The 72,089-nt window shown below is 45.1% G+C and overlaps 2 protein-coding genes across 2 annotated transcripts; both read right to left on the bottom strand.

Moving 5' to 3' along the window:
• Positions 1-17,265: 17,265 nt before the first annotated feature.
• On the bottom strand, positions 17,266-19,244 carry LOC123445457 (protein LIFEGUARD 2-like). Its single transcript, XM_045122440.1, has 4 exons — positions 18,926-19,244; positions 18,420-18,533; positions 17,772-17,929; positions 17,266-17,674 (listed from the first exon to the last, which is right to left on the bottom strand). The coding sequence occupies exons 1-4, from the start codon at positions 19,209-19,211 to the stop codon at positions 17,468-17,470; spliced, it is 765 nt and encodes a 254-aa protein (XP_044978375.1). The 5' UTR covers positions 19,212-19,244; the 3' UTR covers positions 17,266-17,467.
• A 45,165-nt stretch (positions 19,245-64,409) lies between these two features.
• LOC123442156 (protein LIFEGUARD 2-like) lies at positions 64,410-67,177 on the bottom strand. Its single transcript, XM_045118234.1, has 4 exons — positions 66,937-67,177; positions 66,380-66,493; positions 65,044-65,201; positions 64,410-64,828 (listed from the first exon to the last, which is right to left on the bottom strand). Exons 1-4 carry the CDS (start codon positions 67,175-67,177, stop codon positions 64,622-64,624), a joined length of 720 nt encoding a protein of 239 aa, XP_044974169.1. The 3' UTR covers positions 64,410-64,621.
• Between the last annotated feature and the right edge of the window lie 4,912 nt (positions 67,178-72,089).

Here is a 72,089-nt window from a genome sequence, read left to right as displayed (position 1 = left end):
TTAAGGCACGAAAGCAATTACTCCTATTAATTAGTACTAGTATTACTCATGCATGCGGCCTTCCAATTTGCTGCTCACACATTAGTACTAGTATTTTTTCAGTTGATTAGGCGCATTAGCATCTACACCTCTACATCACACAACCAATCGGTGATTACCTTGGTTTCAGAGATTTTTCAAGCGTGCCTTCTAAACCGTGACGGACGGAGTAGTAGAGTCCACCGTGGAATTTTTATTTTTCCTTTCTTTATTCGAGGGCAATCTTTGTTCTTCTTATTCCCTTCATTCTTTTAAGCACCATGCTAATTTCTTTTCGTTATAAAATAACTTTATACATAGCACATGAAACACACTCATTTTTATAAAAGAACGCATGATCCATGTAATTAAAGCCTTTTTTTAATATATTACAAATGCAAGTGCTACCTTCGAGAGACTGATCCGGCGTATCATTTTGAAATTTACGAAGTCATCGTAGGAGCCTCATCATCGACGGAAGGACGTCTCCTACCACTGAAATTGTATCATCGAAAATCCCAAAATAAATTCAGGAATAATGCAAACACCAGGACTTGAATCTTGATGAGCTGGGGATCGATATCGCTGTCTCTCGAACCATCCAATCATAGATTGATTTTGTAACTTGAAGCCTATTGGTGAGCAAAGAAACACATAATCCATGTACTTGAAGCGTATTGGTCGAGACACCCTCGACCGATTGATGACATGGCCTATTGCTATTTTTGATTGAGATGGACTTGGTGTTTTTGTTTTGTTTTTTTGACATGGACATATCCATCTCCTCCTCGTGCTGGCCGCTTCACGTTCCTCTTCTCCTCCCAGGAACTTTCTTTCACTTTTACTTGCTATCCGCATGCCGCGGCTGCCCGGTCATCGACACTGTAATTTTTTTCTCGTTCCGAATTTCCGGTGGACTACTGCCCCAGTTACCACGTCCGTCTCAATAAGCCCAGCTCAGCGAAAGTTCGTACCCTGCAAATTGTGCTAGGGTTTCTCCTGCCGCTTGTCGTCGCTAGATGATCTATAAATTTGAATATATATATATTTTTACTTCTGGTTTTCTTTGTACTATCTTAATAGTTGATGAATACTTTCTTCGTTCGGAATTGCTTGTCGTCAAAATGAAAAGAAATTGGTGTATCTAGAATTACGTCTGGATATATTCATTTCTACTCCGTACGGAGAAGTAGAATGGAAATTTTTCTCTAAAAAAAGCCCAGCTCAGCGAAAGTTGCTGCCTGCAGACCAAAGGTGATGCTTACAGAAGAGCCAGCCTCCCCAAATGAAAAGCAAACAGAGAGAAGAGAAAAGAGCGGTATGCATGGGAAAAGCAAGAGAAGCCTTAGTGTGCTTGACATAGGAAAGCAAGAGAAGCCTAGTGTGCTTGTCTGCTTGACATGGGACACTGGAAAATCTGGACCACACATTAGTGCTTTCGTTGCCCTAAGTCACCGGTTTCATTTCTTCTGGCTTGCGTGGATTCACTGGGGCATACGCATGGTGATATCTCCATATTTCATGCCTTAAGTCACCGGTTATCGGAAATTTCGGTGGCCCCATGAAAATTTGTCACCATACGAAATTTTGAATTCACACAACAGCACAATGTCAAATAATCATAGGCGTCATACGTATACGTTATGCATACTCGACACTTGGCTTAGCGGTAGGGAGCTTAACCTAACATTGTCCCACCACATGGTTTATTTCATTTTGCGTTATCCGAAGGTTATTAAACATACACTATTAGAAGATACCTTATAGATAGAGGATTAGTAGCAGCGCGGGCTACATCACGGCTGCTCAACATGCACTACAATTAATATTTTAACCATAGCGCGAGTAGATACCCCATGCTACTACTAAGGTCACCTTATTCACACCCTATGCGTCCGTTCATGTCTCTCTCACCCTCTGACACTCTCACCGTGTATCCCATCATTGTTGTCGGCGCCTTCGCCCACCGCCGCCACCGTCGCTCCCGAGGTATCTCCCTCCATCCTTCTCTCGCCGTCCTCGTCTCTCCTCCCTCCTCTCTCATACCTCCTCCTTCTTCCCGCAACCCTCCTCCCCTCCTCCTCCAACCGGCCTCCTCCCTCCTCCCTCCTCTTCCTCTCTCCTCCCTCCTCCCATTGCCATCCTCTCACCCTCCTCGTGCTACCCTCCTCCCTCCTTCTCATCTTCAATCCCCACTCCTCCCACCTCCTCTCTCCTAATTAAGTAATGTTTTAGGTATAGAAATTTTTATTAACAAATTTAGTAATAGAATAGAACAGAAAATAGAAAAAATAGTTATAGAATAGTATATAAAAACTAGTAATAGAAATAGAAATTTTTTAGTAAAAAAATATTAATCAAATATAAATGTGTTGGACAGAAAATAGAAAATATAAAAACTAGTAACAGAAATAGAAATACCTTTAAATATTTTAGGCATCAAATATGTTTTATTAATGTAGAAATGTTTTATGTATCAAATAGTTTTTTTGAATACAGAAATGTGTTGGACACTTTAATTACTTTTACGTCATTATCACTTTGTCATCAAAGAATGCTATATGTCATTATTGGACATGTGTGTATGACTTTGTACGGAGCACCTCCTAGTGCTTATGTTTTGTCGAAATGTTGATTCATTTCTGTTCCAGCCAATTTCAGACGCTCGATATGTCTTCTTTTAGCAATTGATGGGGTTATAGTCCTAGGGTAGGGTCATAGGCCTGCCCTATAAGTCCTACCCAAGGACTACCCTTCATAAGGGGTAATGCCCTTAGTCAGTTCCGACTGAATTAAGGACTTCCCATCATCCAGTCGGTAATGAATCCTCCACCATCCAGTCGGAGATGAGCATTCGGAGTGTATTAACCGACTGGATTCCACTCTGTACACCGTAACCCCCCTGGAGGGAAACGATCATACGTTTCCATGTGCCTTTATTAGCATTTAAGACATACGTTACCTGTAACGTAGGCATTTATTTGCCACTACTCCACCCCTGTGCACCTAACCGTTGTGAAGGGCAGCGCACTCTATATAAGCCGCCCTTCCCCACTCGTGCAAGGGTTAGCAATTCACTATAATCCATATTTCACTCGACAACAAGCTCCCAAAAGCACTGAGACGTAGGGTTATTACCTCCATCGTAGACGGGCCTGAACTCATACAACCTCGTAGTAGCTAAGGCTCTGCCCATCCTTTCGTACCCTACACATCTACTGTCAGACTTATACCCACGACAGTTGGCGCCCATCATGGGGCAGGCGTCTAAGCGACTTCCGGCGAGTTTGCGACTACATCTTTTCATCATGTCATCCGGTGGAGATTTGAGCATGGGTCACGAGATCCTCTTCGGCACTCTCTCCTTCATCGTCGACGATTCGGCATGGCTTCGGGATGCTCCTCTCGACGTCGAGGCACTCCCCAGCCGCGGGGCTACGCACTTCCGTGCCGGCGCCCGCGGTATTCTTCTTCTCCAGCAATCGGCTCCGGTGTCGACCTGTGCCGTCATCGCGCGCCGCAACAAGCGGTCCCGCCGTCCGCGGCTCCAACGTTGGGTGCAACACGCCCAGGTGCGCCAGAACGCGTCCTCGCAAGTGGCGGTCCTAGAGTCGGTTGTGGTTGCACCGCCGTCCCAGCGCTCGGACTCAGTTTCGACTGACTTTCCTTCCGAGTACTTGGGTCGCGGGCCTGCAACTGAAGTGCACATGGCCAACTCCCATGAAAGTCCCCGCCAATCTGGCCGGAACGAGCACGAAGTCGGCGAAACATCCGGCGCTCGCCGTCATCCCCGCCATTCTGCCAGTCGGCACACTCGGCGGAGCAACGTGGAGGTGTATCGCACGCCCGTCCTCAACCTGGCTGCCGCCGCCAAGATAGCCGATTCTCTCCAGCCGACTGATTCAGAGGCTGGCAGAGGGATCGAGCAAATCCGTGCCCTGCTGCACACGGCGCAGCAGCAAAATTCGGCGGTCTCCCAGTCGCACAACAGGGTCCACAATAGTTCTGTTCATGCGAACAAGCATCGATCAGTTCACAGCCCTGGTTCTCATCAGCGACACAGGGGAGGCAGCCGTTCCATAAATCCCGAAGATCGTCGCCGTTCGTGCACCCTTCCGCGGGGTGGGCCCTACGGGCACCGACATCATGATGATCGGCATTCAGTCGGTGACACTTACGATCCAAGGCCCGAAGCGAGAGGGCATATCGCCCAGCGGAGGGTCGACAGGGGCCGAGCCCACCGCGATGGTCTCGATATGGACCGTCCGAGTGGAAGCAGGACCATCGTCTCTGGTCCCGAGTGTTTTAGTCGAGCCATTCGTTCGGCTGACATCCCTCCCAACTTCCGATTGGCGACGGGGATCAGCAAGTTTACAGGAGAGTCCAAACCAGAAACGTGGCTGGACGACTACCGAGTGGCAGTCCAGATCGGAGGAGGGGACGACCACGTCTCCATGAAGCACCTCCCTCTGATGCTCGACGGCTCGGCACGAGCGTGGCTGAACCAGTTGGCTCCCTCAAGCATCTACAGCTGGGCAGATCTGGCTCGAGTCTTCATTAGGACCTTCGAAGGAGCGTGCAAGCGCCCTGCTGGCCTCGTGGAGCTCCAGCACTGTGTCCAGAAGCAGAATGAACCCCTGCGCGATTTCATTCAGCGTTGGACGACCCTCTACCACACGGTGGAGAACGTCACAGAGCACCAAGCAGTCTGCGCCTTCAAGGCAGGCGTGCGGTACAGAGATCTGTACCTGAAGTTCGGTCGAACCGGCGACATCTCCATGAGCAAGATGATGGAGATAGTGGCACGCTATGCAAATGGCGAAGAAGAGGACCGCATCCGTAGCGGCAAGCACAAAGCAGTCGCCGATGGAGATGGGAACAACACTCGGAAGCAGAAGCAGAAAGCTCCATCCACTCCGCAGGCAGAAGCCGCAGTTGTTACCAATGCCAAGTTCAAAGGCAAGGGGAAGGCTCAATTCACCCCCTAGAAGAAGCAGTTCAATAACCCCATCCTGGACCAGCCATGTCCGGTACACACGAAGATGGATGAAGAGGGCAGCCCCATATATCCGAAGCATACCACTCGGCAATGTCGCCTCCTGATCCAAGGGTTCGGCGAAGGGCAACCGAGTGAAAAGGGCAATGAACAGGATGAGGAGGACAAGGAGGATCCGTTCCCCCAAGTCCATGCAACACTGATGATTTTTGCTGACGTTGAAAGCAAGAGTCGACTAAAGCTGGTGAACAGGGAGGTGAACATGGCCACGCCGACCAACCCCACGTTCCTCAAATGGTCTCAGACTGCGATCACCTTTGACCAGTCGGATCATCCAGCACACGTACCCACCCCAGGGAGGCACGCTATGGTCGTCGACCTGGTGGTGGAAGGAGTCTGACTGCGCAAACTCCTCATGGACGGCGGCAGTGGCTTGAACATCATGTACGCCGACACTCTCAAGGGGATGGGCATTCCGATGTCCAAACTCAGCGAGAGCAGCATGCAGTTCCATGGAGTCGTCCCTGGACGAAAGGCCAAGTCACTCGGCCAGATCGCGTTGGACGTTGTCTTCGGCTCCGACAAGAACTTCCGCAAGGAAAAGCTGACGTTCCACGTGGTGGACTTCCAGAGTGCGTACCACGCGATTCTGGGCCGCCCGACGTATGCACGTTTCATGGCCCGTCCATGTTATGTGGAAGATGTCAGGCCCGAAAGGTGCGATCACTATCACAGGCAATCGGCAGCGGGCCGAGGAGTGTCTGCAGCAGGGATCGAGGATCTCCGATCAGCAGATGGTTGTCCTCGAGCTTGACGAGTACAAGAAGACAGTCGACCCCGCTGACTTGATGCGTTCGAAGAAGCCAGCTTCGGAGTCCGCATTCTAGTCGGCGGGAGAGACGAAGAAGGTCAGCATCCACCCGACGGACGACACCGCTGCCCCGATGAACATCTCCACCACTATCGATCCTAAATAGGAAGTCGAGCTCATCCAGTTCCTCGGTGAGAACTGGGACATCTTCGCATGGAAGCCCTCTGACATGCCAGGTGTACCCAGGGAGTTGGCTGAGCACCGACTGCACGTGGATCCTGCCGCTCGGCCTGTCCGAGAACGCATGCGTCGGTCCGCCGCGCACAAGAGGAAGGCAATCGGAGAAGAGGTGGCCAAGCTTTTGGCAGCCAACTTCATTCGCGAGGTAACACCACTCCGAGTGGCTCGCCAATGTTGTCATGGTGCCCAAGAAGGACAAGTCGCTCCGAATGTGCATCGACTTCAAGCATCTCAACAAGGTCTACCCGAAAGACCATTTTCCGCTCCCCCGCATCGATCAAATTGTTGATTCGACTGCGGGTTGCGAGCGTTTGTCATTTCTTGATGCCTACTCGGGCTATCATCGGATCCGTCTGTATGGCCCCGATGAATTAAAAACAGCCTTCATCATCCCATTCGGGTGCTTCTGCTACATCACTATGCCATTTGGTTTGAAGAATGCAGGAGCAACCTTTATGCGCATGATCCAAAAATGCCTCCTCGACCAGATCGGTCGGAATGTGGAGGCGTATATGGATGATATTGTAGTCAAGTCACGCAAAGGTTCCGACCTGCTGACTAACTTGGCAGAAACATTCGCCAACCTTCGTACGTACGATATCAAGCTCAACCCAGCCAAGTGTTCATTCGGTGTTCCCAGCGGAAAGTTACTCGGTTTCTTCGTTTCCGAACGAGGGATCGATGTCAACCCCGAAAAGATCGGGACCATCGTCCGAATGGAGCGGCCGGTCAGAATACACGATGTTCAAAGGCTCACAGGTTGCCTAGCGGCTTTGAGCAGGTTTATCAGTCGACTCGGCGAGAAGGCGCTTCCTCTGTACCGACTCATGAAGAAATCGGATACTTTCGAGTGGACAGACGAAGCCCAAGTCGCACTCGACGACCTCAAAGTCCTACTTTCCACCCAGCCGGTTCTTACTGCTCCGCTCAGTAAAGAGCCCCTTCTTCTATACATCGCGGCTACAAATCAAGTCGTCAGCACTGTTCTCACAGTCGAACGAGAAGAAGAAGGCAAAGCATACAAAGTTCAGCGGCCAGTGTATTATGTCTCCGAAGTCCTGACTCCTTCCAAGCAGAAGTATCCCCACTATCAAAAAACTTATCTACGGGATTTACATGACTTCGAAGAAGGTAGCTCATTATTTCCAAGACCACTCGGTGTCTGTCATTTCTGATGCTCCGTTGTCGGAAATCCTCCACAATCGGGACGCATCGGGCCGAGTGGCGAAATGGGCAATGCAGATGTTGTACTGCGACATCAAGTTCGAGGCCAAGAAAGCTATAAAGTCTCAAGCTCTGGCTGACTTCATAGCAGAATGGGTAGAACAACAGCAACCGACCCACATCTACTCGGCTCATTGGACAATGTTCTTCGATGGGTCCAAGATGTTGAATGGCTCCGGCGCTGGCTTGTGATCATATCGCCAAAGGGCGACAAACTCATGTATGTGCTGCAGATACACTTTGATTCCTCCAACAACGAGGCAGAGTATGAAGCTCTCCTTTATGGACTGCGCATGGCCATCTCACTCGGCGTCCGTCGCCTGATGGTCTATGGCGATTCAGATTTGGTGGTCAATCAAGTGATGAAGGAGTGGGACGTCAGGAACCCCACCATGACCACGTACTGCAATGCAGTGAGAAAGCTCGAGGAAAAGTTTGAAGGTCTGGAACTCCACCACGTTCCGTGACTGAAAAACCAAGCAGCTGATGAGTTGGCAAAACTCGGATCCACTCGGAGACCAGTCCTGAGTGACGTTTGCCTCGAGCACCTCCACCTACCCTCAGTTAAAGAAGATCCCTTCACAGAGGAACCAGTACAACCAAAGAGCTCCACAGACCCGACTGAAGTCGAAGTCCCTGCTGTGGTTGATTTGATCATGGAGATTCTTGCTGTCATCCCCGAGTGGACTGTGCCATTCATCGCATACATCCTGAGGCAAGAATTACCGGAAGACGAAGTCCAAGCCAGACAGAACGTCCGCAGGTCAAAGTCGTTCACTGTCATTGATGGCCAGTTGTACAAGGAAAGCATTCCAGGCGTCCTTCAACGATGCATCTCCCCTGAGGAGGGACAGTTGATCCTGGAAGAAATTCACTCGGGAATCTGCGGTCATCACGCCTCCTCAAGAGCAATCGTCGCCAAAGCATTCGGAGTTGGCTTCTTTTGGCTGCACGCGAATGAAATGGCGAAAGATATGGTCGACCGATGTGAAGGCTGACAGTTCTACTCTAACAAGTCCCACAAACCAACATCTGCGTTGAAGAAAATCCCTCTTGTTTGGCCGTTTGCGGTATGGGGATTAGATACAGTCGGTCCATTCAGGACAGGCCTAGGGGGATTCACACATCTGTTGGTGGCAGACGACAAGTTCACAAAGTGGATCAAAGCCAAGCCCATTAAGAAGCTTGACGCCCTAACGACCATCAAGTTTGTCAGGGACATCATCTCCAGATTCGGGGTACCTCACAGCATAATCACTGACAACGGAACAAACTTTGACTCGGACAGATTCAAAGGTTTCTGTACAGGCCAAGGTATCCGAGTGGATTTTGCATCTGTGGCGCATCCCCAAACAAACGGGCAAGCAGAGCGGGCGAATGGACTTATTCTGCAAGGTTTGAAGCCTCGACTCCTGCGAGAGGTGCGACATGCCGCTGGCGCATGGGTCACCAAGCTACCTTCGGTGCTTTGGGGTCTCCGCACAACCCCAAATAGATCTACAGGGCGATCCCCGTTCTTCCTTGTTTATGGAGCAGAGGCAGTCCTTCCGAGTAACATTCGAACAGATTAGTTTTTGATCTGATCAAGTTAAAGGAAATGTGTATAAAGACAACTGGTGCAAGCACTCGACAGAAGTCTCGGGGACTACACCTACTAGGTTCACTAAGAGTGAACCCACTGCAAAACAATCATACTCTATCCGAGTGCATTGCTCACACCCACTGGGTTAGAAGAGGAAAGTAAATACTTACTAGCCCACTTACTCGAATACCGTCCTGCAGTTCCAAGCTTCGCTTGTACACGGACGCGATGGAGTCGTACGCTCTCTTGGCCTCTCCCGCCATCAGCTCCGCCTGCACCATGGCCCCCTTGGCAGCTCCCACCTGATCTTCCGGGAGGCGCTGGACATTGTACTGGACAGTTGACGGACCTGGCATCGTAGGAGACTCCTTGGGCATCCCAAGGCCTGCTCCAGTCGGTTCAGCAGCGATCAGCGCCGTTTCAGTCGACGGCATCGCCTCAGTCGGCGGCGCGTCCATGGCAAGAGTAGTAACCGGTGGAACAGCCTCAAGGACAGGCACCGCAGCTTGCTCATACCTCCCCTGGTCGCCCTCCTCCACATAAATCACCCCTGAGGGAAACCCGACTGAACGGCGTGAGACCACAGGAAAAAGGCAAGACCAAAGACAGAATTCGTGATGCAATAATGTAAACTCTTGGAATCGCCACGACGCACCTGGCTGGGATGTGACAACGTTGTCCATGTCCATGGGATCGTCCCCCTGGCGTGCCGGAGAGGTGGCAACTCTGTCGAGTGAAATTCATTCAACCAATAAACAGGGGTTCAATCGAATACCGGAAGAAGATAGAAGAACAATGCACTTACATTGAGGTGACGGGAACTGTGACCCTCATCCGCGGCAAAGCCTTCCGAGGCTTAGATCCACTTGGTTTGGCCACCTTAGAGGGCTGACCCGCAGGCTCAGCAGCAGCGTCCCTGGTCCTCTTGGTGCTCTGAGCACCCGAAACCACGGGAACGGCTGGTAAGGCGCTCGGAACCACAGGAGCGGCTGGCGGGGCACTCAAGGATGCTGGAGGGGCCGAAGGAGCCGCGGGTTCATGACGGCGTTTGGTTCGAAGCTCTGGCGGTGGGGGTGGCGAGTTCTGCTCTTCATCTTCCTCCTCTTCTTCTTCGGACTCCTCCTCCGTCTCCCCACTGTCGGAGACGTACTCGGCGCTCTCCACGCTGCCCTCCTGGCTACCTTCCTCCTCCTCGGCCGGATTCCCGTTCGAGACAGGGGAAAACCAGTTAGTCCACTCCTGCACAAGATACAGTCGACAACATCAGACGTCAGACAGTGATTCAAGAAAGTGATAAATCTAAGACAATTGTGTACACTCGACAAGTTGTACTCGCCTCATTCGGAGGAGGGTTGTCCGCGCGGAAGGCCTTCACTCGTCGGGCCCCTCTGGGGTTTTCGCAGGCGCCTGTGATGTTGAGCACGCACGACGCCACCGTCTCCCCGGTCACGCACTCGACGTTGGTCCGAGTGGAGTCCTCAGGCCCCGTGTAGTGCCACATGGCGTGGCGTCGAGCTTGTAGAGGCTGGATGCGCCGGCCCAGGAAAACCTCGAGCAAATCTATGCCGGTGACTCCCCTTTGGACGACATCTACAAGTGCATCGACCAGAGGCTGGATATGGATCTTCTCCGCCTTCGTGAGCACGAGCTGCTTAGGCGGAGCCGGTCGGTCTAAGCTAAAAGGAGGCAATCCTGTTGTGGCATTCGGGCAAGCAACGTCCTCGCAGTAGAACCATGTCGACTGCCAGTTCCTAACAGATTCACTCAACTGAAGAGCGGGATAGCTACTTTTACTCTTCTTTTGGAAGCCTAAGCCTCCGCAGAGCTGGAGAAGGTGAGTTTTATCATCCGACTGGTTAAGTCGTTTGATGGTTTGGGATCTAGCAGAGAAAATGTGTTTGAAAAGCCCCCAATGGGGAGGACAGCCGATGAAACACTCGCACAACACGACGAAGGCAGAGAGATGAGCTATGGCATTTGGGGGAAAATGGTGGAGCTGCGCCCCGAAGTGGTTCATTATACCTTTGAAGAAGGGATGTGGGGGCAGAGAGAAACCTCGGTGCACGTGGCTGAGCAGCAACACGCGCTCCCCCTCCCGGGGCGCCAGCTCGGTCTCGCCCTCCGCCGGCAACCTCCACGACTTGTGCGCAATCATTCCGTGCTCCACCAACTCCAGCAAGTTCTCCTCCGTCACCGTGGAGGGGAGGAAATCCCCCTGGATCCACCCCGCCGGTAGCGCTCGCTGCCGCCGCTGAGCAGGAGCCGCCGCTTTCCCCTTCTTCTTCCGCGCCTCTAGCTTGCTAGTCTGCCCCTTCGTCATTGCGGAGGCTGCGGATTCGCGAGGGAGAAGGAGATAGAAGGAGCTTGAGATGCGCAGGAGATGGCGAGAGAAGCGGAGCAAATGCAAGTTATCCGGCGAGTGTGACGAAAAACCCTCGCCGCAGAAGTTTAAATAGGGTTCCGACTGGGTCACTAGCAAGTGGCCCCGAAATCTTATCCCCCGACCGGTTGCTGCGATATTAGTGGAGAAGATGAAGGCGCGGGAATCGAGGCGTCAAGTGCTACTCGATTGCGATGTCGTCATCCCCGCTGAGCGCGCGGCAACCGAAATTTGAGGATCCCGGAAAATCCGCCGCTGTCAGTTGACTGGTCACGTCAAAAGATACCACGGAAGCACTCGGTCCCGGACAGTCCGTTTCACAAGTACATCCACTCGGAACGTTGGTCAAAGAAGGTAAAATGGATCGAGGCAAACAACGCCAAAGTCGCATCCGTACCAGTCGGATCCGTACTCCAAGCATTGCTTCGTCGTACCAACCCCAATCCATTCGGGGACTAATGATAGGGTTATAGTCCTAGGGTAGGGTCATAGGGCTGCCCTATAAGTCCTACCCAAGGACTACCCTTCATAAGGGGTAAGGGCCCTTAGTCAGTTCCGACTGAATTAAGGACTTCCCATCATCCAGTCGGTAATGAATCCTCCACCATCCAGTCGGAGATGAGCATTCGGAGTGTATCAAACTAACCGACTGGATTCCACTCTGTACACCGTAACCCCCCTGGAGGGAAACGGTCATACGTTTCCATGTGCCTTTATTAGCATTTAAGACATACGTTACCTGTAACGTAGGCATTTATTCGCCACTACTCCACCCCTCTGGACCTAACCGTTGTGAAGGGCAGCGCACTCTATATAAGCCGCCCTTCCCCACTGGTGCAAGGGTTAGCAATTCACTGTAATCCATATTTCACTCGACAACAAGCTCCCAAGAGCACTGAGACATAGGGTTACTACCTCCACCGTAGAGGGGCCTGAACTCATACAACCTCGTCGTAGCTAAGGCTCTGCCCATCCTTTCGTACCCTACACATCTACTGTCAAACTTATACCCACGACAGCAATGGTCATGCCAAACTTTTTTATGGATTTCAGCATGACATTTACTATAAAGTAGGAAATATCAAGTGCTCGTGATTTCCCATTACTCCACAAATATAATGTTTTTGACTTATGATTTGGGTTGACTTTCAGTCTGTTGGAGCTCCTGTGTGATTTTTAGTATATTCTTGATGGAGGAATCCCGACGGTTGTCCTGGTGATCGTTTCCTCTTCTTCTTGTCGTGATATATACCTTGGTATAATGCGCAAGAGAGGAAGAGGAAGCTACCAACACTGACGTCAAAATATCATAGGGAGAATCCTGACTGTTTGTCATGGGGTTGCTTCCTCTTCCTCTCCTCGCTATATATACCTTGGTATAATGTGTGAGAGAGGGAAAGGAAGCGACCAACACCGTCAATCGAAATATCGGAGGAAGAATCCTGACTGTTGTTGTGGGGTCGCTTCCTCCTTCTTTCTCGTGTGCTACACAATTTGGTAATGCACGCAGGGATGAAGGGAGGAGCTTCCAGCAGCAATGATCGAAATTTCTGGCGAGAGGAGTGTCCATCACATACACTACCTTATCAATGTGATGGAGTGCGCACCATATACATTATGATATATTGGAGTTTTTTTACTAAAGCCTTGACACATTGAAACTCAACCTATTCTTAATAGTTTCTTTTATAATTGTCGTCGATTTTTAATCTTTGAATTATGAATAGAGGAAATGTCTAACGCTAATGGGATCCCTGAGTGTGATTTATGCAGTGAAGATGAGGGTCTGTGCGACAGGCCTCACCTGCAAAACGTTAGGTTCTTCACCATCAAGATAGATGAGACCTTTGATGTTTTTATGGTACGCAATGACGACAAGTTTTTTTTTTATAATTAATCATGAGTTGTGTTTCTTTGCTTCAATGTGTAATTTCTATCTTTGACAATTCGATTATTACATCCTCTGCCATGCAAGACGATATGTTTTGGAGATGCTCGGTTTCCAAGATAGTGAGTATGTGGAGACGAGAAGAGCTCACCTAAGGACTAAGCATGATTTCAAATTTCGGGTTAAACTATACAATGCAATTAATCACTCGCATTTTGGTTGCTTAAATTGGGAAGCTCTAGCCAAGGCATATGGATTTAAAGAGGATATAAAAATAACCTTCGATATTCGTCCCGAAGATGATATTGAAGGTAATATCGATATTTGGATGGATGTTTCTATGCTTCGAGGTTTACCTCTATGTGAGCTTGCCAACCATATTTGTTAAGCAATTTGTATTGTTTATTTAAAAATAATTGTTGTTCATCCCTACTAAACTTGTTTACTTATAATTATAGCTTATAATTTACAACCATATATATATGTAGATGTTAACAAAATGGAACTCCAAAATCATTTGACAATTTTGGGCGAAAAAGCAGGAATTACCGAGTTCTTTTAGAACAGAATACCCCCCTCCCCTGTGCGAATAAAAATGGAATCGAATAAAAACTATAGGTCTACACTCACGAAAAGTGCTGCCTCATGGAAGGATCCGACAACATCTAGGAATAGTCCGCACCCGACACCCTTGGTGGAGAAACTCCGCGGGAAAGGTTCTAGAAGGTGTGGAGCCGCGTCCAGTTGTCGGAGGGACATTGCACTGTTGTGGAGACCGCAAAAGGCAGTGCAGGGGGACTACTCCGTGTTGGAGTTTGCGATCGAGGCAATCCTCCACCCTTCCCGGAATTTGTTGTGCCGAACGCTGCATTCTCTCGACCCGCTCTGTTGCCCGCCAATTGCAGGGGTCAACCGCCAAACCTAGCCCTTGGCAAGGAGAATGGAGATAATGAAGGTAGCGGTTGTGCTTCTTCCTAGGGCTTCTCCCTCCTGGCACAATCCATATCCCCACCGGTGCATAGAAGAATATGCAATCTATTCGATGAATTTGTATGATATTTTGTACAACTAACATTAATCCATAGCTTTTATACCAACTAATCCGTATGATTCCTAATCTATGGTACCTAGGTTTAATCTTCTTGTGCAACTACAAGGCTAGCAAGGTGGGTGCACTTATTAGAACTGTTTAGGACACAAGCGAAGTTTTATTTGTGTTTCTAAAATGATTCCAGTGCGGAATACCATCGCTTCCATGGATTGATACCTTGGTTTCTCCTCGAGGAGAAATTTTCTACTTACTACAAACTCCTATCGACATCACGCAATGCGAGGTTCAAGATGAAATAGCCGATCTGGATTGATAATGTCGACATCAAGATTAACGAGACAGTTGGGGTAGCATGGGAAGCACGGCCACACCACACCGTGTATGTGTGCCGCCTCGCAATTGTTGACCTGGTCGTGACCATTGACGAGGTCGACAACGACCGATAATGCCGACAATGACAAGGATAGTTGGAGGCAGCGCAACAGATTTATTTTGGCGGCTGTAGTGGGATGCAGATGATGGGCCGGTGGTTGGCTAAGGCCCTGTTTGGAACCACCCAGATTATATAATCCAGTTTTTATAATCTATTATGTCTCCAAACAGGACAACTTATGATGTATATTATAAAAACTAGATGGCTAGATTATTAAAAACTCATAATCTACTCTATACCTGCTAAAATCAGATTATGGATTGCTAATGACCATTGCCCTTATAAAGTTGGAGATAATTACATTCCTACCACCGCCACCCTTCTCTTTTTTCGAAAAAACAAACAAAGGGCAGACATGTCATTATACAATGTAAAACGTGGATTACAGTTTATATAATCTGGCCTCCAAACATGTCCACCTAGATTATTTTTATAAACCAGATTATATAATCTATCTTCATAATCCAGATTATCATAATCTATTATGGTTCCAAACAGGCCTAACTGCACAGGAGGACGCTAGCTAAGCCAAACCACCTCCAGTGTATTTAGGGTTAAAATAAGAGGAATAATTCCAGTTAAAACATTGCATATAAGTTGCATATTTTTCATAGCAAAGTACATTCTATTTAAGTCATCACAGATAAATTGCATATAAATATATTCCAAGTAAAGCATTCTAGGTTTCTCCAAAAAAAAAAGTAAAGCATTCTAGATAAATTGCATATAAATACGCTTTCAGGTAAAACATTCAAGATAAATTGCATATAAATACACTTCATATATCATCCCTAGTTAAATCATTCCAGATAAATTGCATCTAAATAGGACACTGACCAACAACTATGTGTGTAGCGCGTGCGTGGTTCATTGGCCACTAGCTATAGGGCACTCTTCTTCCATCGCGTTCTCTTTGGTGGGTGCATGCCACCAGATTGAGTCGCGCTTGGGGAGATGCAGATACCGGGTGAGAGAGAGAGAGAGAGGGAGGGAGGGAGACTAGGAAACTTTCAATAGGCGGATCCTTACCAATGGTTGGTAGGCATTTGCGTTTGCCACATGTAATCCTTATATTTGGCCCTATGGCCACTCTGGACGAAAATACCAGTGGCTGCTACCACTGATAACTGAAGTATCAATGGTAGCCTGGTAGGTCTATGCCAATGGTATTTCTTGGGATGACTGGCCCATGGATGGCAAGTACTACTGGCGGTCATTTTGGTGGGCCCGCCACATGTATTTGTTGTCAATTTTTTTGTAACGTTGGCGTTTTAATGTTTCAGATTTAGTCTTATATATGCTCCAAATTTTCTACATTTGGAAGTTCCTTGTAAGAGCATCTCCAAACGGCTAGCACCCCCCTCCTTCTCCCCTTCAAACCCCCTCCCCCCAATGACGTCCGTTCGACCGGACAGACATGACACCCTCCAGCCCCCAAACCCTAGTTGTCGTCATTTCCCTCCTTTTCTCCATCCATCCATGCTAGCGCCGCATCCCGGTCCGCTAGCAACTCATTAGCCATTGAAGTCATGAGGCAAACGTGTTACCAAAGGGAGAAAACATTCCGGTCATTGGTGTAAGTGGTATACATGAGCAAGGCTCTGAATTATTGCTCAAAAATAACCCATAGTTTGCTCTGTCCGTGATGTGGTACCTTTGTCCCAAGGTTGTCTTTTAGTCTTGGCGGACAGTTGCCAAAAAAAAGACTATCCAACCGGACCCTTTATACGCAACCCACTTGTTTGAACTGTCGGATGCCCCCAATGCCAGCTCATATGTGGGGCAGATTTAGGGCTGCCCAGACGTGTCTGCCACTTCAGACTAACAATTCATGGAGAAACCAAGCGTATCCATTGAAGCTCACCGGCACGTCTACCTGCATTCATGGCGCGGCAGTTGGCATGCCCCAGAGGAGCCTCCACCCGCTATTAAAATCCGAGTTTCGTCGTCAAACCCAAGCCGACGTCCTTTCTCCACCTTTTCTTCGCATATCCATACTGCCGTCGTGTCCCTGCCTATGTCGTCCCCGCCCGAGCTCGCCGTCCGCCGTCGCAATGGTGCATGAGCGCGTGAGGTGACGTGGTACAAGCAGCTCTCAAAGGAGCGGTGTGCCGAGCTCGCCAGAAAGGAGGGGGGGGGGGGGGGTTGTTGGGGGGTTGCTCCCATTGAGTAGTGGTGAATCGGTTGCGCACTAGTCCCTCATTAATCAATGGTAACATGAAGCTTAGTTGGATGAAATCTACTAGCACCATCCTCTTTGAAGGTACGTACACTACCACGTTAGCCATTGAATGGCCTGGTTCAAACGTGTTACCAAGGGGGAAACGTATTCTTGTTACTGATTGCACACGTACGGCGGGCCAAGAGACCAATTGTAATTGGGAGGGTAATAGGAGATGTAGTTTTTGTGATCAGAATAAAACTATCAAACATCTCTTTCTTCATTGTCCGTTGGCTAGGATTGTATCGCATTCTCTTCATATAGCTTTTAATATTAATCCTCCTCGTAGCATACACACGTTATTTGGGACGTGTCTACAGGGGTGCACCCTAGCTTGGCACAACATATCCGTGCTGAGAAGAAATATTGTACTCATCCATAAGTCGCGTGGCCACATAAATGATATCAGAAACAGTCATAGTAAGAAATAATATCGTAAACTCAGTAGCACATCACCATACATACAATAGAACCAACGCACATCAGTTATTTTAAATTTCCTCTCTTAGCTAGGTATCAACTCAACTATACTAATAAGCAACATCTTGACCATCGCAGCGAGACCAGCAGCCTATACAACTCTTCAAATCAAGTTCTCGTGAACGGGGGCAAGGCAATGGGCTTCAACTGTCACCGGCGCTAAACAGGTTCAGTAGCGCCATGAAGAGATTGATGACGTCGAGGTAGAGCGAGACGGCAGCCCAGACATACTCGTCATAGTTGTAACGCTTGATGACGTTGTCCGTGTCATAGACAATGTACCCACTGAAGATGAGTGCTGCAAGCGCGCCATAGATCATGTGAGAGAGCTTGCCCAGCGGGAAGAGGATCTGCATATTATGAGAAGCAATTACCAAGGAAGCTGAATTATACAGAAGACTGATAGACAAATGGAGGACACACCAAACTAGAGAAATTGCATCGGACCTGTATGAATCCAAAGACGAGCAGCATGATGAGAGAAGCAAATAGGAAAGGACCAAGGAAGCCGAAGTCCTTGCCCCTCCTTGCAGCCCAGAAAGTGTAAGCAGTAAGGCTCAACACAACCACCGTTGTAAGAATCGCAGCCTCCAAAATGACCTTGCCTGTGTGCACGTAAATGTCGGACTATTTTAGTGGTTTCTTCATCAAAGAAAAACCATCACGACAACCCAACAATAAAACACATATGCATGCTAAAATGAGCTACGAAAATGGATCTGACCAAACGATACATGCTAACAGATGATAATAGCAAAGTAAGGTCTTCTAAAAAAGCAATCCTGCTAGCTGGCATTACTACAAATGCTTCTAACTCGGAAAAGCATATCATAGAAGGGTGACCAACAGCTACAACTTGGCCCTCAACAAGACTGGGAAATAGCATCAAGTACAGTCACATGGACTGCCTCGCAGTATGCACCTAACATTTTGCATGGCCCTGGCAATTGCCGTACGTAGTGACTAACGGCCCTGCTAATGGTAGGAAAATGTCTACTAGTCATGAATATCTAATGAATTAACACAACGAGAGATGCATTATTAGAGGACTCAATAACAAGCTAGGAACAGAATACATGGTGGGAAGACAATTACCGCTAGTAAAGGCACATGTCATGCCCACAGAGAAGCTGATGGCCACTGTGAAGAGGGCGAGCAGCAGCAGGTTGACTGGATGCTTCTGGCTGTAGAAGTACAACGGGCACAGCACTGCATATAATAAATTAACAAGCATTTTAGCAACGGGCATAGCACTGCAAATTACAAAGCAACCACGTCCCATTCTAGGAAAGCAAAACTAAGGGTACATGCTGCATTTCACTGCAAACTTCAGGAGTTGTACCCACAGATTCATAGCTTTGGGGGGAGAAAGCAACATATCTATGAGGCGGCATCAAAGGTAATTCAGAGCAGAGCACTCAAAGTGAAAGCTAGCTACTCCTGTCCTCTCACAAAGACCCTCGAAGATTAACAGCCACAAGTTTCCCTTCTTGTAAATGCAACAGTATTTAATAAGAATGGAATATATTCTAGACGGCCGCGGAAACCTCCAACGTAGAAATTTTCGTACAAGAAAATATGCTGCTGCTTTAAATTCTCACCGATGAAGGGGGAGATGAGGATGGAGATGTAGAGCCCAAGGCCGGCGTAGGAGGAGACGAAGAAATGCGGGATGGCAGGGACCTTGACGACGACGGCCGCGATAACGACGGTGAGGAGAAGCTGCAGGGAGAGGATGACGTAGATCTTCCGGATGAGCGCCCAGCGCAGCTCGGGGCTCTCCGCCATCCCGGGGTACAGCGCCTGCGCCGGCGCCGGCGGCGCGGTGCCAGCAGTGCCATTGGAGGTCCCTGCCTCGATGTCGCCGCCCTTCTGGTGCCCGGACATCTCGCCCGGCGACGCGATGAGCAGGGAAGCAGCCTCAGGAGGTAGGGTTTTCGCGGGTGTGGAGGAAAGCGAGTGGGGAGGAGCAAAGCGAGTGGTGACGCCGACAAGGACGATGCTCCACTTATATAGGCAGATGCACTGCAGGACGGTCGGATTGCTTCGCGGTTGCTTCTTGGAAATTGGGGTTTTACGCGGTTCCACGTTGGTTGAACGACAGATGCATGGTGCTCTGCTTTCTCCAGTGGCTTCGAATTTTGGCTTCTTTTGTACGTTGGTTGAAGGGTGGAGGCTACCTTGTTCTACTAGAATATTTGAAACATGGAGACGTACAAGTGGAAATTTGACGTGTGGTAAGTCATAAGAATGCCAATGCATATAAATAGAATAACGGAAATTTCATTTTTGGCCACATGACGATATTACACTCTTTACACTTATTCACTTTAAATATGCCATGAGTTTTTGTAACAAATGGAAATTTCCAAAAACATTGCTATTTGAGTAGAATAAACTATTTGACAATTTGTCATTATGTTATTTGTTTTTACAATGACAGGTTTTACAACATTCTGAATTCTAAAAAAAAATCACAAAAAATTACAATAAAATCATAGATAATGCACATGGCAATATCCCAGAATTGACATGGCAAAAGTTGCCATGAATAAATAGAATGAACTGTACAAACTCAAGGTAGAACAAAAGTTGCCACGGAAAAATAGAATGAACAGTACACACAAATTAGAACAAAAAATAGAATGCCACTGTGAAACATTTTGCCTGGCGGCTTGCCACTGATTCACTTCCGACATGGAATAATAAGTGGCGCCAGCAACTAGAATCCAGCCCTACTTGCCCAATCTGTGGGAGAGGTGATGAAGATAACTTCCATCCATTCTTAGTGTGCCCGAAATCGGTTGAGTTGTGGAAGAAGATGTCGAGTGTGTGGCCCATCCCGAGCTATAATGAGGTGATCCATACTGATCCTGAATGGTTGCTGAATGCGCTGGTAAATATGAGGCCCCAGAACCGCCCACAATTCCTCCTAGTTCTTTGGAGGATTTGGTTTGTGCGTAATGAGATTGTTCATGACAAGATCCCTCCTCCGACTGACATCTCGTGCAAATTCCTGGTGAGTTATTTCGACACTCTCTCTAATCTCAAGCAGGACGTTCCTCCAGTTTCAGTGAAGGGTAAAACCCCGGTTGGTCCTACAAATGCTCATGAAATCATAGCTGTTGGGCAAGGCAGGACGTGGTCCAAACCTCAGGCTGGATGGACCAAACTGAATTGTGATGGCTCCTTTGATGACAAGGCAGATGCTCGCAGTGGTATGGTCCTTAGGGACAGTGATGGGCTGATCATATTTTCTTCATGCCGCCAGCTCTTCAACTGTCGTGATCCGTTAGAAGCTGAATTGGGGGCATGTATGGAAGGACTCTCGCTGGCATTATCACGAACTGAGCTCCCGATTGCAATTGAGATGGACTCTCTGCTGGCCGTCAAGATGATCCAATCTAGGGATGATGATAGATCCCTCTACTGCTCCTTGGTGCGCGAGATAAAGCATCTAAGGAGCCTCCGTGAAACTTCAATTACTCATATATATAGACAACAAAATAGGGTTACCAATTCTTTAGCAAACTTTGCTCGTTCTGAAGCTAGGACTATTACTTGGTTAGGCTCTGGTCCTACAGAGGTTTTAGAACTGAATGCCTCTGATTGTAACCCTGGTGTGCTGTGAGTATTGAAGTGTTTTACCCGCAAAAAAAATAGAACAAAAGATGTCATGGCAGACGCCTATTAAAATATGTCATGGTATTTAATTGCAATTTCCACGTTTTTTATAAAAAAAATGCCATGTTTGAATTAAATATCATAAAATGCAAAATATGACAAAATTGCCTTGATGATGCATAACAAAATTTCCATGGTATTTAATTACAATTGTGATGCTTTTGTATAAGAAAATTTTCATGCATGTGAAATATTTTTATTCAGCTCATTCATGTAGTGAAAAAAAAACAAAGCCCATAAACTACATTTGTATTGATCCATGAAATTAAAATGCCATTGTCCCATAAAAAATATATTTTCCATATTTGTAAAGACAAGAAAATGTCGTGATCCATAAACTACATTCACCATGATCCATGAAGTTAAGTTACCATGGTCCCCTAAATAGTAGTTTTTTCCATGTTACAAAGAAAGAAAATTTCCATGATCTAAATAAGAGAGTTTGCCATGCCATTTTGAAGAAAAAGAGTTTTTCCATGGAATTTTACATAAAATTTGTCATTATGGTATATATGAATGTGAACATCAGATTCTTGAAAAAACTAAAATTACCATGACAAAAGATTTGAGACCTACCAAAACAATCAATTGTCTAGTGATCATGATTTTTTTAAATTACCATGTTTTACGTAAAGGAAGTGTAGAAAAAATGTCGACATGTCAAATGTATGATCAAAACTGTAAATGATACATGGCAGAACGTATTGACATATGGCAAATTTTGATTAAAACTATAATATTTTTCTGTTAAAAGTCATTGTTCAAAAATTTACCCGATTAATCAGTTAATGGGCCGGTTAATCGCTACTTATTGGGTGGCTGAATCGAATAGCACCTATCCATCGTGTTAACTTGTCAAGTTGATTAAATGGCTTGTAAGTCCAATTAAATGGCCTATCGTACCGATTAACTGGCCCATTAGACTAATAATCAAATGTCAGGCCGATTAATCGCCATTGGCCTATTAATTCATGGGCAAGCAAAGCCCATATTTTTGCCATCTAACTTCTCCTATCATCCTCTCGCTCCTCAATAGCTAGGATTTGATCAAACGGTACCATATTTTGGTATATTATATAGCTGAGAGCATGAGAGCCGGGTATAATACATAAAATACTATAATATGTTCGTATGTTCCTATTTAATCTATCGATTAATGAGCGATCGATAAATCCAGTTAATAGGATAATTCACCGATTAATCACTACCCCCAAGTCGAACGAGCAACTTTAAGTTACCGATTTCCTTAACAATGCTTAAAACCATAACAATTTTTCCATGGCAACATTTATTGATATGAGAGAATGTCGAGACATTGAAAAATCACAAAGTAGTAGGTCCATCAGCATTATCATTCACCATAGTGTAACCGACAAGGAACGGATTTTAGGAACATTATTCTAGAGGCACCTATATAACAATTTAACTAAAAACATATAATTCCGACACATTTTTGTTGCAAACATGGTTGAGTGTTCTACTTACGTATGAAGTTTTGCGAAGAAATAACTTCGATGTTCTTCCTAGCAAAATTATGAAATTACAATTTCAAAAATCTTCACTAGTAACTTTTATATAGATCCAATTTTGTTATTTTAGGCACAGATTACTATCAATGTCATTTCTCGGCACAACTTTAAACATGAGTATAACACTGGACCATTTTCGTTAAAAAAAGTTTCAAAATTGTTTGACTTATTTGTATATAAAAATTAAGTAGGGTGCGTGTTGACTTGGATTCAGTACGAGAATTTTTTAAACTATACCAACCATTCCAAAGCATGGTAAAAACTAGCTGAGCTGGAAGACCTTCTCTCCCTCTTAGTTTTTGGAAAGCACCATGGCCAGCCATATGATATGGCAAAATTAAATATCACCCGGCTCGACAACAATCTGATCCTTAGTGTGTAGCTGTCAAACTAATGGCATGAAGCGTCATCTTCCTCGTCTTCACCACGGCAGAAAAATCCCCCACACTCCCACCTCGCAAGGAGACCTGTCGAAGAATCTTAGCGTTGTCGCACCTCCATAGGAGACCTTCCCCCTCCCTCGCACATAGCCCTGCCTATCTCATCGTAGAAGTGCACTTGATCACTGACAACGCGCCCTATAGGGTTGGCCATGCAGACAAACAAGCAAAAATATACATCCTCCTTCGTCTCTGCAAGCGCTGGCCGGCCGCTGCAGCCTGCAAGTTCCTCTTTTCCTTGTCTCCCCGCACGCTGCTGTTGGCCGGCCGGTCGTCTACACCCACGCAAACTACCGAGTCGGGCAAGGATCTGCATCCCTGGTGGAGCAACGCCGCAGGGAAGGCTCCCGACGGCGCGGAGCCTCGCCAGCTGCCGCCGGGAGACTGAACCGTGGTGGAGGCCGCTGCAGAGGCGCTCCTCCATCCTTCCCTGAGTTGTCCGCGCCGGACGCCGCATTCTCTACAGTCTCCTCCCGGTCTGTCGCCTACCATCATACGTAGTTGGGAGCAGCCTGCAGCCCGGCCCTTTGCCAGGAGCATGGAGATGAAGAAAATTAACGGTGGTGCTCCGTCCCCGACCGAGTCCACGCCTCAACCGGCGAAAAGAATAATTTGCAATCTGTCGATGAATTTTGTATTTATATAGCTAATTTGTATGATATGAGTTGTAAAACTAACATTAATCTACAACAATATCAGCAAATCAATTCTGTATGAGTCATAATCTATAATCATGTCAAGATTTCTTTACAGCAAATAATATGCATGATTCGTCTTGTACTAGCAAAAGGCCCCGTGCGTTGCAACGGGAGAAAAAAATATCACACGCTTTTAATATTTTTATAATCATTCTGATTTATTAAAACTAGCAAAAGTGTCCGTGCGTTGCAACGGAAGAAAAAAATACCACACACTTTTAATTTTTTTATAATCATTTTGATTTATTAAAATAATAAACTAACTAACTAATGTAGTCAGTCCTATCCTATTTTGTTGAGAAATCAACCCATCCATTGTTAATTCCACCATGATGAGAAATTGAATGGGACAAGCAAAGCAAAACAAAGAGGCTACGTGAATTGATCAATGGACTGTTATCTTATTTCACTCATGAGGTAGAGAATGTGGGATCAGATGACAAACTGAAGGTTGTGTTCCATTCTCTGTCTCTAAAACAATACAATCTTACATTTAATACATTCATTCATCAGCAAACAAATCCCCACAAAACAAAATTTCTTGCCGGTGCTTGGCACACGGTTGGAGGCATGGGGAGGGGATCTCACCAGATGATGAGTTTCTGCCGGAGGAGGGCATACGATGAGGGGAGCAAGGGTTAGGCGCCTCTATCTGGCCATAAGGAGTCGTTGTTGCCACGCCATAACCTCGGAGTTCCCCGTGTGAGCCATGGAGGCCCGCCTCCACCTGCAATTACTTCGCTCCGCCGCCGTTCTGCATCGAGCAGACGCATCATCCCCAGTCAATGTAGCTGTCGCGTTGATTTGATCCAGAAGCTGTGCTCGAGCGCCGAAACGGGGGCAGCAAGCGGGCAGAGGTACGGCCGCGGTGGCGGGTGGGTTGAGATCGACAACAGTGGTGGTTGAGGTCGGCCGCAGCGGCGAGTGATGTGGCAGCGGCCTGGGCACACGCCAGGGTGGACCAGGGTCGACGCGATGCGCTCGAGCGCCGCAACGGGGTAGTGAGCGGGGAGAGGTACGGCCGCGAAGGCGGGTGGGTTGAGATCCGCAGCGGTAGCGGTTGAGGTCGGCCGCGGCGGCGAGTGGTGTGGCGGCGGCCTGGGCAAAGGCCAGGGTGGCCCAGGGTCGACGGGAGCAGGCGATGCGTACGGGTATAATTTTTGCAGCGAATCGTTTTTTCCTTTTGCGTTGCAGATAAATGATGTAGCGCGGGTTTAATAACAAAAATTATAGGGGATTTTTTATAAAAATGTCACGGTGGGTTTTCCGAAGGAAGCAATAGCCTCTTTATTATTAGGTATAGATAATAAGCTAACTAACTAATGTAGTCAGTCCTATCCTATTTTGTTGAGAAATCAACCCGTCCATTGTTAATTCCACCATGATGAGAAATTGAGCGGGACAAGCAAATCAAAACAAAGAGGCTACGTGAATTGATCAATGGACTGTTATCTTATTTCACTCATGGGGTAGAGAATGTGGGATCAGATGACAAACTGAAGATGGTGTTCCATTCTCTGTCTCTACAACAATGCAATCTTACATTCAATACATTCATTCATCAGCAAACAAATCCCCACAAAACAAAATTTCTTACCGGTGCTTGGCACACGGTTGGAGGCATGGGGAGGGGGTCTCACCAGATGATGAGTTCCTGCCGGAGGAGGGGATACGATGAGGGGAGCAAGGGTTAGGCGCCTCTATCTGGCCATAAGGAGTTGCCGTTGCCGCGCCATAACCTCGGAGTTCTCCGCCGCCGTTGACGCATCATCCCCAGTCACTGTAGCTGTCGCGTTGATTTGATCCAGAAGCTGTGCTCGAGCGCCGAAACGGGGGCAGCAAGCGGGCAGAGGTACGGCCGCGGAGGCGGGTGGGTTGAGATCGACAACAGTGGTGTTTGAGGTCGGCCGCGGCGGCGAGTGGTGTAGCAGCGGCCTGGGCTCACGCCAGGGTGGACCAGGGTCGACGCGATGCGCTCGAGCGCCGCAACGGGGGTAGTTAGCGGGGAGAGGTACGGCCGCGGAGACGGGTGGGTTGAGATCGGCAGCGGTGGCGGTTGAGGTCGGCCGCGGCGGTGGCCTGGGTACAGGCCAGGGTGGTCCAGGGTCGACGGAAGGAGGCGATGCGTACGGGTATAATTTTTACAGCGAATCGTTTTTTCCTTTTGCGTTGCAGATAAATGATGGAGCGCGGGTTGAATAACAAAAATTACAGGGGCTTTTTTATAAAAATGTCGCGGTGGGTTTTCCGACGGAAGCAATAGCCTCTTAATTATTAGGTATAGATAATCATGTCAACCTTTTATTTTTGTTTTCTTAATGTCATGAAAAAAAAACAGTTTTTTCTTATAGAAAAGAGAGAAAAACATAAAATTTTGTAATTGCCATGAATATGAAAAAAGGTAAAAACTATCATGCTACTTTATGAAAGGAAAAATACTTCCATTCAGTCGGTTGATTATAGCTCTCACGTCGCCGCGCGCTATGCCGAGAGCTGCGCGTCCGATCAACCGAGCCTAATACTTGTATATCGGGGCGCACAAGGTGTCCATGTTTGTCACGTCAACTGGCACAACTTTATTGCAAAAATAAAATCTAAAAATGTTTCCGCAACAGGATCTTTGTTACAAAAAATATACTATAACAAATCTGTTGCAAAAAAAAACAAGTGTTTCCACAACACAATCCTTGTCGCAGAAAATATTCTATAACAATTATGTTGCAAAAACATCTTCAAACGTTTTTGCAACATGCTCTCTGTTACAAAAAAATCTGCAACATAATCTATGTTGCAAAAGGCCCGTCAGCCACTTTTTACAACTAGATCTGGCGGCTAGCACTCCGCCCGACACGTAGCAGCGCCCTTATAAAAATGCCAAGTGGATAATTTTATAAAAAAATGGTATTATTAAAAAACTTTCTTTTGTCCCTAAAAAACACTGCCTTGTGTGATCTAACATTTTTAGGAAATTTCCATGGATATATTTTCACTGTTAAAGAAAGGGTTGCAATATTCATCACACATGTGGTATATTGAACATTTGATCACACGATCCTGTGTGGCATATCCAGAAGGCAGCACACACGATTCTCTGTAGGCAAACATTAGAACCGTCCACACGTCCGTGCGCAGCTACTTCGTGCCACACGTTCAACAACAACTACTCATCTCACCCCGCACGTGTGGCACGAAGCAATTCTGCCCCTGACATTTTCTTATGGAAACTTCAGTTACCTGGGGATGGCAACTTTAGTCGTAAAGCATGTCAACTTCTCTGTTTTGATTAATTCTAGTTGTCGTGTCTAATTAACGGTAGTTGCCACTTGTGATCAAATCATAGTTTTATATATGGTCAATCATAGTTGTCATGTATGATTAACTAGTTGCCATGTGTGGTCACATCATAGTTGTCACGTATAGTCAACCATAGTTGTCATGCGTGATTAACTAGTTGCCACATGCCATTCAACAATTGTTGCCATGTATGGTCAACCATTGTTGTCATGTGTTATTAATTAGTTACCACATATGCACACATGTGTTGGAGAACGTCGCATGGGAAACAAAAAATTTCCTACGCGCACGAAGACCTATCATGGTGATGTCCATCTACGAGAGAGGATGTGTGATCTACGTACCCTTGTAGACCGTACAGCAGAAGCGTTAGTGAACGCGGTTGATGTAGTGGAACGTCCTCACGTCCCTCGATTTGCCCCGCGAACTATCCCGCGATCAGTCCCACGATCTAGTGCCGAACGGACGGCACCTCCGCGTTCAGCACACGTACAGCTCGACGATGATCTCGGCCTTCTTGATCCAGCAAGAGAGACGGAGAGGTAGAAGAGTTCTCCGGCAGCGTGACGGCGCTCCGGAGGTTGGTGATGATCTCATCTCAGCAGGGCTCCGCCCGAGCTCCGCAGAAACGCGATCTAGAGGAAAAATCGTGGACGTATGTGGTCGGGCTGCCGTGGAAAAGTTGTCTCAAATCAGCCCTAAAACCTCCGTATATATAGGTGGGAGAGGGGGGACCTTGCCTTGGGGCTCAAGGAGCCCCAAGGGGGTCGGCCGAGCCAAAGGGGGCAAGGACTCCCCCCCAAACCGAGTCCTACTTGGTTTGGTGGGTGGAGTCCTTCTTTCCTTTCCCACCTCCTCCGTTTTTTTTCTTTTCTCTTTGATTTTTCTTCCAATGCGCATAGGGCCCTTTTGAGCTGTCCCACCAGCCCACTAAGGGCTGGTGCGCCACCCTCAAGGCATATGGGCTTCCCCGGGGTGGGTTGCCCCCCCCCCCCCCCCCGGTGAACTCCCGGAACCCATTCGTCATTCCCGGTACATTCCCCGTAACTCCGAAAACCTTCCGGTAATCAAACAAGGTCATCCTAAATATCAATCTTCGTTTCCGGACCATTCCGGAAACCCTCGTGACGTCCGTGATCTCATCCGGGACTCCGAACAACATTCGGTAACCAATCATATAACTCAAATACGCATAAAACAACGTCGAACCTTAAGTGTGCAGACCCTGCGGGTTCGAGAACTATGTAGACATGACCCGAGAGACTCCTCGGTCAATATCCAATAGCGGGACCTGGATGTCCATATTGGATCCTACATATTCTACGAAGATCTTATCGTTTGAACCTCAGTGCCAAGGATTCATATAATCCCGTATGTCATTCCCTTTGTCCTTCGGTATGTTACTTGCCCAAGATTCGATCGTCACTTTCCGCATACCTATTTCAATCTCGTTTACCGGCAAGTCTCTTTACTCGTTCCGTAATACAAGATCCCGCAACTTACACTAAGTTACATTGCTTGCAAGGCTTGTGCGTGATGTTGTATTACCGAGTGGGCCCCGACATACCTCTCCGTCACACGGAGTGACAAATCCCAGTCTTGATCCATACTAACTCAACGAACACCTTCGGAGATACCTGTAGAGCATCCTTATAGTCACCCAGTTACGTTGCGATGTTTGATACACACAAAGTATTCCTCCGGTGTTAGTGAGTTATATGATCTCATGGTCATAGGAACAAATACTTGACACGCAGAAAACAGTAGCAACAAAATGACACGATCAACATGCTACGTCTATTAGTTTGGGTCTAGTCCATCACGTGATTCTCCTAATGACGTGATCCAGTTATCAAGCAACAACACCTTGTTCATAATCAGAAGACACTGACTATCTTTGTTCAACTGGCTAGCCAACTAGAGGCTTGCTAGGGACAGTGTTTTGTCTATGTATCCACAGATGTAAATAAGTCTTCATTCAATACAATTATAGCATGGATAATAAACGATTATCTTGATACAGGAATTATTATAATAACTATATTTATTATTGCCTCTAGGGCATAATTCCAACAGTCTCCCACTTGCACTAGAGTCAATAATCTAGCCCTCACATCATCATGCGAATTACATTGTAACACCCATACAGTTCTGGTGTTGATCATGCTTTGGCCGTGGAAGAGGTTTAGTCAGCGGGTCTGCTACATTCAGATCCGTGTGCACTTTGCATATATTTACGTCCTCTCCTTCGACGTAGTCGCGGATGAGGTTGAAGCGTCGTTTGATGTGTCTGGACTTCTTGTTAAACCGTGGTTCCTTTGCTAAGGCAATGGCACCCGTGTTGTCACAGAACAAGGTTATTGGATTCAGTGCGCTTGGCACCACTCCAAGATCCGTCATGAACTGCTTCATCTAGACACCCTCCTTAGCCGCCTCCGAGGCAGCCATGTACTCCGCTTCACATGTAGAATCTGCTACGACGCTTTGCTTGGAACTGCACCAGCTTACCGCACCCCCATTAAGAATAAATACGTATCCGGTTGGCGACTTAGAGTCGTCCGGATCTGTGTCAAAGCTTGCATCGACGTAACCTTTTACGGCGAGCTCTTCGTGACCTCCATACACGAGAAACATCTCCTTAGTCCTTTTCAGGTACTTCAGGATATTCTTGACCGCTGTCAAGTGATTCACTCCTGGATTACTCTGGAACCTACCTGCCATACTTATGGCCAGGCTAACGTATGGTCTAGTGCACAACATTGCATACATGATAGAACCTATGGCTGAAGCATAGGGGACGGAGCGCATATGCTCTCTATCTTCATCAGTTGCTGGGCACTGAGTCTTACTCAATCTCGTACCTTGTAAAACTGGCAAGAACCCCTTCTTGGACTGTTCCATTTTGAACCTCTTCAAAACTTTATCAAGGTATGTGCTTTGTGCAAGTCCTATCATGCGTTTTGATCTATCCCTATAGATCTTAATGCCTAGAACGTAAGCAGCTTCTCCTAGGTCCTTCATAGAAAAACTTTTATTCAAGTAATCCTTTATGCTCTCCAAAAACTCTACGTTGTTTCCAATCAGCAATATGTCATCCACATATAATATTAGAAACGCCACAGAGCTCCCACTCACTTTCTTGTAAATACAAGATTCTCCAACCACTTGTATAAACCCAAATGCTTTGATCACCTCATCAAAGCGTTTGTTCCAACTCCGAGATGCTCGCACCAGTCCATAAATGGATCGCTGGAGCTTGCACACCTTGTTAGCATTCTTAGGATCGACAAAACCTTCGGGTTGCATCATATACAATTCTTCCTTAAGGAAACCGTTAAGGAACGCCGTTTTGACATCCATCTGCCAGATTTCATAATCGAAAAATGCAGCTATTGCTAACATGATTCTGACGGACTTAAGCATCGCTACGGGTGAGAATGTCTCATCGTAGTCAACTCCTTGAACTTGTGAAAAACCCTTTGCCACAAGTCGAGCTTTATAAACGGTCACATTGTCGTCAGCGTCCGTCTTCCTCTTAAAGATCCATTTGTTCTTAATAGCCTTGCGGCCCTCAGGTAGTACCTCCAAAGTCCACACTTTGTTCTCATACATGGATCCTATCTCGGACTTCATGGCTTCTAGCCATTTCTTGGAATCTGGGCCCACCATTGCTTCTTCATAATTTGCAGGTTCATTGTTGTCCAACAACATGATTGATAAGACGGGATTACCGTACCACTCTGGAGCAGCACGTGGTCTCGTCGACCTGCGTGGTTCGACAGAACTTGAACCGGAGTTTCATGATCATCATCATTAACTTCCTCCTCAACGGCGTCGCAACGACAGAGGTTTCCCCTTGCCATGCGCCACCATCCAGAGGGATGAGAGGTTCGACAACATCGTCAAGTTCTATCTTCCTCCCACTCAATTCTCTCGAGAGAAACTCCTTCTCGAGAAAAACTCCGTTTTTAGCAACAAACACTTTGCCCTCGGATTTGAGATAGAAGGTGTACCCAACTGTCTCTTTTGGGTAACCTATGAAGATGCATTTTTCCGCTTTGGGTTCCAGCTTTTCAGGCTGAAGCTTTTTGACATAAGCATCACATCCCCAAACTTTAAGAAACGACAACTTTGTCCTTTTGCCATACCACAGTTCGTATGGTGTCGTCTCAACGGATTTTGATGGTGCCCTATTTAAAGTGAATGCAGCTGTTTCTAATGCATAACCCCAAAACGATAACGGCAAATCGGTAAGAGACATCATAGATCGCACCATCTCTAATAAAGTACGATTATGACGTTCGGACACACCATTACGCTGTGGTGTTCCAGGCGGTGTCAACTGTGAAACAATTCCACATTGTCTTAAGTGAGCACCAAACTCGAAACTCAGATATTCACCCCCACGATCAGACCGTAGGAACTTGATCTTCTTGTTACGATGATTTTCAAATTCACTCTGAAATTGCTTGAATTTTTCAAATGTTTCAGACTTGTGCTTCATTAAGTAGACATAACCATATCTACTCAAATCGTCAGTGAAGGTGAGAAAATAACGATATCAGCTGCGTGCCTCTACGCTCATCGGACCACACACATCGGTATGTATGATTTCCAACAAGTCACTTGCACGCTCCATTGTTCTGGAGAACGGAGTTTTAGTCATCTTGCCCATGAGGCATGGTTCGCACGTGTCAAGTGAATCAAAGTCAAGTGACTCCAAAAGTCCATCGGCATGGAGTTTCTTCATGCGCTTTACACCAATATGACATAAGCGGCAGTGCCACAAAAATATGGCGCTATCATTGTTAACTCTAACTCTTTTGGTCTCAATGTTATATATGTGTGTATCGCTATCAAGATTCGATATGAACAATCCTCTCACATTGGGTGCATGACCATAAAAGATGTTACTCATAGAAATAGAACAACCATTATTCTCTGACTTAAAAGAGTAACCTTCTCGCAATAAACAAGATCCAGATATAATGTTCATGCTCAACGCAGGCACTAAATAACAATGATTCAAGTTCATAACTAATCCTGATGGAAACTAAAGTGAAACTGTGCCGACGGCGATTGCATCAACCTTGGAACCATTTCCTACGCGCATCGTCACTTCATCTTTCGCCAGCCTTCGTCTATTCCGCGATTCCTGTTTCGAGTTGCAAATATGAGCAACAGAACCGGTATCGAATACCCAGGCACTACTACGAGAGCCGGTTAAGTACACATCAATAACATGTATATCAAATATACCTGATTTTTCTTTGGCCGCCTTCTTATCTGCGAGATACTTGGAGCAATTGTGCTTCCAGTGACCCATACCCTTGCAATAGTAACACTCTGTTTCAGGCTTAGGTCCAGCTTTGGGTTTCTTCGTCGGATTGGCAACAGGCTTGCCGCTCTTCTTTGAATTACCCTTCTTGCCTTTGCCGTTTCTCTTGAAACTAGTGGTCTTATTCACCATCAACACTTGATGCTCTTTACGGAGTTCAGACTCTGCGACTTTCAGCATCGCAAACAACTCGCCGGGTGACTTGTTCATCCCTTGCATGTTGTAGTTCAACACAAAGCCTTTATAGCTTGGCGGCAGTGATTGAAGGATTCTGTCAGTGATAGCCTCTTGCGGGAGTTCAATCCCCAGCTCAGCTAAACGGTTTGAGTACCCAGACATTTTGAGCACATGTTCACTGACAGACGAGTTCTCCTCCATCTTGCAAGCATAGAATTTATCGGAGGTCTCATACCTCTCGATCCGGGCGTTCTTCTGAAAGATAAACTTCAACTCCTGGAGCATCTCAAATGCTCCATGACGCTCAAAGCGACGTTGAAGTCCCGGTTCTAAGCCATACAAGACTGCACATTGAACTATTGAGTAGTCCTCCTTACGTGCTAACCAAGCGTTCTTAACATCCTGATCAGCCGTAGCGGGTGGTTCATCTCCTAGCACAGCATTAAGGACATAATCCTTCTTCCCAGCTTGTAAGATTAGCTTAAGATTACGAGCCCAGTTTACAAAGTTGCTTCCATCATCTTTCAACTTAGCTTTCTCTAGGAACGTATTAAAATTCAGGGTGACTGTCGCGTGAGCCATGATCTACAACACAAATATTTTCAAAGTGGACTTAGACTATGTTCAAGATAATTAGAGTTTAACTTCATCAAATTATTCGCTAAACTCCCACTCAAAAAGTACATCTCTCTAGTCATTTGAGTGGTTCATGATCCACTTACACTAGCTCAAGTCCGATCATCACGTGAGTTGAGTATAGTTTCAGTGGTAAGCATCCCTATGCTAATCATATCATCTATATGATTCATGATCGACCTTTCGGTCTCATGTGTTCCGAGGCCATGTCTGCACATGCTAGGCTCGTCAAGCTTAACCCGAGTGTTCCGCGTGCGCAACTGTTTTGCACCCGTTGTATGTGAACGTTGAGTCTATCACACCCGATCATCACGTGGTGTCTCGAAACGACGAACTGTAGCAACGGTGCACAGTCGGGGAGAACACAATTTCATCTTGGAATTTTAGTGAGAGGTCACCTCATAATGCTACCGTCGTTCTAAGCATAATAAGGTGCATAAAAGGATTAACATCACATGCAATTCATAAGTGACATGATATGGCCATCATCACGTGCTTCTTGATCTCCATCACCAAAGCACCGGCACGATCTTCTTGTCACCGACGCCACACCATGATCTCCATCAACGTGTCGCCGGGGTTGTCGTGCTACTCATGCCATTACTACTAAAGCTACATCCTAGCAAAATAGTAAACGCATCTGCAAGCACAAACATTAGTATAAAGACAACCCTATGGCTCCTGCCGGTTGCCGTACCATCGACGTGCAAGTCGATATTATCTATTACAACATGATCATCTCATACATCCAATATATCACATCACATCGTTGGCCATATCACATCACAAGCATACCCTGCAAAAACAAGTTAGACGTCCTCTAATTTTGTTGTTGCATGTTTTACGTGGTGACCATGGGTATCTAGTAGGATCGCATCTTACTTACGCAAACACCACAACGGAGATATATGAGTTGCTATTTAACCTCATCCAAGGACCTCCTCGGTCAAATCCGATTCAACTAAAGTTGGAGAAACCGACACTTGCTAGTCATCTTTGAGCAACGGGGTTACTCGTAGCGATGAAACCAGTCTCTCGTAAGCGTACGAGTAATGTCGGTCCAAGCCGCTTCAATCCAACAATACCGCGGAATCAAGAAAAGACTAAGGAGGGCAGAAAAACGCACATCACCGCCCACAAAAACTTTTGTGTTCTACTCGAGAATACATCTACGCATGAATCTAGCTCATGATGCCACTGTTGGAGAACGTCGCATGGGAAACAAAAAATTTCCTAGGCGCACGAAGACCTATCATGGTGATGTCCATCTACGAGAGGGGATGTGTGATCTACGTACCCTTGTAGACCGTACAGCAGAAGCGTTAGTGAACGCGGTTGATGTAGTGGAACGTCCTCACGTCCCTCGATCCGCCCCGTGAACTATCCCGCGATCAGTCCCACGATCTAGTGCCGAACGGACGGCACCTCCGCGTTCAGCACACGTACAGCTCGACGATGATCTCGGCCTTCTTGATCCAGTAAGAGAGACGGAGAGGTAGAAGAGTTCTCCGGCAGCGTGACGGCGCTCCGGAGGTTGGTGATGATCTCATCTCAGCAGGGCTCCGCCCGAGCTCCGCAGAAACGCGATCTAGAGGAAAAACCGTGGAGGTATGTGGTCGGGCTGCCGTAGAAAATGATGGGGAACGTCGCATGGGAAACAAAAAATTTCCTACGCGCACGAAGACCTATCATGGTGATGTCCATCTACGAGAGGGGATGAGTGATCTACGTATCCTTGTAGATCGTACAGCAGAAGCGTTTAGATAATGCGGTTGATGTAGTGGAACGTCCTCACGTCCCTCGATCCGCCCCGCGAACAATCCCGCGATCAGTCCCACGATCTAGTACCGAACGGACGGCACCTCCGCGTTCAGCACACGTACAGCTCGACGATGATCTCGGCCTTCTTGATCCAGCAAGAGAGACGGAGAGGTAGAAGAGTTCTCCGGCAGCGTGACGGCGCTCCGGAGGTTGGTGAAGATCTTGTCTCAGCAGGGCTCCGCCCGAGCTCCGCAGAAACACGATCTAGAGGAAAAACTATGGAGGTATGTGGTCGGGCTGCCGTGAGAAAGTCGTCTCAAATCTGCCCTAAAAGCCCCATATATATAGGAGGAGGGAGGGGGACCTTGCCTTGGGGTCCAAGGGATCCCCAAGGGGTCGGCCGAGCCAGGGGGGAGGACTCTCCCCCCCCAAACCGAGTCCTACTTGGTTTGGTGGGAGGGAGTCCTTCCCCCTTCCCACTTCTTCCTTTTTTTTTCTTTCCTTTGATTTTTTTCTCTCTTGGCGCATAGGGGATTGGTGGGCTGTCCCACCAGCCCACTAAGGGCTGGTGTGACCCCTCCAAATGCCTATGGGCTTCCCCGGAGTGGGTTGCCCCCCTCCGGTGAACTCCCGGAACCCATTCGTCATTCCCGGTACATTCCCGGTAACTCCGAAAACCTTCCGGTAATCAAATGAGGTCATCCTATATATCAATCTTCGTTTCCGGACTATTCCGGAAACCCTCGTGACGTCCGTGATCTCATCCGGGACTCCGAACAACATTCGGTAACCAACCATATAACTCAAATACGCATAAAACAACGTCGAACCTTAAGTGTGCAGACCCTGCGGGTTCGAGAACTATGTAGACATGACCCGAGAGACTCCTCGGTCAATATCCAACAGCGGGACCTGGATGCCCATATTGGATCCTACATATTCTACGAAGATCTTATCGTTTGAACCTCAGTGCCAAGGATTCGTATAATCCCGTATGTCATTCCCTTTGTCCTTCGGTATGTTACTTGCCCGAGATTCGATCGTCAGTATCCGTATACCTATTTCAACCTCGTTTACCGGCAAGTCTCTTTACTCGTTCCGTAATACAAGATCCCGCAACTTACACTAAGTTACATTGCTTGCAAGGCTTGTATGTGATGTTGTATTACCGAGTGGGCCCCGAGATACCTCTCCGTCACACGGAGTGACAAATCCCAGTCTTGATCCATACTAACTCAACTAACACCTTCGGAGATACCTGTAGAGCATCTTTATAGTCACCCAGTTACGTTGCGACGTTTGATACACACAAAGCATTCCTCCGGTGTCAGTGAGTTATATGATCTCATGGTCATAGGAATAAATACTTGACACGCAGAAAACAGTAGCAACAAAATGACACGATCAACATGCTACGTCTATTAGTTTGGGTCTAGTCCATCACGTGATTCTCCCAATGACGTGATCCAGTTATCAAGCAACAACACCTTGTTCATAATCAGAAGACACTGACTATCATCGATCAACTGCCTAGCCAACTAGAGGCATGCTAGGGACGGTGTTTTGTCTATGTATCCACACATGTAAATGAGTCTTCATTCAATACAATTATAGCATGGATAATAAACTATTATCTTGATACAGGAATTATAATAATAACTATACATTTATTATTGCCTCTAGGGCATAATTCCAACAGTCTCCCACTTGCACTAGAGTCAATAATCTAGCCCTCACATCACCATGTGAATTACATCGTAATAGATCTAACACCCATACAGTTCTGGTGTCGATCATGTTTTGGCCGTGGAAGAGGCTTAGTCAGCGGGTCTGCTACATTCAGATCCGTGTGCACTTTGCATATATTTACGTCCTCCTCCTCGACGTAGTCGCGGATGAGGTTGAAGCGTCGTTTGATGTGTCTGGTCTTCTTGTGAAACCTTGGTTCCTTTGCTAAGGCAATGGCACCAGTGTTGTCACAGAACAAGGTTATTGGATCCAGTGCACTTGGCACCACTCCAAGATCCGTCATGAACTGCTTCATCCAGACACCCTCCTTAGCCGCCTCCGAGGCAGCCATGTACTCCGCTTCACATGTAGAATCTGCTACGACGCTTTGCTTGGAACTGCACCAGCTTACTGCACCCCCATTAAGAATAAATACGTATCCGGTTTGCGACTTAGAGTCGTCCGGATCTGTGTCAAAGCTTGCATCGACGTAACCTTTTACGGCGAGCTCTTCGTCACCTCCATACACGAGAAACATCTCCTTAGTCCTTTTCAGGTACTTCAGGATATTCTTGACCGCCGTCTAGTGATCCACTCCTGGATTACTCTGGAACCTACCTGCCATACTTATGGCCAGGCTAACATCCGGTCTAGTGCACAGCATTGCATACATGATAGAGCCTATGGCTGAAGCATAGGGGACGGAGCGCATATGCTCTCTATCTTCATCAGTTGTTGGGCACTGAGTCTTACTCAATCTCGTACCTTGTAACACTGGCAAGAACCCTTTCTTGGACTGTTCCATTTTGAACCTCTTCAAAACTTTATCAAGGTATGTGCTTTGTGAAAGTCCTATCAGGCGTTTTGATCTATCCCTATAGATCTTAATGCCTAGAATGTAAGCAGCTTCTCCTAGGTCCTTCATAGAGAAACTTTTATTCAAGTAACCTTTTATGCTCTCCAAAAGCTCTACGTTGTTTCCAATCAGTAATATGTCATCCACATATAATATTAGAAAAGCCACAGAGCTCCCACTCACTTTCTTGTAAATACAAGATTCTCCAACCACTTGTATAAACCCAAATGCTTTGATCACCTCATCAAAGCGTTTGTTCCAACTCCGAGATGCTTGCACCAGTCCATAAATGGATCGCTGGAGCTTGCACACCTTGTCAGCATTTTTAGGATCAACAAAACCTTCGGGTTGCATCATATACAACTCTTCCTTAAGGAAACCATTAAGGAACGCCGTTTTGACATCCATCTGCCAGATTTCATAATCGAAAAATGCAGCTATTGCTAACATGATTCTGACGGACTTAAGCATTGCTACGGGAGAGAAAGTCTGATCGTAGTCAATTCCTGGAACTTGTGAAAAACCCTTTGCCACAAGTCGAGCTTTATAAACGGTCACATTACCGTCAGCGTCCGTCTTCTTCTTAAAGACCCATTTGTTCTGAATGGCCTTGCGGCCCTCAGGCAGCATCTCCAAAGTCCACACTTTGTTCTCATACATGGATCCTATCTCGGATTTCATGGCTTCTAGCCATTTGTTGGAATCTGGGCCCACCATTGCTTCTTCATAATTTGCAGGTTCATTGTTGTCTAACAACATGATTGATAAGACGGGATTACCGTACCACTCTGGAGCAGCGCGTGATCTCGTCGACCTGCGTGGTTCAACAGAAACTTGAACTGGAGTTTCATGATCATCATCATTAACTTCCTCCTCAACCGGCGTCGCAATGACAGAGGTTTCCCCTTGCCCTGCGCCACCATCCAGAGGGATGAGAGGTTCGACAACCTCGTCAAGTTCTATCTTCCTCCCACTCAATTCTCTCGAGAGAAACTCCTTCTCGAGAAAAGTTCCGTTCTTAGCAACAAACACTTTGCCCTCGGATTTGAGATAGAAGGTGTACCCAACTGTCTCTTTTGGGTAACCTATGAAGACGCACTTTTCCGCTTTGGGTTCCAGCTTTTCAGGCTGAAGCTTTTTGACATAAGCATCACATCCCCAAACTTTAAGAAACGACAACTTTGGCCTTTTGCCATACCACAGTTCGTATGGTGTCGTCTCAACGGATTTCGATGGTGCCCTATTTAAAGTGAATGCAGCTGTTTCTAATGCATAACCCCAAAACGATAACGGCAAATCAGTAAGAGACATCATAGATCGCACCATTTCTAACAAAGTACGATTACGACGTTCGGACACACCATTACGCTGTGGTGTTCCAGGCGGTGTTAACTGCGAAACAATTCCACATTGTCTTAAGTGAGTACCAAACTCGAAACTCAGATATTCACCCCCACGATCAGACCGTAGGAACTTGATCTTCTTGTTACGATGATTTTCCACTTCACTCTGAAATTGCTTGAACTTTTCAAATGCTTCAGACGTGTGCTTCATCAAGTAGACATAACCATATCTACTTAAATCGTCAGTGAAGGTGAGAAAATAACGATATCCGCCGCGTGCCTCCACGCTCATTGGACCACACACATCGGTATGTATGATTTCCAACAAGTCACTTGCACGCTCCATTGTTCCGGAGAACGGAGTCTTAGTCATCTTGCCCATGAGGCATGGTTCGCACGTGTCAAGTGAATCAAAGTCAAGTGACTCCAAAAGTCCATCAGCATGGAGTTTCTTCATGCGCTTTACACCAATATGACCCAAGCGGCAGTGCCACAAAAATATGGTGCTATCATTGTTTACTCTAACTCTTTTGGTCTCAATGTTATGTATATGCGTATCTCTATCAAGATTCAATATGAACAATCCTCTCACATTCGGTGCATGACCATAAAAGATGTTACTCATAGAAATAGAACAACCATTATTCTCAGACTTAAAAGAGTAACCGTCTCGCAATAAACAAGATCCAGATATAATGTTCATGCTCAACGCAGGCACTAAATAACAATGATTTAAGTTCATCACTAATCCCGATGGTAGTTGAAGTGACACTGTGCCGACGGCGATTGCATCAACCTTGGAACCGTTTCCTACGCGCATCGTCACTTCGTCTTTTGCCAGCCTTCGTCTATTCCGCAGTTCCTGCTTCGAGTTGCAAATGTGAGCAACAGAACCGGTATCGAATACCCAGGCACTACTACGAGAGCCGGTTAAGTACACATCAATAACATGTATATCAAATATACCTGATTTTTCTTTGCCCGCCTTCTTATCTGCCAGATACTTGGGGCAATTGCGCTTCCAGTGACCCATACCCTTGCAATAGAAGCACTCTGTTTCAGGCTTAGGTCCAGCCTTGGGTTTCTTCGGCGGATTGGCAGCAGGCTTGCCGCTCTTCTTCGAATTGCCCTTCTTGCCTTTGCCGTTTCTCTTGAAACTAGTGGTCTTGCTCACCATCAACACTTGATGCTCTTTACGGAGTTCAGACTCTGCGACTTTCAGCATCGCAAACAACTCGCCGGGAGACTTGTTCATCCCTTGCATGTTGTAGTTCAACACAAAGCCTTTATAGCTTGGCGGCAGTGATTGAAGGATTCTGTCAGTGATAGCTTCTTGCGGGAGTTCAATCCCCAGTTCAGCTAGACGGTTTGAGTACCCAGACATTTTGAGCACATGTTCACTGACAGATGAGTTTTCCTCCATCTTGCAAGCATAGAATTTATCGGAGGTCTCATACCTCTCGATCCGGGCGTTCTTCTGAAAGATAAACTTCAACTCCTGGAACATCTCAAATGCTCCATGACGCTCAAAGCGACGTTGAAGTCCCGGTTCTAAGCCATACAAGACTGCACATTGAACTATTGAGTAGTCCTCCTTACGTGCTAACCAAGCGTTCTTAACATCCTGATCAGCCGTAGCGGGTGGTTCATCTCCTAGCGCAGCATTAAGGACATAATCCTTCTTTCCAGCTTGTAAGATTAGCTTAAGATTACGAGCCCAGTCTACAAAGTTGCTTCCATCATCTTTCAACTTAGCTTTCTCTAGGAACGTATTAAAATTCAGGATGACACTTGCGTGAGCCATGATCTACAACACAAATACATTCAAAGTGGACTTAGACTATGTTCAAGATAATTAGAGTTCAACTTAATCAAATTATATGCTAAACTCCCACTCAAAAAGTACATCTCTCTAGTCATTTGAGTGGTTCATGATCCACTTACACTATCTCAAGTCTGATCATCACGTGAGTCGAGAGTAGTTTCAGTGGTAAGCATCCCTATGCTAATCATATCAGCTATATGATTCATGATCGACCTTTCGGTCTCATGTGTTCCGAGGCCATGTCTGCACATGCTAGGCTCGTCAAGCTTAACCCGAGTGTTCCGCGTGCGCAACTTTTTTGCACCCGTTGTATGTGAACATTGAGTCTATCACACCCGATCATCACGTGGTGTCTCGAAACGACGAACCGTAGCAACGGTGCACAGTCGGGGAGAACACAATTTCGTCTTGAAATTTTAGTGAGAGATCACCTTATAATGCTACCGTCGTTCTAAGCAAAATAAGGTGCATAAAAGGATTAACATCACATGCAATTCATAAGTGACATGATATGGCCATCATCACGTGCTTCTTGATCTTCATCACCAAAGCACCGGCACGATCTTCTTGTCACCGGCGCCACACCATGATCATCCATCAACGTGTTGCCATCGGGGTTGTCGTGCTACTTATGCTATTACTACTAAACCTACATCCTAGCAAAATAGTAAACGCATCTGCAAGCACATATGTTAGTATAAAGACAACCCTATGGCTCCTGCCGGTTGCCGTACCATCGACGTGCAAGTCGATATTTCTATTACAACATGATCATCTCATACATCCAATATATCACATCACATCATTGGCCATATCACATCACAATCATACCCTGCAAAAACAAGTTAGACGTCCTCTAATTTTGTTGTTGCATGTTTTACGTGGTGACCAAGGGTATCTAGTAGGATCGCATCTTACTTACGCAAACACCACAACGGAGATATATGAGTTGCTATTTAACCTCATCCAAGGACCTCCTCGGTCAAATCCGATTCAACTAAAGTTGGAGAAACCGTCACTTGCCAGTCATCTTTGAGCAAAGGGGGTTACTCGTAACGATGAAACCAGTCTCTCGTAAGCGTACGAGTAATGTCGGTCCAAGCCGCTTCAATCCAACAATACCGCGGAATCAAGAAAAGACTAAGGAGGGCAGCAAAACGCACATCACCTCCCACAAAACCTTTTGTGTTCTACTCGAGAAGACATCTACGCATGAACCTAGCTCATGATGCCACTGATGGGGAATGTCGCATGGGAAACAAAAATTTTCCTACGCGCACGAAGACCTATCATGGTGATGTCCATCTACGAGAGGGGATGAGTGATCTACGTACCCTTGTAGATCGTACAGGAGAAGCGTTTCGAGAACGCGGTTGATGTACTGGAACGTCCTCACGTCCCTCGATCCGCCCCACGAACAATCCCGCGATCAGTCCCACGATCTAGTACCGAACGGACGGCACCTCCGCGTTCAGCACACGTACAGCTCGACGATGATCTCGGCCTTCTTGATCCAGCAAGAGAGACGGAGAGGTAGAAGAGTTCTCCGGCAGCGTGACGGCGCTCCGGAGGTTGGTGATGATCTTGTCTCAGCAGGGCTCCGCCCGAGCTCCGCAGAAACACGATCTAGAGGAAAAACTATGGAGGTATGTGGTCGGGCAGCCGTGAGAAAGTCGTCTCAAATCTGCCCTAAAAGCCCCATATATATAGGAGGAGGGAGGGGGACCTTGCCTTGGGGTCCAAGGGATCCCCAAGGGGTCGGCCGAGCCAGGGGGGAGGACTCTCCCCCCCCCCCAAACCGAGTCCTACTTGGTTTGGTGGGAGGGAGTCCTTCCCCCTTCCCACTTCTTCCTTTTTTTTTCTTTCCTTTGATTTTTTTCTCTCTTGGCGCATAGGGGATTGGTGGGCTGTCCCACCAGCCCACTAAGGGCTGGTGTGACCCCTCCAAATGCCTATGGGCTTCCCCGGAGTGGGTTGCCCCCCTCCGGTGAACTCCCGGAACCCATTCGTCATTCCCGGTACATTCCCGGTAACTCCGAAAACCTTCCGGTAATCAAATGAGGTCATCCTATATATCAATCTTCGTTTCCGGACTATTCCGGAAACCCTCGTGACGTCCGTGATCTCATCCGGGACTCCGAACAACATTCGGTAACCAACCATATAACTCAAATACGCATAAAACAACGTCGAACCTTAAGTGTGCAGGCCCTGCGGGTTCGAGAACTATGTAGACATGACCCGAGAGACTCCTCGGTCAATATCCAACAGCGGGACCTGGATGCCCATATTGGATCCTACATATTCTACGAAGATCTTATCGTTTGAACCTCAGTGCCAAGGATTCGTATAATCCCGTATGTCATTCCCTTTGTCCTTCGGTATGTTACTTGCCCGAGATTCGATCGTCAGTATCCGTATACCTATTTCAACCTCGTTTATCGGCAAGTCTCTTTACTCGTTCCGTAATACAAGATCCCGCAACTTACACTAAGTTACATTGCTTGCAAGGCTTGTATGTGATGTTGTATTACCGAGTGGGCCCCGAGATACCTCTCCGTCACACGGAGTGACAAATCCCAGTCTTGATCCATACTAACTCAACTAACACCTTCGGAGATACCTGTAGAGCATCTTTATAGTCACCCAGTTACGTTGCAACGTTTGATACACACAAAGCATTCCTCCGGTGTCAGTGAGTTATATGATCTCATGGTCATAGGAATAAATACTTGACACGCAGAAAACAGTAGCAACAAAATGACACGATCAACATGCTACGTCTATTAGTTTGGGTCTAGTCCATCACGTGATTCTCTCAATGACGTGATCCAGTTATCAAGCAACAACACCTTGTTCATAATCAGAAGACACTGACTATCATCGATCAACTGGATAGCCAACTAGAGGCATGCTAGGGACGGTGTTTTGTCTATGTATCCACACATGTAAATGAGTCTTCATTCAATACAATTATAGCATGGATAATAAACTATTATCTTGATACAGGAATTATAATAATAACTATACATTTATTATTGCCTCTAGGGCATAATTCCAACAGTCTCCCACTTGCACTAGAGTCAATAATCTAGCCCTCACATCACCATGTGAATTACATTGTAATAAATCTAACACCCATACAGTTCTGGTGTCGATCATGTTTTGGCCGTGGAAGAGGCTTAGTCAGCGGGTCTGCTACATTCAGATCCGTGTGCACTTTGCATATATTTACGTCCTCCTCCTCGACGTAGTCGCGGATGAGGTTGAAGCGTCGTTTGATGTGTCTGGTCTTCTTGTGAAACCTTGGTTCCTTTGCTAAGGCAATGGCACCAGTGTTGTCACAGAACAAGGTTATTGATTCCAGTGCACTTGGCACCACTCCAAGATCCGTCATGAACTGCTTCATCCAGACACCCTCCTTAGCCGCCTCCGAGGCAGCCATGTACTCCGCTTCACATGTAGAATCTGCTACGATGCTTTGCTTGGAACTGCACCAGCTTACTGCACCCCCATTAAGAATAAATACGTATCCGGTTTGCGACTTAGAGTCGTCCGGATCTGTGTCAAAGCTTGCATCGACGTAACCTTTTACGGCGAGCTCTTCGTCACCTCCATACACGAGAAACATCTCCTTAGTCCTTTTCAGGTACTTCAGGATATTCTTGACCGCCGTCTAGTGATCCACTCCTGGATTACTCTGGAACCTACCTGCCATACTTATGGCCAGGCTAACATCCGGTCTAGTGCACAGCATTGCATACATGATAGAGCCTATGGCTGAAGCATAGGGGACGGAGCGCATATGCTCTCTATCTTCATCAGTTGTTGGGCACTGAGTCTTACTCAATCTCGTACCTTGTAACACTGGCAAGAACCCTTTCTTGGACTGTTCCATTTTGAACCTCTTCAAAACTTTATCAAGGTATGTGCTTTGTGAAAGTCCTATCAGGCGTTTTGATCTATCCCTATAGATCTTAATGCCTAGAATGTAAGCAGCTTCTCCTAGGTCCTTCATAGAGAAACTTTTATTCAAGTAACCTTTTATGCTCTCCAAAAGCTCTACGTTGTTTCCAATCAGTAATATGTCATCCACATATAATATTAGAAAAGCCACAGAGCTCCCACTCACTTTCTTGTAAATACAAGATTCTCCAACCACTTGTATAAACCCAAATGCTTTGATCACCTCATCAAAGCGTTTGTTCCAACTCCGAGATGCTTGCACCAGTCCATAAATGGATCGCTGGAGCTTGCACACCTTGTCAGCATTTTTAGGATCAACAAAACCTTCGGGTTGCATCATATACAACTCTTCCTTAAGGAAACCATTAAGGAACGCCGTTTTGACATCCATCTGCCAGATTTCATAATCGAAAAATGCAGCTATTGCTAACATGATTCTGACGGACTTAAGCATTGCTACGGGAGAGAAAGTCTGATCGTAGTCAATTCCTGGAACTTGTGAAAAACCCTTTGCCACAAGTCGAGCTTTATAAACGGTCACATTACCGTCAGCGTCCGTCTTCTTCTTAAAGATCCATTTGTTCTGAATGGCCTTGCGGCCCTCAGGCAGCATCTCCAAAGTCCACACTTTGTTCTCATACATGGATCCTATCTCGGATTTCATGGCTTCTAGCCATTTGTTGGAATCTGGGCCCACCATTGCTTCTTCATAATTTGCAGGTTCATTGTTGTCTAACAACATGATTGATAAGACGGGATTACCGTACCACTCTGGAGCAGCGCGTGATCTCGTCGACCTGCGTGGTTCAACAGAAACTTGAACTGGAGTTTCATGATCATCATCATTAACTTCCTCCTCAACCGGCGTCGCAATGACAGAGGTTTCCCCTTGCCCTGCGCCACCATCCAGAGGGATGAGAGGTTCGACAACCTCGTCAAGTTCTATCTTCCTCCCACTCAATTCTCTCGAGAGAAACTCCTTCTCGAGAAAAGTTCCGTTCTTAGCAACAAACACTTTGCCCTCGGATTTGAGATAGAAGGTGTACCCAACTGTCTCTTTTGGGTAACCTATGAAGACGCACTTTTCCGCTTTGGGTTCCAGCTTTTCAGGCTGAAGCTTTTTGACATAAGCATCACATCCCCAAACTTTAAGAAACGACAACTTTGGCCTTTTGCCATACCACAGTTCGTATGGTGTCGTCTCAACGGATTTCGATGGTGCCCTATTTAAAGTGAATGCAGCTGTTTCTAATGCATAACCCCAAAACGATAACGGCAAATCAGTAAGAGACATCATAGATCGCACCATTTCTAACAAAGTACGACTACGACGTTCGGACACACCATTACGCTGTGGTGTTCCAGGCGGTGTTAACTGCGAAACAATTCCACATTGTCTTAAGTGAGTACCAAACTCGAAACTCAGATATTCACCCCCACGATCAGACCGTAGGAACTTGATCTTCTTGTTACGATGATTTTCCACTTCACTCTGAAATTGCTTGAACTTTTCAAATGCTTCAGACTTGTGCTTCATCAAGTAGACATAACCATATCTACTTAAATCGTCAGTGAAGGTGAGAAAATAACGATATCCGCCGCGTGCCTCCACGCTCATTGGACCACACACATCGGTATGTATGATTTCCAACAAGTCACTTGCACGCTCCATTGTTCCGGAGAACGGAGTCTTAGTCATCTTGCCCATGAGGCATGGTTCGCACGTGTCAAGTGAATCAAAGTCAAGTGACTCCAAAAGTCCATCAGCATGGAGTTTCTTCATGCGCTTTACACCAATATGACCCAAGCGGCAGTGCCACAAAAATATGGTGCTATCATTGTTTACTCTAACTCTTTTGGTCTCAATGTTATGTATATGCGTATCTCTATCAAGATTCAATATGAACAATCCTCTCACATTCGGTGCATGACCATAAAAGATGTTACTCATAGAAATAGAACAACCATTATTCTCAGACTTAAAAGAGTAACCGTCTCGCAATAAACAAGATCCAGATATAATGTTCATGCTCAACGCAGGCACTAAATAACAATGATTCAAGTTCATAACTAATCCTGATGGAAACTAAAGTGAAACTGTGCCGACGGCGATTGCATCAACCTTGGAACCATTTCCTACGCGCATCGTCACTTCATCTTTCGCCAGCCTTCGTCTATTCCGCGATTCCTGTTTCGAGTTGCAAATATGAGCAACAGAACCGGTATCGAATACCCAGGCACTACTACGAGAGCCGGTTAAGTACACATCAATAACATGTATATCAAATATACCTGATTTTTCTTTGGCCGCCTTCTTATCTGCGAGATACTTGGAGCAATTGTGCTTCCAGTGACCCATACCCTTGCAATAGTAACACTCTGTTTCAGGCTTAGGTCCAGCTTTGGGTTTCTTCGTCGGATTGGCAACAGGCTTGCCGCTCTTCTTTGAATTACCCTTCTTGCCTTTGCCGTTTCTCTTGAAACTAGTGGTCTTATTCACCATCAACACTTGATGCTCTTTACGGAGTTCAGACTCTGCGACTTTCAGCATCGCAAACAACTCGCCGGGTGACTTGTTCATCCCTTGCATGTTGTAGTTCAACACAAAGCCTTTATAGCTTGGCGGCAGTGATTGAAGGATTCTGTCAGTGATAGCCTCTTGCGGGAGTTCAATCCCCAGCTCAGCTAAACGGTTTGAGTACCCAGACATTTTGAGCACATGTTCACTGACAGACGAGTTCTCCTCCATCTTGCAAGCATAGAATTTATCGGAGGTCTCATACCTCTCGATCCGGGCGTTCTTCTGAAAGATAAACTTCAACTCCTGGAGCATCTCAAATGCTCCATGACGCTCAAAGCGACGTTGAAGTCCCGGTTCTAAGCCATACAAGACTGCACATTGAACTATTGAGTAGTCCTCCTTACGTACTAACCAAGCGTTCTTAACATCCTGATCAGCCGTAGCGGGTGGTTCATCTCCTAGCACAGCATTAAGGACATAATCCTTCTTCCCAGCTTGTAAGATTAGCTTAAGATTACGAGCCCAGTCTACAAAGTTGCTTCCATCATCTTTCAACTTAGCTTTCTCTAGGAACGTATTAAAATTCAGGATGACACTTGCGTGAGCCATGATCTACAACACAAATACATTCAAAGTGGACTTAGACTATGTTCAAGATAATTAGAGTTCAACTTAATCAAATTATATGCTAAACTCCCACTCAAAAAGTACATCTCTCTAGTCATTTGAGTGGTTCATGATCCACTTACACTATCCCAAGTCCGATCATCACGTGAGTCGAGAGTAGTTTCAGTGGTAAGCATCCCTATGCTAATCATATCAGCTATATGATTCATGATCGACCTTTCGGTCTCATGTGTTCCGAGGCCATGTCTGCACATGCTAGGCTCGTCAAGCACACGTACAGCTCGACGATGATCTCGGCCTTCTTGATCCAGTAAGAGAGACGGAGAGGTAGAAGAGTTCTCCGGCAGCGTGACGGCGCTCCGGAGGTTGGTGATGATCTCATCTCAGCAGGGCTCCGCCCGAGCTCCGCAGAAACGCGATCTAGAGGAAAAACCGTGGAGGTATGTGGTCGGGCTGCCGTAGAAAATGATGGGGAACGTCGCATGGGAAACAAAAATTTTCCTACGCGCACGAAGACCTATCATGGTGATGTCCATCTACGAGAGGGGATGAGTGATCTACGTACCCTTGTAGATCGTACAGCAGAAGCGTTTAGAGAACGCGGTTGATGTAGTGGAACGTCCTCACGTCCCTCGATCCGCCCCACGAACAATCCCGCGATCAGTCCCACAATCTAGTACCGAACGGACGGCACCTCCGCGTTCAGCACACGTACAGCTCGACGATGATCTCGGCCTTCTTGATCCAGCAAGAGAGACGGAGAGGTAGAAGAGTTCTCCGGCAGCGTGACGGCGCTCCGGAGGTTGGTGATGATCTTGTCTCAGCAGGGCTCCGCCCGAGCTCCGCAGAAACACGATCTAGAGGAAAAACTATGGAGGTATGTGGTCGGGCAGCCGTGAGAAAGTCATCTCAAATCTGCCCTAAAAGCCCCATATATATAGGAGGAGGGAGGGGGACCTTGCCTTGGGGTCCAAGGGATCCCCAAGGGGTCGGCCGAGCCAGGGGGGAGGACTCTCCCCCCCCCCCCCCCCCCAAACCGAGTCCTACTTGGTTTGGTGGGAGGGAGTCCTTCCCCCTTCCCACTTCTTCCTTTTTTTTCTTTCCTTTGATTTTTTTCTCTCTTGGCGCATAGGGGATTGGTGGGCTGTCCCACCAGCCCACTAAGGGCTGGTGTGACCCCTCCAAATGCCTATGGGCTTCCCCGGAGTGGGTTGCCCCCCTCCGGTGAACTCCCGGAACCCATTCGTCATTCCCGGTACATTCCCGGTAACTCCGAAAACCTTCCGGTAATCAAATGAGGTCATCCTATATATCAATCTTCGTTTCCGGACTATTCCGGAAACCCTCGTGACGTCCGTGATCTCATCCGGGACTCCGAACAACATTCGGTAACCAACCATATAACTCAAATACGCATAAAACAACGTCGAACCTTAAGTGTGCAGACCCTGCGGGTTCGAGAACTATGTAGACATGACCCGAGAGACTCCTCGGTCAATATCCAACAGCGGGACCTGGATGCCCATATTGGATCCTACATATTCTACGAAGATCTTATCGTTTGAACCTCAGTGCCAAGGACTCGTATAATCCCGTATGTCATTCCCTTTGTCCTTCGGTATGTTACTTGCCCGAGATTCGATCGTCAGTATCCGTATACCTATTTCAACCTCGTTTACCGGCAAGTCTCTTTACTCGTTCCGTAATACAAGATCCCGCAACTTACACTAAGTTACATTGCTTGCAAGGCTTGTATGTGATGTTGTATTACCGAGTGGGCCCCGAGATACCTCTCCGTCACACGGAGTGACAAATCCCAGTCTTGATCCATACTAACTCAACTAACACCTTCGGAGATACCTGTAGAGCATCTTTATAGTCACCCAGTTACGTTGCGACGTTTGATACACACAAAGCATTCCTCCGGTGTCAGTGAGTTATATGATCTCATGGTCATAGGAATAAATACTTGACACGCAGAAAACAGTAGCAACAAAATGACACGATCAACATGCTACGTCTATTAGTTTGGGTCTAGTCCATCACGTGATTCTCCCAATGACGTGATCCAGTTATCAAGCAACAACACCTTGTTCATAATCAGAAGACACTGACTATCATCGATCAACTGGCTAGCCAACTAGAGGCATGCTAGGGACGGTGTTTTGTCTATGTATCCACACATGTAAATGAGTCTTCATTCAATACAATTATAGCATGGATAATAAACTATTATCTTGATACAGGAATTATAATAATAACTATACATTTATTATTGCCTCTAGGGCATAATTCCAACAGAAAAGTCATCTCAAATCAGCCCTAAAACCTCCGTATATATAGGTGGGAGAGGGGGGACCTTGCCTTGGGGCTCAAGGAGCCCCAAGGGGGTCGGCCGAGCCAAAGGGGGGAAGGACTCCCCCCCCAAACCGAGTCCTACTTGGTTTGGTGGGTGGAGTCCTTCTTTCCTTTCCCACCTCCTCCTTTTTTTTCTCTTTGATTTTTTTTTGCAATGCGCATAGGGCCCTTTTGGGCTGTCCCACCAGCCCACTAAGGGCTGGTGCGCCACCCTCAAGCCCTATGGGCTTCCCCGGGGTGGGTTGCCCCCCCCCCCCCCGGTGAACTCCCGGAACCCATTCGTCATTCCCGGTACATTCCCGGTAACTCCGAAAACCTTCCGGTAATCAAACAAGGTCATCCTATATATCAATCTTCGTTTCCGGACCATTCCGGAAACGCTCGTGACGTCCGTGATCTCATCCGGGACTCCGAACAACATTCGGTAACCAACCATATAACTCAAATACGCACAAAACAACGTCGAACCTTAAGTGTGCAGACCCTGCGGGTTCGAGAACTATGTAGACATGACCGAGAGACTCCTCGGTCAATATCCAATAGCGGGACCTGGATGCCCATATTGGATCCTACATATTCTACGAAGATCTTATCGTTTGAACCTCAGTGCCAAGGATTCATATAATCCCGTATGTCATTCCCTTTGTCCTTCGATATGTTACTTGCCCGAGATTCGATCATCAGTATCCGCATACCTATTTCAATCTCGTTTACCGGCAAGTCTCTTTACTCGTTCTGTAATACAAGATCCCGCAACTTACACTAAGTTACATTGCTTGCAAGGCTTGTGTGTGATGTTGTATTACCGAGTGGGCCTCGAGATACCTCTCCATCACACGGAGTGACAAATCCCAGTCTTGATCCATACTAACTCAACGAACACCTTCGGAGATACCTGTAGAGCATCTTTATAGTCACCCAGTTACGTTGCGACGTTTGATACACACAAAGTATTCCTCCGGTGTTAGTGAGTTATATGATCTCATGGTCATAGGAACAAATACTTGACACGCAGAAAATAGTAGCAACAAAATGACACGATCAACATGCTACGTCTATTAGTTTGGGTCTAGTCCATCACGTGATTCTCCTAATGACGTGATCCAGTTATCAAGCAACAACACCTTGTTCATAATCAGAAGACACTGACTATCTTTGATCAACTGGCTAGCCAACTAGAGGCTTGCTAGGGACAGTGTTTTGTCTATGTATCCACACATGTAAATGAGTCTTCATTCAATACAATTATAGCATGGATAATAAACGATTATCTTGATACATGAATTATAATAATAACTATATTTATTATTGCCTCTAGGGCATAATTCCAACAAAATGTAGTTCATATTTACCATCGTACGAGCATCGTGTGGTTGAAGAGCAGTTCACCCACACGGTATGATCCGGATGGTGTTTGTGTGTGCGAGGACTGGTTCACCCACGCGAAGAAGCTGGCAACCGCGCGCTACAGGTTGTGCAAGGCTGTGTGGGTGAACGCTCTAAGCCCCACATAGCACACTGCGCCTACATGGCACTCCAATTACGTCAGCAATCGTCCAGATTTGTGCAAACCGGAACAGGCGGAGCTTAAGGCATGTGGACGAAGTGTAGAGATGCTACATGTGTGGGCTTTATCATTTAGGCAAAGAAAACCATGTTTTGGAGAACTCTTTTTTTGCCAAGACTAGAAACGAAAATGCTATGCTGTCATTTTTTTCTTTGCTTTATTTTGTCCATTGTGCAAAGTTCATAAAAAATTTCATGTCACTGAAAAAATTACCATGCCGATAAAAATAAAGTCCTCTTACTAATTTAAAAAATTCCATCCTCTTGATAATAAAAATGTAATGTTGTCAACAATAAAACAATCAACTAGTTAATAATAAAATAGCCATCCTCCTTTTAATAAAAATGCAATGTTATTAATTATAAAAATTCCATACACCTAATTATAATACTGACATCCTCTTGACTAAGAACAAATGTCATGTTACTGATAATAAAAATATCATGTTATTAATTATAAATATGTGATCTTCTTAATAATACAAATTTTAGTAATACAAATTTTAGCAATATGCGATCTTCATGTTATTAATTATTATTATAACTATGTAATCTTCATAATAATACAAATTTCATGTTATTAATTATTAAAATGTTATCCTCTTAAAAAAATTGTCATGCCACATATATAGTGATTGGTTATCTTAACCCAAAGTTGTACATTTGCATAAATAAGTAACATACATACTATTGGCAAAGTTGGACTCCCTAAGAACGACTTAGCCCTACTACATATTTCATTGCTTAATTTCATTACTCTCTTGGTCTTTACTTTTACTTTTCATAATTTAATTCTGATGACAACACTCTTGCAATATTTTCACTTTCGCATTTATTTTCTTTGGATCAAAATTAACTTACATGCACATTCCGAGAAAACCTCTATAAGAGTCCAAGGTCATTTCCGAAACTCTTTGTGGTATCAATACTCTTACTTCGGAAAGAGTACAACTCAAGCATGTGCACTTTCAAGACATCACCCTCCCTCACTCTGTTTTCTTTTATCCCTTTGTTGTAACAATATCCTGGGGTTTGCGCCCTATTGAAATATAAAATCAGGAGGGGAATCTCTTTCCCCGGTGAATTTCCAAAAAGAAAAAACACTCCATTGCTACAACTTGATAAGATCCATACCGACAAAAATGGTTCAAATTTGATACTAAGATATATTCAAGTGAGAAGCTATCAACATGTTGCTAGGTAGCAGGCGAATATTTTCTCTAAGATCATTAGCCCTTTCACAAACCTTCTACCAGAGGACATCCCCTCCTCACTTCATAAAAGGTTACTTCCATAACTCCGGCAGAGTTGACTATGAATTGTCGCTAATAAATAATCCATAGTTTTCTCTATTTGTGATGTCGTTCCTTTGTCACAGGGTTGCCTCTTACTCTTGGTTCGAGCATCTCCCAACTTGTCCTCCAACCTTTGGCTCAATGTACGGGCGGACAATGTGGTCAAAGATAAGATCACCAAACGGACCTTCGCATATGCAACCCATTTGTCCGAGTTGTCTAGTGCCTCAAAAGACCAGCCCATATGTAGGACGGATTTTAGGCCGTTTATATGTGTCCACTACACCGCACTGACAATCCGTACCAACTAAAACCAAGTGTCTCCGTTGAAGCTCACCGGCTTGCCTGTCCGCATTCACGGTAATGCTGCTGGCGTGTCGCTCGACCCCTGACTACTAAAAGCCGACCTATGGTTCCCAAACCCTAGACGTCATCATTTTCCTCCCTTTCTCCACCCATCCATGCTACCGCCGTGTTCAAGTTTGTGCCGCCTTGTCCGCCATCGCCATGGTGCACGAGCGCGTGACGTGCTACAAGCAGCTCTCAGTGGAGCGGTGGGCATGGGGTATTTGCTCCCTTGCGGTAGTGGTGAATAGGTCACGCCCCAATGCCTCGTTACTTCCACATTTCCGAGAGAGCAGACTATAAATTGTCGCTAATAAATAATTCATAGTTTTCTCTATTTGTGATGTCGTTCCTTTGTCACAGGGTTGCCTATTAGGCCCTGTTTGTTTCAGAAGTGTCGGGACTTTTTTTGGTCCCAACTTAAAAGTTCCTAGTCTCTATCCGTTTGTTTCCAAGGACTAAACAGGGATTAGAGGTCATTAAATGACATGAAAAAGACCATGTAGTAGTAGTTGTTAAATAACATGCTAAAAGTAGGGGCATTGTTGGAAAAAGTGTCAAAAAAGTCTTAAAAAGTCCCTCCCACGGGGACTTCTCCAAATAGTCTCAAATACCCTCTTTTAGTCCCTAAAAGTCCCTCCTTTGTTTCACATGAGATTTTTTGAAACTTCTTTTAGTCCCTAAGTCAAAAAGTCTGTGGAAACAAACACCCCCTTACTCTTAGTTGGAGCATCTCCCCACCCGTCGTCCAACCTTTGGCCCAATGTACGGGCAGACAATGTGGACAAAGATAAGATCACCAAACGGACCCTCCCATTTGTTCGAGTTGTCTAGTGCCTCAAAGACCAGCCTATATGTAGGGCGAAATTTAGGGTGTTTATATTTGTCCACGACACCATGCTGACAATCCGTACCAACAAAAACTAAGTGTCTCTCCATTGAAGCTCACCGGCTTGCCAGCTGTCCGCATTCCCCAATGCCTCGTTAATCAGTGCTAACATTAAGCTTAACTGCATGAAATCTGTTGCGAACCGACTAAAAATGTACCGCAATTAGCGATGTCATTAGGACGTGATTAGTCCGTTATTGGTTTAAACGTCGTACGGACGCATCCGTCCGTATGGACGCCTTTTGTATAGACGCCTTTTGCTACTCGCGTCTCAAATCCTTGTATAAATATATCAAGATCAATGAAAGAGAGATCATTCGCACAAACACTTTCGTTTCTATTCTTACACGTTATCACGCACTGCTCTGCCAGAGAAAAAGAGCGAAAGCAACATCACAGAACAGGGAGAGAAGACAAGAGAAAGGTGAGAACAATGGCACGAGACTTGTCTTCCCTGGCTTTTGCCTTCGCGCGATTCATCCAGAAGGAGTCATACCGCCGTCGATTTCCTCGCGCTCAGGACCACCAGGCCACCCATCGCCGTCATGGACTTGGAGGATCCAGTGGCCCTCGACGCACCTTCTTCGCAAGGAAGAACCGCCGCCGTGCCCGCTCTCGTCGTGGTTGCCACGGCCCTGCACCGCCAGTGCAGCAAGAAGGACCGGGCACCCACGATGTGCCCGTCGAGATGGTCGCGCCGGCGCCTCCAGCGCCGACCCTTGTCGCCCCTGCCACCGGTTGGTTTCTCGCTGGACCGTCAGCGCCGTTTCTCCGCGAGGAAGACGCTGGATTGGTTCCACCGCCAACGCCGCTGTACTACCGCGGCCTACGCGAGACCGCTCCAACCCTGCATGCACAACTTCCAACACCGACTCCATCAGATGAGGATCTGATGCTCTTCTTCCTCCCTCGCTATAGCCCAATCTCGAAAGGGGAATGGGAAGTAGTACCAACGGAGGAGGAGGAGCAGTGGCTCACCGGTGTGAAGAATGAGCCCACGGCTCCGGCAACGGCCGATGCGGTCACTACCCCCATCCACGACCCCAACACCGCCGCAGGCGTGCAAATCGAGGGGGAGGCTTCATCATCAACACCACCAACCGCCCCGGGACCACCAACTCCACCGCCGGAAGCCCGCTGCATCCTCCGCCGATTCGCAGCCGCCCTGGAGAGGACCCGCCCCGGCCTGAGCACCGGCTCGTGGGCTCCGGCGGGCCTCAACCTCCCCGGCTACCCCGCGGGAGGATCCCCCCTCCTCTGAACCGGGCCGCCTCGCGGCTGCGGCGGTGGCCGGGCGCTCCGGCTGCTGCCATGGGAGAGGAGGCCGGCGTGATGAGGTGGGGAAGAGTGGAGAGGAGGCCGGCGTGGTGCTGTGGGGGAGCGTGGTGAGGTGGGGGAGCGTGTAGACGTGGGGGACGGGAGAGAAGCGGGGAACGAGAGAGGTGGCCAACGGGGAAGAGTGCGGCGCCGAGAGGGGAAACCTAGCTCATGCGGTCGCCTCTTATCCTCTCCCTCTCTCTCCAAAGTTCCATGGGCCGGGTCCCCCCCCCCTCCACGCTCTCTCTCGCTGTCGGTGCAATGGGCCGACGCCTCCTCCCCCCCCCCCCCCCCTTTCCCACTGTCGGTCGCTCCTGGGCCTGATTCTCCTCAAAAAGGCCCAACAGGCCAAAAACATCTGGAAAAAAATAGTAGAGGCTGCTGGTGTTTTTGGGCATTTCCATCAGGAAAAAGCCCATGCACATATATTGCATAGCAGCCTTGTGTTTTTTTAAGTGTGATATACTATTGTATTTGAACCTTAGTTTATACTCTGCCACTGTTGTATTAGCAATTTGTATATATTTAGACTATGTATCGTCTAAAATAAATAAAGTCTCAGACTATGTCTACATATTCTATATGATTGCATCAGCATTTTTCAATTTTTTTTAGAATATGTAATTCTCAAGTACAACAATTTATTTTCACAATTCAAATTTTGGGATCACCAGGTAGATGAGGCATCTACTACATTTTGCAAATTATCCTCATCACTAAAACAATATCTTCGAGTGCTCTACCAAATATGTGAATTGATGTGACTACCTTGAATTTTTGCAAATCACAAGGCAATTGTGTGATCTACTGCATAATTTGCAGATTATCCACTCTCACTATGAGGTCTACATCCAGTATTTTGACAAGATGATTACCTCCAAAGTGATTTTGTAAAATGTAATATGACACAAAAGTAATGGACATATGAACATCTACTGGTCAAAACCAGAATATGCTCTCCATTACTGTAAGATCTACACCGCAACGATGAATATCTTTAAAGTGCCATACACATAAAATGAGATCTACACATATAAGTATAAAGCATCAGCTATACTTGCAAATTTTGCTTCATCAAAGCATTTGTTGTTACTTATATTTTACTCTCATAGTAAAACTAAATCATGCATGAAATACCATGCAGGAAATGGCTGGCGTCATGCATCGTGAATTTCATGAACTTGAACTAGATGGTACTAACTATTTACCATGGGCTATGGATGCAAAGATAGACCTCGAAAGCCGTAAACTCGGTTTCACTATCACCACACCCGATGAAGGCGCTGAAGAAATCCCTACGGCAACCAAATATATAGCTTTAAGTTTCTTAAGGCACCACCTCCATCCGGACTTAAAGTCAGAATATTTGATGGAAGAAGATCCACTAGCTTTATGGAATTCCCTCAAGGAGAGATATGACCAACAAAGAGCAGTTATGCTGCCAGAAGCACAGAGAGAATGGTCCCTCATAAGGTTCCAAGACTTCAAATCTGTGGCAGCATATAACTCTGCAGTTCACAAGGTTAACTCAAAACTAAGGTTTTGCAATCAAGCAATTTCTGAAGAAGACCTTATTGAGAAGACCTTGTGCACTTTCCACCCCTCGATGAGGGTACTACAATAGCAGTACCGTCAACAAAAATACAAAAATTATTCTGAGCTCATATACACTCTACTTCAGGCTGAGAAACATGATGAACTTCTCATGAAGAATCATCAAACACACCCAACGGGCTCAATGCCACTCCCTGAAGCACATGCTAACACTCAGTTTACCAAAAAGTATGGGGGCAACAAAAAGAATTTCAAGAAATTCAATGGAAAGTGGAAAAAGAACAACAAGCAGAAAAGCTTTGGTCAATCTAAAGGTAAAGGTCACTTCAAGAAAAATGACCGAAACACCAACTCCGAGATTTGTCAAAGGTGTGGATGTACTAACCATCGTACTAGCAAATGCCGAACTCCCAAGCATCTAGCGGATTTATACATAAAATCCACTGGGAAAGGCAAAAAAGTTCATGGAAAAGCCGAAGCTCACTTCAACGCTTTACAACAAAAAGAAAACCTTGAAGCTAGCGCTTCTCAAAGCGCTCCTAACGAAACAAGGCAGAAGGATGAAAACCTTGTTGATATTGACAACCTGATGGTGGAATACACCCAAGACGCATATGGAGATCTCATATAATCTCCACATCACTCATTTGATGTTATCAGCTATTTTATTGTAATAATGGATGTTATAATTTGTATAACTCTAAGTAGAATAAAATCCTACGAACCAATCGTATTATGTAATTCAAACATAATATCATATTTCTATTTGTAACTGTAATATGAATACTTTGTATATGTATATTTATATGTGAGTAATATGAATAAAGTTTCCTAAAATATTCTCTTACTCTATATAGATTTTACGGGAAAATAATCCAATGAAAGAAGAATTATGTTTGGTGGACAGTTGTACCACTAACACAATTTTAAGGGAAATAAAATATTTCCAAACTCTAACTAAGAGAAAAAGGGAATATTATGACCATCGACGGTCGCGACGCATTAATTATTGGTTCAGGACGAGCCACACTTGTTCTACCTATGGGTACTACAATTGTAATTGAGGATGCACTCTTGTATCCTGAATCTACATGCACCCTTCTAAGTTTTGAAGACCTCCGATCAAATAATTTCCATCTGGAAACAATTTCTGAAAATAATTCTGAATATTTGCTTTTAACAAAAAGCAATGGGTCTAAGAAACAAATTCTTGAAAAAATCCCCTCACTTTCATCTGGATTATATTACAGTTATATAAAACCCGTACCACATGTTGCGTACAAAATAATTTTTCAAGATCTTGATAAATTCAAGACTTGGCATGATCGCCTAGGTCATCTTGGCATAGGGATGATAAGAAAAATTATTGACAATTCTATTGGTCACAGCCTTCCAACTAAAAAATTTCCTAAAATCATCAGATTTTGTGTGCACCGCATGTGCAACTGGAAAATTAATTATAAGACCATCTTATCTTAAGGTAAAAAGTGAGTCACTTAACTTTCTTGAACGCATTCAAGGAGATATATGTCGTCCAATTAAACCACTATCAGGACCTTTTAGATATTTCATGGTGCTCATAGATGCATCTACCAGATGGTCACATGTATGTCTATTGTCCACACGAAATCATGCTTTTGCCAAGCTAATTGCTCAAATTATCAAATTAAGAGCAAATCATCCTGAAAATAGGATAAAAACAATTCAAATGGACAATGCCGCTGAATTTTCTTCACGTGCATTCAATGACTATTGCATGGCTATGGGCATTCATTTAGAACACTATGTGCCTTATGTACATACTCAAAATGGTTTGGCTGAGTCTTGTTGGGGAACGTCGCATGGGAAACAAAAAATTTCCTACGCGCACGAAGACCTATCATGGTGATGTCCATCTACGAGAGGGGATGTGTGATCTACGTACCCTTGTAGACCGTACAGCAGAAGCGTTAGTGAACGCGGTTGATGTAGTGGAACGTCCTCACGTTCCTCGATCCGCCCCGCGAACCATCCCGCGATCAGTCCCACGATCTAGTGCCGAACGGACGGCACCTCCGCGTTCAGCACACGTACAGCTCGACGATGATCTCGGCCTTCTTGATCCAGCAAGAGAGACGGAGAGGTAGAAGAGTTCTCCGGCAGCGCGACGGCGCTCCGGAGGTTGGTGATGATCTTGTCTCAGCAGGGCTCCGCCCGAGCTCCGCAGAAACGCGATCTAGAGGAAAAACCATGGAGGTATATGGTCGGGCTGCCGTGGAAAAGTCGTCTCAAATCAGCCCTAAAACTTCCGTATATATAGGTGGGAGAGGGGGAGCCTTGCCTTGGGGCTCAAGGAGCCCCAAGGGGGTCGGCCGAGCCAAGGGGGGAAGGTCTCCCCCCCCCCACAAACTGAGTCCTACTAGGTTTGGTGGGTGGAGTCCTTCTTTCCTTTCTCACCTCCTCCTTTTTTTTCTTTTCTCTTTGATTTTCTTCCTATGGCGCATAGGGCCTTCTTGGGCTGTCCCACCAGCCCACTAAGGGCTGGTGTGCCACCCCCAAGGCCTATGGGCTTCCCCGGGGTGGGTCCCCCCCCCCCCCCCGGTGAACTCCCGGAACCCATTCGTTATTCCCGGTACATCCCCGGTAACTTCGAAAACCTTCCGGTAATCAAATGAGGTCATCATATATATCAATCTTCGTTTCCGGACCACTCCGGAAACCCTCGTGACGTCTGTGATCTCATCCGGGACTCCGAACAACATTCGGTAACCAACCATATAACTCAAATACGCATAAAACAACGTCGAACCTTAAGTGTGCAGACCCTGCGGGTTCGAGAACTATGTAGATATGACCCGAGAGACTCCTCGGTCAATATCCAATAGCGGGACCTGGATGCCCATGTTGGATCCTACATATTCTACGAAGATCTTATCGTTTGAACCTCAGTGCCAAGGATTCATATAATCCCGTATGTCATTCCCTTTGTCCTTCGGTATGTTACTTGCCTGAGATTCGATCGTCGGTATCCGCATACCTATTTCAATCTCGTTTACCGGCAAGTCTCTTTACTCGTTCCGTAATACAAGATCCCGCAACTTACACTAAGTCACATTGCTTGCAAGGCTTGTGTGTGATGTTGTATTACCGAGTGGGCCCCGAGATACCTCTCCGTCACACGGAGTGACAAATCCCAGTCTCGATCCATAGTAACTCAACTAACACCTTCGGAGATACCTGTAGAGCATCTTTATAGTCACCCACTTACGTTGCGACGTTTGATACACACAAAGCATTCCTCCGGTGTCAGTGAGTTATATGATCTCATGGTCATAGGAACAAATACTTGACACGTAGAAAACAGTAGCAACAAAATGACACGATCAACATGCTACGTCTATTAGTTTGGGTCTAGTCCATCACATGATTCTCCTAATGATGTGATCCCATTATCAAGTGACAACACTTGCCTATGGTCAGGAAACCTTGACCATCTTTGATCAACGAGCTAGTCAACTAGAGGCTTACTAGGGACAGTGTTTTGTCTATGTATCCACACATGCACTGTGTTTCCAATCAATACAATTATAGCATGGATAATAAACGATTATCATGAACAAAGAAATATAATAATAACTAATTTATTATTGCCTCTAGGGCATATTTCCAACAAGACTCTCATCAAAAGAGTAAAATTAGTTGCTCGACCACTATTACAGAATTGTAATTTACCAGCATCTTGTTGGGCACATGCGGTATTACACGCCACAAATCTGATACAAATCAGACCAACTGCATATCATACAACCTCCCCACTACAACTAATACGTGGCACTCAGCCAAGTATTTCCCATCTGCGAAAATTCGGTTGCGCAGTATACGTACCGATATCACCACCGCAGCGTACCACAATGGGCCCCCACAGAAAACTAGGGATCTATGTGGGTTATAATTCTACGTCAATTATTAAATATCTTGAACCTCTTACAGGGGACCTGTTTACTGCCCGCTACGCTGATTCAATTTTTGATGAGGACCATTTCCCGGCATTAGGGGGAGAATCAAACCACAAAGAATGCCAGGAAATAGATTGGAATGTAACAGGCATTCAGTCCTTAGATCCACGTACTAAAGAATCTGAAACTGAAGTTCAGAGGATCATAGATTTGCAACACATTGCAAATAATCTGCTAGATGCATTTACTGACCATAAAGGTGTCACTAAATCGCATATTCCCGTTGTTAATGCACCAGAACGAGTGGAGTTACGAACTAAAACCACTAAAAGCCCAAATGAGAGCAAGAGGGGGAGAAATCTGGTTAGCCGGAATATAGCTTCTCAAAAGCCTCCGCGGAAACAGAGGAAACCAACTCCTCTACCAGTAAATGCAATTCAACCTCAAGTTGAAGGACACCAACCAGATGCTCAACATCTTGAACCCAGCATAAATGCGCATAAAAACATAATAGTTGGGACATCGGAACACCATGACTCTATTGTTGTGGGAAATCACATAGAGTCTGAAGGTATAAAAGAAATTTCCATAAACTATATAACAAAGGAGAATCATACAATAGAGAGACTACAATTGTCGACATATATTTTGCCTCTGAAATTGCTAAAACCCTTCAACTGGATCCAGAACCAAAGACCGTCACGGAGTGCCTCAAGCGTCCTAATTGGCCTAAATGGAAGGAAGCAATTGAGACAGAATTGCACTCGCTCAACCAAAGAGAGGTATTTTCCTCAGTAATACCTACTCCTCAAAATGTCTTCCCTGTGGGAGCAAAATGGGTTTTTGTTCGAAAAAGGAACGAAAACAATGAGGTGGTGAGATACAAAGCGAGACTTGTAGCACAAGGGTTCACGCAGAGACCCGGCATCGATTACGATGATACATACTCTCCTGTTGTGAGTGGAATAACGTTTCGATACTTAATATCCATGGCAGTACAAATGAGTTTATCTATGCAGTTGATGGATGTAGTGACAGCATACTTATATATATATGAAAGTCCCTGAAGGACTTAAAATACCGAATCCAAAAGAAAATCGCAACGCATATTGTGTAAAATTACAAAAGTCATTATATGGCTTAAAACAGTCGGGTAGAATGTGGTATAACCGACTAAGTGAGTTCCTTATTCAGAAAGGCTACTCAAATAATGATGATTGCCCTTGTGTATTTATAAAGAAGTCCTCAAATGGATTTTGCATCATCTCAGTGTACGTTGATGACCTCAATATCATTGGAAGTACACCTGATATCAAAGAAGCACGCAATCATCTAATGGCGGAATTTGAGATGAAAGATTTGGGAAAACCCAAATTTTGCTTAGGCTTACAGCTTGAGCACCTTCCCTCGGGAATTTTAGTATACCAACCTGCTTATATTCAAAAGGTTTTGGAAAAATTTAATATGGATAAATCATATCCAACCAAAACACCCATGGTTGTCAGATCCCTTGATATGAATAAAGATCCTTTTAGACCTCGGGATAATGACGAAGAGATATTGGGACCTGAGTTCCCATATCTCAGTGCCATTGGTGCGCTAATGTACCTTGCAAATTGCAGCAGGCCTGATATTGCATTTGCGGTAAATTTACTAGCTAGACATAGCGCTGCTCCAACAAAGCGTCATTGGACGGGAGTAAAGAATATCTTTAGATATTTACATGGCACGAAAGTTCTTGGATTATTCTATCAGAAAAACCAAGATATGACTATGGTAGGATATACTGACGCTGGCTATCTATCTAATCCTCACAATGCCAGGTCACAGACAAGTTTCGTATTCTTATATGGTGGAACTGCTTTTTCGTGGAAGTCAACAAAACAAACTCTCGTAGCAACCTCCACTAATCATTCTGAAACCATTGCATTATTTGAAGCATCAAAAGAATGTGTATGGCTTCGCAGGATGATTAACCACATTCAAACAACATGTGGTGTTGGTTCATTAGGATCACCAACTATTATTTATGAAGATAATGCAGCTTGTATTGCTCAAATGCAAATGGGTTATATAAAAAGCAATATCAAAAAACACATTTCTCCTAAATTGTTCTATCCTCATGAATTACAGAAAAATGGAGAAATTGATATTTTGCAAACTAAATCATGTGACAATCTAGCAGATCTGTTCACAAAGTCTTTACCGAATTCAACATTCCAAAAATACATTCATGAAATTGGTATGAGACGACTTCGTGATTTGAAAAGTTCAGGGGGAGAAATCTCCTGAAAATATAACCCTTTAATTATCATCAGGTAATGAATATTGTACTCTTTTCCTTTATGAGTTTTTCCAACAGGTTTCTCATAAAAGGTTTTTAACGAGACAATTAAATACAAGCATTGATGCATGCCATATCATATTTCTCCTTATATTTTTTCCTACTAGGTTTTAAAGGAGTTTTTCATGGCACATCTCATTGCACTCTTTTCATTATGAGTTTCTTTAAAATTTTCTCTCATAATGTTTTTAATGAGGCAATATCTTCATTAAGATCATATGCTATACTTTCTATTTTTCCTATGAATGTTTTTAAAGGAAAGTATCTAAAGCATATTTATTGCCCTCTAAAACTCACTAATAATTGTCTCCTTCTTTGAAGGTTTTTCTCATATGAGTTATCAAGAGACAATAATCACTATATGTTGTATCATTTTCTCCTTGTCACTTTTTCCACTAGGTTTAAAGGAGTTTTAACAACATATCTATACATTTCTCCTCATAATTTTTCCACAGGGTTTTTGGGGAAGATTCTCAAGAATTGACTGATGTATATACAAGGGGCTTTCAATAATGGATTACTGAAGACGGCGTTGTACAAGGGGGAGTGTTGCGAACCGACTAAAACTGTACCGCAATTAGCGAACCGTCATTAGGACGTGATTAGTCCGTTATTAGTCTAAACGTCGTACGGACGCATCCGTCCGTACGGACGCCTTTTGCTACTCGCGTCTCAAATCCTTGTATAAATATATCAAGATCAATGAAAAAGAGATCATTCACACAAACACTTTCGTTTCTATTCTTACAAAATCTACAAGCATGGCCATTTTTGAAGGTACATACAGTACCAAGTCAATAGTCATTGAATACTCCCAATTCAAGCGTGTTGCAAAAGGAAAAACACATTCCCTTTTTTTTTAACACGCGCGGATGCTTATACATACGCATATACACTCGCTCCTGTGAATCGGTCTTACTTTCAGGTTATTTCGTAGGAAACATATTGTCCTCTTCGAGAAATCACATGGCCACACAAATGATATCTGAAACCAATATAGTAGAAATGATATGGTAAACACAGCAGCACACCACCAATCAAGCATGTGAAAAGCGTCAAGGTCTCGTGCCAGTAGCACACCTAACTAAATCCAACGTCACATCCACCATCCATAGAACCTACGCACAGCAGTTTTATAATGTTTTCTCTCTAGGGATCAGCTCAACTAAACTACTAAGCAACATTTTCACCATGCTAGTGAGACCAACCTATACAATTCTTCAAGTCAAGGACTTGTGAAGTCGGGAACAGGGGGCAGGGCGATGTGCGCTTTAGCTGTCACCCGCGCTAAACAGGGTCAGCAGGGCCATGAACAGATTGATGATGTCAAGGTAGAGCGAGACAGCGGCCCAGACATACTCGTCATATGTGTACCGCTTGATGATGTTGTCCGTGTCATAGACAATGTAGGCACTGAAGATGAGTGCCGCCAGCGCGCCATAGATCATGTGAGAGAGCTTGCCAAGCGGGAAGAGGATCTGCATACAGAAGTCATGATAAGTATTGGTTGTAGCATAGAGAAGACTGGCAATATATGAAGGACACATGTAACTACTCCCTCCGTTCCAAACTAAATGACTCAATTTTGTACTAACGTTAGTACAAATCTAGTACAAAGTTAAGTCATTTATTTTGAGACGAAGAGAGTAGAAGAGAAGATATATAATTGATCTGAGCCACATACGCATCTGACCTGAATGAATCCAAAGACGAGCAACATGATGAGAGAAGCGAATAGGAAAGGACCAAGGAAGCTGAAGTCCTTGCCCCTCCCTGCAGCCCAGAAGGTGTAGGCAGTGAGGCTCAACACAACCACCGTTGTAAGAATCGCAGCCTCCAAAATGACTTTGCCTGTGTGCATGGTGGATTATTTTAGCGGTTTATTTATATCATATAAGAGCAGGCAAAATTAGTTACTAATTAAATGAACTAATTTCTATCTTATCATCTCATACATCTCTTTACCAACGAGGCTTTCATGTAAATCTGACCAATTAGTAAAGCACTTTCATGTAAATAGCAGCGACGCATTGAAAAAGAAGCAAACTATCAGCAAGCTCCTGCGATATGATCCAAGCTAGAACGAACCTCAGAATTATTGGTACAACCGAAAAATGAGATGGTAAGAACGGTGACGCAAACAAAAATGGATGACAGATAACAGGGTGCCCGACAAGATAACTTTGTCTAAATCAAAAGATTAATCTATTTAGATTTATCTAGCACATGCAGGCATGGACTACCTTCAAAATAACCTATGAATTAGCACAGTAGTCGTGTCACCACAGTAGTTTGTATATCATGTGAAAATCCCTTTTATTTCATTTCGATGAAAGTTTAAGCTAGCTGCGCAACCTAACCCACGTCCTTGCCAAAACCATGCAACTTGAGCAGGTTGGCTGGCATATAATTGGACCAAACGCCCCTTACGATCAAATTGATATTATCACATCATTATGTATATATCTTACAACAAATAGTGGCAGAAAGAAACGGTAAACAAATATGTAAGATCCAACCAATGTTCTATGAAAAGCAAAAGTTTACCGCTATTTGCTAATTTTCTGAGTTGAAATAGGAACAGCTGAGAATAGCAAATCAAGGACTTCTCATAGAGCAATCCTACTAGCTGGCAAGATTGCAAATGCTTAACTCAGACAAACATATCATGAAAGGTTGACCAACAGGCAACAGGTACAACTTGGCTCTCATCACAAGACTGGGGGAAAACCTAAACAATAGTCACATGGACTGCCTGAGTGTGTACCATTTGCATGGCCAAGGCGAATTGGCGGCAAAGTGTATTTCTAAACCGAGTCCACTTTTTTTTATTCCCCAACGAAACGCTAGTGATGATGAGCAAGCTAATAGTAGCAAAATATCTACTACTCATATACTCATATCTAATGAATTAACACAATTAATGATAGGGGCATTAGAGGATGCTGATTTACATAAGCAGCAGAGCAGAGTGACTCAAGAACAAACTATCTAGGAGCAGAAAGAATAGATGGTGGGAAGGCAATTACCGCTAGTGAAGGCACATGTCATGCCCACGGCGAAGCTGATGGACACTGTGAAGACGCCAAGCAGCAGCAGATTGACTGGGTGCTTCTGGCGGTACAAGTACAAAGGGCAGAGCACTGCATAAAAAACAAATTAACAAGCATTTTAGTAAGAAATCGATTTACCAGCTGCAATTCACAGAGCAACCACGTCCCATTCTAGTCTAGTAAAGCAACATTAGGAGTACATGGATGGGACGTTACTGTAAAAAAGTAGGAGCTGTAAAACCAAGAATCCATAGCTTTGCGGGGATAGGACGGCATCCGAAAGTAATTCAGAACAGAGCAGAGCAGGCAAAGGGAAAACTATAGTTCGTCATGTCCTCTCACGAAGTCGCTCAAAAGCTAACAACCACAACTTTCCCTTCTTGTAAATGCAGTAGTAACAAGAATGGGATATAGTGTATTCGGGACGCTCGCGGTGACGGAAACCCTCCGTAGAATCGGATCGGATGGAAACCCCAAGAGAGATTAAATTCATAACAGAAAAAAGATGGCGGAGACATGGTTTGAAGGCTCACCGATGAAGGGGAGGATGAGGAGGAAGATGTAGAGCCCTAGGCCGGCGTAGGAGGAGACGAAGAAGTGCGGGATGGCGCGGACCTTGACGACGACGGCCGCGACGACGGCGGTGAGGAGGAGCTGCAGGGAGAGGATGACGTAGATCTTCCGGATGAGCGCCCAGCGCAGCTCGGGGCTCTCCGCCATCCCGGCGTACAGCGCCCCCGTCGGCGCTGCAGCCTCGATGTCGCAGCCCTTCATCTCGCCCGGCGTGGCGGGGAGCAGGGAAGCGGCCTCCGGAGGTATACTAGGGTTTTCGCGGGTGTAGCGGACGGAAGGTAGGCGACGACGATGGGCCGAAAAGGCTCCGGTGCTCAACTTATATGGACAGATCAGATGAGAATGAGAGACCTGCTGGGCCCATTAATAAGGCTCTTCTACACCCCTTCGGCTACCCGCATTGCAGTTTTCAAACGGAGCACTACCGGCCCCCTTCGACTCGGCTCTATCAAGCCAGCTTTCTCTTTGAAATTTGATTGAGACTAGCATACATGAATTTTAAAAATGGTTTTGAGTTCATAAATTTGAAAAAAGATCACAAAATTAGAAAATAGATTTTGATTTTTAAAATATTCATAGAATTGAACAAAACTCATGACTTTGAAGTTAGTTCATAAAAAAATCAAAAAAGTTTTTGTGAGTTAGAAAATTATTCATATATTTTTAAGAGTCTGAGAATTAAACTAAAGTCAACACATTTAAAATAATTTGCAAAAAAAAATATTATTAACTAAAAACAAACAAATATAGCACTAAGGAGAAAAAAAGGAAAAACCGACTAGACAAAGCTTTTGAGCATCGATTGCTGGAACATACACAAAAGCAAACTGATACCGCTGTAGATGAGCCAGCCTATTACCACAAACGTATGTAGCAAGGTGAGCGCGAGAGCTATATCTATACCTATCTAATAGTAAAGGGGTTATTGCTTTTGTTAGTATGACACATAAATTATTCCCAAAGTTATAAAACATTACCCATCAATGCCATCTTTTTTTAAGACTATCTGGCGAAGCTTTATTTAACTAAGACCAATGTTTACACGAATAAATGCAAGATCATCGGGATTGTCTAACCAGACATGGCGGCCAACCCCTAGTCTAGTAACATGCTTCGCTAAATTGTGAGCCTCGAAATTCGAGCTCCTAAACTCATGAACAAAAGTACAGGAAGTAAATGAGTTTTTATGATCTATGATCTCATGTAATATAGCTCCATAGCTTGGCGGGTTTCCTTGCTTGATATCATCCACCACCACCTTGCAATTTGAGTCCACATATATGTTTTGGACATTGAGATCATTCGCAAGGGCTAAGGCATCACACACCGTTAGTGCTTCAAGAGTTGTTGGATCACTTATACCTTTGAATACAATGGCCGACGCCCCTTGGAATGTTTCATTGTGATCATGACATATGGTTGGAGCAACCCTTCTTCTCTGATTCGGTGAAACAACAACATCAACGTTTACCTTGAACACAGACGCCGGTGGAGGTATCCATTGGGATAGCCGAGCCACCTGTAGTCTCGCTAGAGTGTTCCCATGACCCTTTAACACATGTAAATCTGAGATGTAAGAGTGGATAAAAAGATTGACCAATTGTGGGCTTTGGAACTCTTCCTCATATATGGCTTTCCGCCGTGTTCTCCACACCACCCACATAGTCACAACCAATAGCACAAAGTCCCACTGTGGTAGCTCCTCATGCAAAGAGAACAACCAGTTTCTTGCATTAGGATCAATGTTTAGACTCATTTTCTCCACCAGCTCGTCCTTCGCAAGTGCCCAGATACATCTCGACATGGTGCAGTCCAAGAGTGCATGTATCCACGAATCCTCTCATCCACACAAGGCACAAAGCTTAGAATCTTCAATGTGACGATGGCACAACAGGTCCATCCTTGGCATCGAATGTTGGTCCAGGCGCCATAAGAACACCTTCAGTTTTGAGGGGACTTGAATATGCTAGAGCATCATCCATTCTTTGCCCGTCGCACCTGGTCCTGATTCTCCCTCATTTCCTTCTAGCCAGTTATCCCGATGTTCACGTGTGTTGATCACCATACGGTATGCCGAACGACCGAGAAGGTCCCATTCCTCTCAGCACACCATGCCCAAAAATCGTCCATGTTACTTGTGCATAAAGGTATAGACATGATAGTGTCCGCATCAAAGGGTAAAAATGTGGTTCTTATGAGGTCTTCCTTCCATGTTGTTGTGGTTCCATGGATCAGCTCCGACATCCATGTAGGTCAGTCACTTGTGAGAGCCGTAATCGGCCTCAAAGGTCCCAGCCTCGGTAACCAATTCGTATCCCAAATGTTTGTATTTTGACTGTTTTCTATACGCTTGATCACCCCTTGTTTCAAAATTTCTCTACCATCAAGGATAGCTCTCCAAATCTGTGACGGATGGCTTCCAAGTTTCGCCTCCAGAAAGTTTGTGTTTGGAAAATAAGCAGCCCTGAGGATTTTTGCACTAAGAGAACTTGGATCCACCAGTAGTCTCCATATCTGCTGGGCCAGCAGGGCGAGGTTTAAAACCTTCAAGTCCTAGAATCCCATAGCACCAAGGTATTTAAGCTTTGTCATAACATCCTAGGAGACCCAAGCTGGTTTCCGTTTGCCATGTTTTCTCCCCCACCAGAATGGCCAAATGATAGATGTAATGTTTTCACACAGACCCCTTGGCAACCTAAAACAAGACATCGAATAAACTGGGATGGCTTGGGCCACCGATTTGATAAGGACCTCCTTCCGTGCTCCCGAGAGGAGCTTCTCCATCCACCCTTTTACCTTTTCCCAAACTCTATCTCTTAAATATTTGAAAGTCCTCGTCTTAGAATGACCGACATCAATGCCATCTATAAGTGACAAAAGAATGTTTCACACACGAAACTCCACTCACTGGACCAGCCCATGTGGGTAACTCCTATACTGCACTCTGCATGCTGGGAGAATATGCAGCGCGTCCGTGTAGGCTGGCATATGTCCGGGCGTCCTGTTTTTTAAATTTCATTTTTTATTTTATCTATTTTTCATTTTATTTTTTTCTCCTTTAAATAATTTGAGGCTTTTAAAAAATTTCAATACTAAAAAACGATAATATTGAAATAAATGTTAAATAAATCATAAAATTTTGTGGACATAAAAAATATTCATGATTTTGTAGTAAAATATTTGCTTATACAAAAAATGTTCGTAATTTTGAAAACAAATGTTGGAGAGATAGAAAAGTGTTCATAATTTTTTAAATAGTTCATGTACTAAAAAATATTAATGAATTCAACAAAATTTCGCCAAGTCAAAGAATATTCATGAATGGAAAATATCCTAAAAAATCAGGAACTGTTGATGACTTACAAAATCTTCATTAAATAATAAAATGTTTGTCAAACAAACAAATGTTCACCAATTTCAAAAAGTTTTCCACCAATTTTAAAGAAATGTTCGCCAATTCAAGAAATGTTCCTCTATTCAAAAATTGTTTAATAATTTCACGATTTTAAAAAATGTTTGCAAATTTTCATGAATTCAAAACGTTTTCTTGATTTTACAAAATGCTCAAAAAAATTAAAATTGTTAACGAATTTGAAAAATGTTGGCAATTTTAAGTATGTGCATGAGTTTAAAAAATTGTTCATGATTTTACGAAATTGATAGTCATAATGTATCTCAGTGATGAAGCAAAATATGGTCATGACCAATGGAGATTATTTTTTTTTTCATTGTAACGCACGTCCTTTTGCTAGTCTGCCTCAATGCGAGATGAATGCTCCTTTCACCTAAGGATTTTCCACACCTATTGTTTTTCAGCCCGACCTGGTTAGAAGAAAAAATATATTGTCCTCATTGCTTCTCGTTCGCTTGATCGCTGTCATGTGCATGACTTTGGTCCGATTTTCTTTCACTTTTTCACTTTATAAATTTTTCAAGTTTTGTGTTGTTTTATCTTTTCTTTTCTTTGTTTCTTCACTAGTTTTCTGTGTTTTTGTTTGTTTTCCCACTGTTTTTTTCATTTATATCTTTGTTTTCGAAGTTCTTTTCTTTCTCTCGTATTTTCTTATTTTCTTTTTTTTTCCATTATTTTTTGTGTTTTTACTTCTAGTTCTTTATAGGTGTTATTTGTACATTTTATATATACATCAGGAACAATTTTTACATGCCTGTATTTTCAAAATATGGGATAACCATTTTGGATACCTTATATTTTTATGTCTACTTTTTCTTGCACATTGTACATTTATTGTATACATTGGAACACATTTAATTACATGTTTAACATTTTGATAATACATGATAAATTTCTTAAAATACATTATATACTTTTGATGTCTACTTTCTTTATAAATAATTTACATTTTGGTATACATTAGAAGTATTATATATACATGTTTAAAATTAAATAAATTCATGATGAACATTTTTTAACACATCATGTTTTTTTATTTCCACTTTTCCGTACACAATCTAAATGTTTTGTATACATCAGAAATATTTTTAGATACATGTCTAACATTAACTAAATTCATGGTTAACAATTTTTTAAACTTTTTTTTGTTGGTGTCTACTATTTTTCCGTACGCAATATTAATTTTTTGTGTACATCTTTCCTACGCATTGAAAACATTTTTTCCGTAAACATTTAACATTTTGTATAAGCATGATTAACTTTGTTTACAAATTCGAAAACATATGTCCATATTTATACTTTTTTCGACGTGCATTCTACTTTTTATATACATCGAAAACCTTTGTTATATACATATTTGACATTTCTTAATGCATGATTACGGTTTTCAACTTATGTATATAAAGTAATTTTTGTAATAGACATACTCAAAATATTTCTTAATTTAAACAACAGTTGGAAAATAAAACAACATCAAAGCAAACAAGTGAGAAAAACGAAATAAAAATGCTGAAGGGCTATGTCCAAGCTGGACCGGCCCTATGTGACGCTCCTATGTGACGCTCTCTGCGTCAAACAGACACTTTTTCGCACAGAGTATCCCACTGCCGGGCTGTGTGGGCCGTTTTTCTTCATTACTGCTTCTATTTTCGGTATACTCTGTTCTTTGGAAATTAAACAAGTCCCAGAGATTAACTGTAC

The sequence above is a fragment of the Hordeum vulgare genome, chromosome 3H (assembly GCF_904849725.1).
Source record: "Hordeum vulgare subsp. vulgare chromosome 3H, MorexV3_pseudomolecules_assembly, whole genome shotgun sequence".
Taxonomy (NCBI): domain Eukaryota; kingdom Viridiplantae; phylum Streptophyta; class Magnoliopsida; order Poales; family Poaceae; genus Hordeum; species Hordeum vulgare.
This window is presented reverse-complemented; position numbering and strand designations above follow the sequence as displayed.

Bases quoted from the DNA above. Each gene is read 5' to 3' on its own strand.
- LOC123445457 (XM_045122440.1), bottom strand. From the start codon at position 19,211: ATGTCCGGGCACCAGAAGGGCGGCGACATCGAGGCAGGGACCTCCAAT. The intron at 18,534-18,925 runs GTGAGAATTTAA...TATTATATGCAG, and splicing joins CCTCATCTCCCCCTTCATCG to TGCTGTGCCCGTTGTACTTC. The intron at 17,930-18,419 runs GTAATTGTCTTC...ACGTGCACACAG, and splicing joins GACATGTGCCTTTACTAGCG to GCAAGGTCATTTTGGAGGCT.
- LOC123442156 (XM_045118234.1), bottom strand. From the start codon at position 67,177: ATGAAGGGCTGCGACATCGAGGCTGCAGCGCCGACGGGGGCGCTGTAC. The intron at 66,494-66,936 runs GTGAGCCTTCAA...TTTTTTATGCAG, and splicing joins CCTCATCCTCCCCTTCATCG to TGCTCTGCCCTTTGTACTTG. The intron at 65,202-66,379 runs GTAATTGCCTTC...CCATGCACACAG, and splicing joins GACATGTGCCTTCACTAGCG to GCAAAGTCATTTTGGAGGCT.